At 40.7% G+C, this 72,089-nt stretch overlaps 1 protein-coding gene across 1 annotated transcript; it reads left to right on the top strand.

Annotated features, from left to right (window-relative positions):
• The first annotated feature begins 13,328 nt into the window (after positions 1-13,328).
• On the top strand, positions 13,329-64,735 carry UMODL1 (uromodulin like 1). The gene is made up of 22 exons (XM_088539368.1): positions 13,329-13,404; positions 18,335-18,577; positions 24,950-25,111; positions 25,506-25,612; positions 28,190-28,382; positions 29,336-29,476; positions 30,251-30,370; positions 32,047-32,301; positions 33,929-34,041; positions 35,979-36,198; positions 39,680-39,817; positions 40,323-41,039; positions 43,957-44,069; positions 49,879-50,092; positions 51,954-52,091; positions 53,641-54,095; positions 54,789-54,931; positions 55,970-56,206; positions 57,051-57,210; positions 59,065-59,149; positions 61,867-62,074; positions 64,646-64,735. Exons 1-21 carry the CDS (start codon positions 13,329-13,331, stop codon positions 62,052-62,054), a joined length of 4,218 nt encoding a protein of 1,405 aa, XP_088395494.1. The 3' UTR covers positions 62,055-62,074; positions 64,646-64,735.
• The last annotated feature ends 7,354 nt before the right edge of the window (positions 64,736-72,089 follow it).

Raw genomic sequence — 72,089 nt, 5'->3', positions numbered from 1 at the left:
ATGATGTACAATTTTATGAAGATGATGAATTGATTTTTAGATTAATTTGTACCTTGGTTGACAGTGTCACTCTTGGAGACTGGCTCGCGTGCGTGGTGTTTTGGGGTGGCTGGCTTCTGGGCATGTGACTCACAGAGGGGCAGGCTGCCTATTTTGAGCTATACCTCAGAATAGAGAATTTCTCCACTGTACCTGTAGTAAATTGTAGTAACCAGCACAAGCTTGTGGTTTCTTGTGGGCAAATATTTTTGAAAGATTGTATCTGGAATTATTTTACTGTTAAAGCTAAAATGACATACTTTCTTCCCTTATATGTTTCATCATTCCCTCTATTTTAGGTCAGATGATTCATCCCTGCATGACAGCTTCTGCATTTCCATTGCCTTAATTGGCTCTTTCTGAGGCATTACGTTCTATATGTAATTGACAAATGCTATTTCTAGCAACATGGAACTTTTTCTTTTCCTTCCTTCCAGGCTTCTTTCCTACCTTCTCTCTTTCGTCGTCTCTGCTTTTCCTGATTTTCTCACCTCACCTTCCTCAGTCCCAAGTCGTTTCTTTCTTCCTGCCTGTATTGCACTTCAGCTTTTAAAGGAACGAGCTAGAGGCTTCCACTCACCCTTCTACTGAAATGTGACTTCTGTTCTTTAGCCAGGAGTTAGCCCAGAGGAAAGGTGCACACCGCTTTTCAGGGTGTTTTAAGTTACCAAAACCCTGCAGACCGGGGATGTCGGGAGGTGTCCCGGACCAGCGTGTTTGCTGCCTGCTCCAGATGTGACGCTGGCAGTTGCTCTTGCCCATCTACAGCAGCAGCCCCACACCACACTGGGTGACACGGTTGCCTTTTTCCTCCCACTGTGGCCTTTTCCCACCACGGTGTGTGTTCAACCGCCACGGACAGTCCTCTGTGCGAGCGAGTGTCAGTGCAGGGACAGCCGCTGCTCAGGGTGCCGTTACCAAACTGCTAACGGCACTAACGGCACTAACGGCACCTCCACAGCCAGGGGCTGCAGCCGGTGGGCATGGAGAGGCAATTGCACGTGTCCTGCTAAACCACAGCTTAACAAGGTACCTGCTGCCAGCTGAGCTGAAAAATCTGGCCGGACACATGTTTTTAGGCTGTAACAAATGTAAAAAAAAATAGCAAAAAAAATAGCAAAAAAATAGAAGCTTCCAGGACTGGAAGCTATAGCTGTATAAATTCAAAGAAGGAACAAAATGCAGGGTTATTTTTACAGTGAGAGTAGTGAACCACTGGAAAAATTTAGTGAGGGTTATGGTGGCTTCACTGCCACCAAGACTGCATTGCTACTTGAAATATATCATGTGCAGTAGCCTGTGCTTGGCACGTTCCCGTACTGAGTGCACCAGTAACGGTGCGTCCTGCGCATGAGGGAAGGCCATTTGATCTCATCCATCTTCCTGAAGTTCTGAACAGAAGGGTAATGTTGTGTGAGTAGTAAAACTAAACTCTAGATTCCCATTAAATGGTATACTGATTATTAGCACTTGATAGCTACCTATTTTAGTGAACAAAATAAATGCTTTTCTGGTTTTTAATCTGGTGAAATTTTCTGTGCGTCTATTAAGTATGGAGTTTCAGGAATAAAATCTATGCAGAACTTTGTGTTGTGTCATTTACAGAAGACCTAAAAATAATAAATTCAGGACATTCTCTCAAGATAGAGCAATCATTTCCTGTTGCCTGGCAATATCTCTAGCACTGAGTACAGAACTGGGAATTTATTTTACAATGGCGTGCAGAAAAATCTGTTTACAATTTTCCACTGTGATTCCCCCAAGAGGAAGAATCCACGGCTCATACAGAGAGAGCAAATACTAATGACACCTTCTATTCATGTGAGCAAGTTTATGACCAAGTTTCTGTTCCTTTTTCTGTATTCCCATTGATATTTACTGAAAGACAGTCTTGTGTTTTCTCAAGCTTATTTTCAGTGGATAGTAGCTTGAACTAAACAGCTTATTAGAATGCAAATTAAATTTTAATTTGCTTGCAAATGTACCTTAAAAATCATATCTTCACATGACCGGCAAAAATCATTTACCTCTTCAACAAGAAAGGCTAAGATTTTTTCTAGTATATCGTTAGATGACATTTTACTACCCATACAGTATACATGCTGCAGTTTAAATGTAACCTCACACACTCACAATTCCTTGTGCCTGGTAGATCAATGCAAAGACCTCAATTCTATAGTAGGCTTGTGGCAAGTAAACTGCTGCATGTCCACTGAACTTCCCTGAACAGTTGCATTTTTTTCCATCACTTGTGGAATTGGGGTATTTTAGTCAGTGAATTCAGCTCCCAAAAATATAATGGATGAGCTGAATGTCTTTGTTCTTCTGAAATACACTGACAAGAAGTGGACAACAACCATACTGGTTCCTCAGGAACCCAGAGAATTTCCACATTCTGCATTTTTGGGGACTATGTTAACACTGGGAACAGGCCTGTATGAACTGACTCTATAAAGAAAGACATGAAATAAATCCTGCAGAACTCTTCTTGTGAAAGCCACAGTGTATATATTACACATTTAGAAAATAAATGCATGTTAAAAACAATGGTTTCAAACTGCTTGATTTTTTTTTTAATTGTTGGAATTTTAATATTTGGTCAATCCCTCTGATAACACTAAATCCCTCAGTCTCCTGTTATGGTAAATTCTATTAGAGTGAATCCTGCTGTTGATGGGACAGCTGATCAAAATCAAGCTTAGCTGGAGATGAGCTCAACTGAGCAAGTGAGATTTTGTTCTTGTTTTTCTTTTGTTTACATGGCAACTGTCTCTTTCCTTTTCCCGTAAAAATGAGCATCATGTAGCATAGCTGAGATGCGTTGCCTTCTATTTGCCAGAAGAATTTGCTAATAACTGAACCTGGTGGCATGTTGAGAACGCCCTGTTAGTCCTACGTCCCCAAAATAAGGAATAATTCTTCTCAGGAGAGAGAATGAAGTTGTCCTAATCATACAAGTATACTATTTAAGTTACAGATTTTTATACCGAATGGTTTGGAATATAACTTTGATAGTAGCTCTCTTTTTTCATAGTACATCAAACTGATCAGAACTAAGAAGTTGAATACTTTCTGAAGAGATTTTGAATTGATCCTTAAACATGCAAAACAAAATATGTTTGTTTTCATAGAAGCTGATTATGTAATGTGATTTAGCTTGCATGCAGAGAGCTGGAAAGAGTAAACAAGTTAATAAGGTGCTATGGGACTTGCCTTTACGGTATGCATGTAAAGACTTGTTAAGGACAGAAGCTTAAGCTGAAGTGATATATTTCTAGAAGATGTTTACAACATCATGGCACAGGGAGCCATTTCCTTGCTCACTGATTGCATACAATTGCCCAAGACTTTAATGCAAGCTGTGGTTTCTTTTTCTTGTTTTTTTCTCCTTTGCCTCCTCTGCTTGCATTCGAACTGGTCCTTCCTCATGACAGTCACTTTCTGTTTGACTTATGATGCTTAAAGTGTGTAATCATGGTTTAAAAATGGGTTTTGCAAAATCAAGTTTCAACACACTAGGAGATTTCCATTATTTTTAATTTAAATATTAATGCTGTTAAATCAAAAATTCCCTTACAAAATTATATCTTTATGTGTAAGTATACGTACACATACAAATGCATGAACATATATGTGTGTATACATGTACATGTGTGTATATTTGTGAATATTATACATACACAGGTACATGTACACATACATGTACCTGTGCATATATATAGGCAGAGCACCAAAACTGTTAAGAAGCAAAGCAAATCAGATTCCTTTATGTTAACTGTTAAGACTTACGGAAATTTAAAAGTGGAAACAGAGAAAATGAGCTGCAAGTAGATTAGATATAGAAGCTCTTTCTGGTATATAATCACTAGCTATGTTTATAGGAATATGGAACAGATTTTTTTACGTGGATATTGAGTTAAGTACGTAATTCCTCCAAGAAAGTGGTGTTCCCAAACTGTATTTTAGGCAACTAAATTGAAAATCAGCCTATTTCAGGAAGAAATAGAAGGTTGTATATTTTAGGCCCATGATTCTTCAAAATTCAGACCTTTGTTGGGGAAAAAATGACTTTTTTCTGCATGGCAGAGCAAAAAAGGAAGGGCTCATCAGTGTCATTGGAAGTGGCCTTTAGCTTCTTTCGATCACATTTCCTTGTGAGAGTGTTTCAGAATCTTCTTAAATGGAAAAAGACTTCAGACTTTTCTTCTTTTCGTCTGTCTGAAAGACAGTAGAATTACATAGAGCTCACTATTCTGGGTATCCATCACTCCTTTGCCTAGTGAAACTCCAGGCAATTTGTTAAATCTTCAACTATTTTGTATCAGTGCAACTCTTCAGAATACACAACTGTCTCTAGCATATGATGTTTAACATGAAAATATTGCTTTAGTTGTGGACCATATAATAAATGCTTTTGTTATTGTTTTTGTTTTGTTTTATTGTTGGTATAAAGATACAGTTGTTGCTAAAGGACTGCTTTTCTGTGTCTTTCCATACCAGGAGGTTTCTACCATGCTGCTAAGGACACATACTCACCAAATCCTCCATCAAGTGTCCGCAATGAAGTCAGGGTGATTTTTGGTTTCTTGTCCGTCTTGCTCATGGAATTATAAGATTCTACCAAAAGCAGATCTTTTGCAAGCATTGCCTACATGTGTTCATCTCCGTGCAGATTACTTGGTAATCACTTACTAGTGATTACTTAGAATCAGGGGCAAATAGGCAAAATATTACTTTTGTAATATTTACGAATTTATACATAATATTTACAGATAGTACAATTTACTATTGTCCTCAGCTAAGCTTTTGCTTTCTTAAATCCTTTGCAGCTGAGGCATGAAAGTAGACTGCAATAAAGCCTTTTCTGACCTTGCCAGTGGGCCCTGGTCCATCCATCCCATCATATGTTTGAGAAGCCAAGAACAGCAAATTTGTTGAAAATGTGCTAGATACAATTGTATTTTGCTTGCCTCCCACTTTTTAAGAGAAGTGCACACACATATTTGTGTTTCTCATTAAATTGATGCACATAATTATTAGTAATATTGCCTTTTTGAGAAGAGTGACATACCCTGGACTTCCATGTTTCAATATGAATTTTTGGCCTTACATCAGTTCGTGAGCTCAGACGCTTGAATTGGAAAATATTCAGTAATTTTTTTAGAATGTATTAGAAATGAATAACAAAGATGAAGAGTGATGGAATATCATGTGTGCTGATATTTATACTTGGCATTTGAAAGATATGCTAATATTAATCATGACAATAATTATACTATTGTTATCCTTCAGTAGTACCATTGTTATTATTATATCTATAAACCGAAATCCCTATCATTTTTGCAGCAAATAACAAAGAAAATGCTCCCTGTTCAGAGCACTTGCAATCCAAATCTCATAAAGGACAGGGTCATGTGCCTCTAAGCAAAGACAGATGTTTGATTTCAAAGAGGGAATTAAAGTCTATTTTCACTGAGGAATTTTTCTCATGCAGAAGGTTGGTATGGGCGAAAGCATGCAGGAAGTTTCCCTACTGGTGTTTGTGCTAATTAAGGGCGCAGAAGAGATTCAGTAAATAACTCACTGTTTTCACAAGACAATAAATATTTTGAAAAGCATCTTTTGAGCTTGAAATATCTGCTCTCAATATCTGGCAAAATGTGATTTTTTTTAGCTAATAGAGTGAAATACTTTGGCGATTTTTGTGTTCTGAAAGCTGGAAGGAAAGAAAATTCAAGAAAATCACTTTCCTCCTATTTTATTACGCATCATCACCTTAGCATGCCAAAAGCTGGTTCAAAGTTCCTTTGGATTCTAAACATCCAGCTTTAGATCACCTCCATGACAGACATCTCCCTTTTTTTCTTGATCAGGTTTGCAACAAAGAGTGATTGTTTCTGTTTCTCTTATGGATTACCAAGCCAGTGATGCAAAACATTTTTTTTCCCAAACCAGGATTTAAATACCCAGCTTTCTTTCAGCACTCTTTTAAGAGTCAGGACTGAGTACCTGGAGGAACAGACAGTGCTATCTGACTGAGGCAGAGGTGCACACAGGAGAGGATGTAGAAACAGCAACAGTTTTCCTGGCACCAGAAGTGGAAATAGTGCTGAGAAACTCTGCTGAGACAGAGCGTGGTTCTGCCCCAGCGTAATGTAAAACTCATGTTCCAAGGATGGAGCTGCACAGAGGCCTGTAAGGCCTCACGCCCCGTGTGAGGTCTGAGGGCTAATATTACACCTCCACTCTTCCATTACTTAATTCACAGATACTGGAATAAGTCTTGTTAGCATGCTGGAAAAGGCTGTGCATGCCGGAACATTCCTCTTCTCTTTTTAAGCAGAAGTTCGAACTCAACAGTTTCTTCAGATGAAAGAAGTCCTTTGGTGGACAAAACCATGGCAAATACCTACGTGCCAAAATGCAGAATCAGAACAAGATACAAATAGCCTCCTGTTGAGTAATTCACAGGGAGCTTTAACCTAGTAGTGCCTCTGGGCAAGTCTGAATAGTTGTTGGTCTTGGTTTTGTTCTGACAGCCGGCTGGTGCAGGGGTTCTTAAGAGTAGTTTGTAACTTCTGGGGGGAAGGGTTTTGAGCAAGGGAGTGGAAAACCCAGAGTGCCTTTGATTTTAATCACAGTGATGATTTATGGCTAATCTTGGAACAGAACAGAAGATTTTAAAAATAACACATTTGGCAAGAGGCCAGTATTTTCTTAAAAAAGAAAAAAAAATCCAATTCAGTGATAAGATCTGTGAAGCTGTTGATGCATTCTCTGTTTCTTCAGATTTCCTCAGAGTAAAAGATTTGGGTGCAAACTTCTCCAGTCATTATTTTTGGCACAAAACTTAAATTTCTTATTCTTTTTGTTTTTCCCTGGGACCCAAGCTTACCTCTACCATAAACCTCTGTTATACAGTGTTTTTAATGATTTGTTTTATTTGTTTGGTTTAAAAAGCCCATGCTCTCTACTTCCTTTATATTTGGTAATCCAGTGCTTGTTGGGGATGACTCAACAGAAAAAAAAATAAGAAACCTCTTTCCGAAACAACCTACTTGCATTCCTTCTTCTAAACCAATCTATTCCAGTCTTTGGACCTCTGGATCAGGTAGAAATGTGCTGATTTCTTTTAACTTTTTCCTCACTCATTATTCACACTAGAAGTGGGATGAGGGCTGTAGTTTCTCCTATCTTTATATGATAGGTTCCTTGAATCCAGGGTTTTTGATTTAAAATTCTCTTCTTCCTGCATGAGCCTCTCTGCTCTTAACTGAACTCACTCAGGAGCATGCAGAGAGCACTTTGCCTGCTTTCATTAAGTATCTGTCTAAGTCAAACAAACACAGAATAAGAGATATTGCACAAATTGAGGAACATTTTCTACAGTTTGGGCTATGGCTTAGTTTCTGCAAACATTTAGAGAAATCTCTTCTCAGAAAAATGTTCTTTTTTTATGTTGACTAATAGTGAAAAATAGGTTGTATATTTTGGCTGCATCATTCTGTGCTTCTAAAATCTGTACTTCTAAAATCTGCTTTAAAAAAGCGGGTTTTGTGTGGAGTAGGAAATTTTTAAAAGACCAGTTGAATGCACAGTCCTGTGCCATCCCCATCCATGCCACGGCTGCATGTTGGACTGGTTTCGGAGGGATAAGAACTGGGAAGAAGTTTCAGTCAGAAGAGAGTAGAGACATCAGCGCTCACACAGAACAGGTTGCTGAGCAGGAGGTACCCTCCAACTTTTCTTCCAAGCATGTCTTCATAGTACAGGGTAATACCCATTGCCCAGACTCTTTTCTTTTGAAAATGCCTTCTTTTAGAGTTATAAACAAAAAGCTCGCTCTGAGAATGTCTTAGATGGGACTTTCTTCCCTTCAGCTCTGCCAACTCCTGTATGAGGTGTAGTCAGCAGTCTCATCTGGTGCCAAACCCCATCCTGAGGATGGGGTCATGCTATCAAATGCTGCAGAAAAGAAGAGTTTCTCTGTCCTCAGATTGCACAATCGGTGCTCGGTCAGAGCACAAGGCCAGGCAGAGGTTCAGCATGACCTCCGCCTGACTCATATTTTTTCCTGCTGTTACCAATAAGAACTTTTTCCTCATGAGTCACTTGAAGACAGTTTATGTGTGTTCAGAGAGAAACAAAGCACAACCCAAAGATTTTCCTGAGGAACACTTTGGAGCAAAATGCTAGATACTGTCAAGGGTTGTTCTACCTGCAAGATGGCACAGTTGAGCTAATTAACTCTTAGTGCTTTCGAGTGAGCATTTTTTACTGTAATATGTGAATGTTCCTTAATTTTTAACACTTTTTTTTTTTTTTTGTAAAACACATCAGTGACATAAGCATTACTATTCCACTTTCTCGTTGTTGGTCTGAGGTTTACAGAAACAACAAACCCTGCAAGAAAGTTGCCAATTCAGCTACTGTCAATCCTTATATGGGCACAGCAAATACTTGCAAAGTAGCTTTTCCTGCTGCAACTTTTCCCAAATAACATAAGCAAAGCCATAGTTTTAGCATTGTAACCATGTATTTCACAAGCTCTGAAGTGCTGAGCTTTCTGCCTCTCCTGTGACTTCATTGCACTGGCAGATTTGGCTGGTGTGACTTGCTCATGATCTGTGGCAGAAGCAGGGAATTCAGGTCTCTGGAATGCCAGAGTTGTGTTTTAACTCAAAGAGATGAATATTTAAGGTTTCTGGAAAGTTCAGTCCTCTGTAGGGAACAGACACTAAGGTGTCTATTACACATACTGATTTTCAGAAGCTAGAGCAACTTTTTATCTTGATGACAGGAGTGATTTGCTTTGTCTATAGCTGAGTAAAAGTTACTTCTATCTAAATCAGCCTGTTCTCTTCTTCTATTACCTTTTGGCCTTGCTGACCAGTTTAAGCCAATTTAAGCCAATTTAAGTTTTGACAGATCATCTACAGTGTCAAAAGTAATTAAGTTCCTACAGGCTTCCCCAGGAGAGGAGAAGAAGCCTTAGCAATGCCCTCACTGAGGGAAAGACTGTATTAGAGCTTGACCTTTGCTAGACATTCAAAGTGTCACAGCAGGGGCAAAGACTGCCCCAAGTGTGAGATAAGCTCCACGTGGGGGACATGGACAGCAGTGAATGCAATGACAGGGCAGAAGTTAGATGGAAATCAGACGTCATTTATTGTCTCAAGGATCTTCTTGTTGCCTCCATTTGCAGCGAGCAGCATGGTTTCACCTGTACATTCCTGACCAGAGCAGTTTATTTCCCCTACGAGATCCTCTGCACTGGTGGCACCCTCCATCTATTCCCCCTGGCTGCTGTGACCATAACATAGTCTTTTTCAGGTTAAAAAGACAGATTAAAATACAAGATATTTTTTGGGGGGGCGGGGGGAGTGGATCTAGGAGAAATTAACTAACAACTGATATTGATAAAGCAGATTAAATAATTTAATAGTTCTCAGGCTTCAAATTTCCTACATCTATTGGAAGACATGCTGGTTTCTGGAGCACAGAGCAGCTTTTATTAGATTACCATGGAGGCCAAATGCATAGCCCTGCTCCCAAGAAGGACACGGAGGTGCTGCAGTGTGTCCAAAGGAGGGTAATGGAGCTGGCACAGGGGCTGGAGCACAGACCTTGTGAGGAGCAGCTGAGGGAGCTGGGGTTGTTTAGTCTGGAGAAGAGGAGGCTCGGGGGGAGACCTCATCACTTTCTACAACTACCTGAAAGGAGGCTGTAGTGAGGTGGGAGTCAATCTCTTCTTCACAATAACTAGTGATAGCACAGGAGAAAATACCCTCAAGTTGTGCCAGGGGAGATTCAGGTTAGACATTAGAATTTTCTGCACAGAAAGAATAGTCAAGCATTGGAACAGGCTGCCCAGGGAAGCGGTGGAGTCACCGTCTCTGGCAGCGCTCAAGAAGCGTGTGGATGAGGCGCTTAGGGACATGGTTTAGCAGCCATGGTGGGGATGGGTTTATGGTTGGACTCGGTGGCTTTGAAGATCTTTTCCAACCATATTGATTGTATGATTGCTTACATGCAAACTAATCTGTCTTGAAAAATAATGAGCATTTGGGGCATCTGAAATAGCAATTACTGTTTGATAGACAAAATAATACAAAGCAAAGTGGAATGTAGCAACAATTGACCTTACTTGGTCAAACTCCTTGCCTAAATCAGGCATCTTGTAAACAACTAATTAAATAAAAACTGCATTTGTCTAAACAAATAAATTCATAGAAAGTATGATAACAAACTCTGCTCTTAGCTATGATATTCCAATTCTAATATTATAATCCTGGAGGGTCAAATCCTGTGTGTTCCATCTCAAAAAAATGCGTTCCCTCAACCTGCAAAGTCATCCTTAATGGATTTTGGCATGGCTTTAACTGATATAGCCCTTCTTTATATACATTGCATTGCCTTAGACCAATTTGAACGCTACAAATGTAATTGCAAAAAATTATAAACAAAAGAGGCAGGAGAATCGATCAGTTCCAAATAACTAGGTCAGGGGGATTTGATGAGCTCTTTACAGAGTGCACTCCAACGCCTACTGGCACCATGTATCCAGGGCTTTTATTCCACTAAGTATCTGCTCTGTTCCTCTCCTTGTCTTTCCCCACCAATAAGGTGAAAGGGAGCAGGTTTTCTACAGGGGACCTCACATAATACCTAACTGAAAGGAGTTAAGTTTAAAAAAAAGACCATTGTCTGTCTTTGAAATATACCAATGGTTACGTAAAATATAATAGTATGTAGTTAGCCATGCATGCCAAGGCGGATAGTTTTCCAAAATGATTGATAAATCTCTCTAGCTTCCCTGCAGGATACAGTTTTGAGCTGTGTTTGGGAAGCATGCCTTGTTGCAGCAATTGCAGCGATATAAAGAGCATGTGTTGCTGCTTGGGATGCAGGGCATCGTCTTAAACTTTCTGCAGTGCAAAGCTATGTCTGAAAGACTTGGAAATGGTTGTCAAGGCACACTATGCATGCCTAATTGTCTCCCCGAATAGAGTTCTGATATCTGGATTCTTGAAAATCCAAGTTGCTGTGCAGCTAAATGATTATTTCACTGAAAAAATATATAAATCAGAACCCCAAATACTTTGCAAATTATAGGATAAATCCTGAAATACACACACCTTTTTTTTAAATCAATTTCTTATTTAGACGAAACCCTTATTGACATTATTAGAGTTTTATTTGAATAGACATTTCTGTGTATGTATATAAGATCCATTTCATTCACTATTGCAACACAGATGTAACTTGCTGTTAATTGCCTAGGATGCTACAACCACCAGTGTAAAGACTGAGCTGTTGATATGTAAAGTTTTATCCATGCTCTTTAATGGACACAAAACTTAGTATATACTTAAGTCTTTTAGAATATTAATCCTTTAATATATGGTATGGAGGATCATACTTCAATTAATGGAAGCTCTCAGTGATGAACACGTAACATTTGTTTTATAGTCAACTCTGGAAAGCAGCAGCTGTTTAAGACATATGGCAACAGCATCCAGCTGTTTAGACCAGTGACTGAGAGACCCTCAGTACAATCTAACTCAGATGCCAGTCTTGAATTACCTATGTTTGAATTTGGCCAGGACTCACTGTTCTTGAAGAATGGTCCAAGCAATTTCTGAGGAAGAGATCTCTTTTGGTAGTGCTAGCTGAATTTTTTCAATCTTTTTTTTTTCCCCAGAAAATTTGGATTGTTCATTGAAAAACAAAGATGAAATGCCATGAAAAGAAATATTTCTATCTGCAAATTGTGCTTCATTGACTTCAGTCATTTTCTTTTTATAAGTAGGATTTTCCAATCAAATTGTGTCTTCTGCCAGACTTCTCATAATGCCTCCCTGTGCAGCCTAGCTTAACATATTGATGCATGCAGGAGGTGGGGAGCTGAGATCCAAGTTCTTCCAAGGCATAACAGCAGTGTTTCCAAACCAAAATATACTTTTTTCAGTTAAAACTTTCTCTTATACCCATTTTCACCTAAAACATTTTCAACATTTGAAGTTTGAGCAAATTATCTATCTATCTATCTATCTATCTATCTATCTATCTATCTATCTATCTAGATGAGCTTCATGTTTTCTTTTGCAGACCAGAGGAACAGCTCATAAGTGCCTCAGCACTACTTGGAGCTCTGGCTCTGCCCTCGCTCAGATGATCTGATCCATCCACCGGCCCTGCGTGTTCTCCAGAGCTGTGTAGGCCCTGCGTGTTCTCCAGAGGCCGGACTCTCTCAGCTTGTGAGTGCTGCTGCTAAGGTAACCGCCTGGCCGTGTTTTGCAGAAGTGATGTGGCTAATATTCTGAAAATACACAAATGAGAGAATTTGCAGTTCTGACTCCCTTTCATCTGGGTCTTTAATGCCTATGAATTTATCCATGATACTGTTATATGCATTAAGTACTGGTCTGAATTTGTTAAATCAGCTCCAAGAAACACACCTGTAATTTTCCATACATCAGTTATGTACTCTTCATAAAATATTGTGCTCACTCCTTTTATTTGTATAATTGAAGCAATGCTGCATTAAAGTAACTGTCCCACATTGTAAAGCTGCAAGTACTTAGCTCTTACTTAACTCTTAGGAATGTGCCTTTTTGATTTACATGAGGAAGAGAAAGGGATTTTGTTTGTTCAAACATTCCAATATATGCTCTGCCTAATAAGCATTCTGGTTTCCTAGCATTGCTCTAGTTTATATTACGCCAAAATTGAAATGAAATGAGGAACACTATGAGAACAGAGAATGAAACATCTCAAAATCAGGAAAAAATCATTTACTGATAATTTTACTTCCTTGTAATCTCAGTTAGTTTGTTTCTGAGGTACAGAATTAACCTTTGGGACCTAAATATAATATCATCTGATGTGGGAACACAAACAAAATTCAACATGTATATATAAAGGACAGCTGATGTATATACTTATATGGCTCCTGGCTGTTAGGTGTTCAAGGTGCAAGAGGGAATAAGTGTTCAGAAGGATAAATATGGACTAAAGCAGCAATTCTGAATGCATTCTTCTCACAGTGCCCGAGGGTGGGCCAAGCAGAGCAGGTAGAAGAGGCAGGTTCCTTGGGGAAGGCGCAAAGGAGACTGCACCAGTGAAATTCCCGCTGGACCCTATTTGTTTTTGTTGCTAGTAGTTATCACCCATCTGCAAAAGGCAAGAACAGAGCAGCTCTTTCCCTGTTCTGAAAGCCTGAAGTATTTGACTTGCACTGGAAACAAAGCAAGGCGAAAGGGCAGTTGTCCAGCATGGCTGACAAAATGGCCAGGATCACTGTTATTTTTATTCTCATCCTTTGCGCAGCCACACAGCAGGGAAGGGGAAATGAAATTACAGGTGAGTGATGGAAAATCTGTCTGAGAACTATGTTTTTTATGTAGCATCACTTAGTTTAGATGTGAGATATCTCTTTATTGGAAATAATCGTGGTGACATCTCTCCGGAAAGCTGGCAATGTCTCAAAAACCTTTTAAGAAATGTCTGTTGATAATTAAACAAAACACATTTGTCACCATGTTTTAGTCCTAAGTTGTTTCCTTTTTGTTAGAAATAAATGAGTAGAATTGCCACTTTATGTTCAGTGATGGAAAAGCTCTTTAAACATTTTTAACTTTTTGAAGAAATTATGTTTTAATGTACCTGAAAAATTTCAGGAGACGCATAAAATGACATTGTGGATAACATGTTGTTTAACTTTTGTCTATGGTATTGGTGGTAATCGGAAAATTTAACGAAATGACTAACTTACACCTGCTAAATTAAATTATAATTTTTCCTTAGCTTCTAGTTTAAATGTGGAAAAAAAGTGATTTCTGGTAGGGTTTTTTTTTTTTAATTAAGTGGTTTTGCACTCAATTAAAATACAAGACTTTTTTTAGAGACTTGCAGATTTTTCTCAGTTATTCTGTTAAATTAACATTAAAAAAAAGACAGCTATAGAATGGGATCCATCAGAACCTCTCATTCTGCTATCATTTAAAGGAAATGATGTTGGCTTTAAATTAATTTGTCTCTGTGCTCAGATGAGACAGGATTTTGTAGTTTTAAACTAATGGTAGCATTTCTGGCACTTGAGCAACTCTTGTGAGATTTCCAGAATTGCAACTAAGTCTGTGGCACAAAAACTTCCAAGCTTTTATTATTGCAGTTTTTTTTAACTATGGCCTGAAATACCAAAATTTGTATTGGACCTTGAATTTTAAGAAGAGTGCTATAGGAGGCCTTCCTTTCAAGGTCTCCTATTACTTGAATTGTTTATATTGTTTTTGCTCTTACTTAGCATAATAAAATTTGTATTTTTCCTGCCACTCCTGAAAGCTGGTGGTTTATAAGACTGAAAACTGAAGTTCTGAGATGACAAAAGCCTAACATAGCATCACGAATACTAGGTGGTGCCTTCTACTTTGCTATTCACTTTGGCTGTGTGTTGATAGAAAAACAGTCAGTGAGGTTTAATTATGTTTGATAGTGCCGTAATCCCACAGGAGTAGTATTAAGAACTGAAAGCCAGTTTACTGAAGAGCCCAAACTGATCTAAGCAATATTGCTCAGGAAGAAAGTGCTATCAGTAAATAACTGAACTCTGTGAGTGTCTAAAGCTCCCTTTAGACTAGATGAGAGTGATGAATGGTCGTAAGGTTGGTGGTGGTGCTGCATCCTATCCCATCACCCTTAGTCCTGTCTCTTTTAGAGAGAGTATCTTTTTACCACTGTAGCAATATATCAAATCTGCTCTTTTGGTTTTGGCAGCTTCATTCTATACCTAGTATTTTTGATTTCATATCTGCTCTGACAGCTGTAGTTTCTAATTATAAACTGTGACTAATTCTATACCATTTTGCTCTCTGTTTCATACCTGTGTTTGCATTGCATTTTGCTGTAAAGCCTCAGTCAGCTCAGTTGACCATGGAATTTTTATGTTTTCAGTGCAGTGTCCATGTTATAGCTTCAGCTCTGCACTGAGACATGTATCTTTGGCATTCTCTTTGAATTCCTGCATTGCTTTAGCTGTGCTATGATACAAGCTCTGGTGAAATGGAGGAATAAGAATGGCAAGGAGTCAGGCTACACAGTTCTTTCTTGTAGCCTTACCCCATCCTAACATGATTTTATACTTTAACTCCTTAATACTGTACTTTTCCTTTCTTATTTCCATAGCACAAAGGCTGTCTTACTTCTCCCACTTTCCTTGATCAACAGCAGGTGTTTGTGTATTTTCTTAAGATAAAGGCTAGATTCCAAATGATTAAGATACTGTTTCCATCCTAGATTGGGTATTTAGCCATTCGGGCCCAAAGCTGTGGCCCGGCCTCTCAGCTTTTTCCCTTCCAGCCACAGCTTTAGCCCTATATTTCAGGCTGGACTAGATGATCTCTAGAGGTCCCTTCCAACCTCAACCATTCTGTGATTCTGTGATTATCTTACTCCTTGGAAGCAATCAAGATCAGGAAGGACCCCAATATACTTTTGTGTACACTTCTGGGATTGGCCTAATTTGTATAGGGTGAAGTATTATTGTATCTATCTCACAAATATAAGCCTGATCAGGACCCAGAAACAATATTTTGTTTGTTTTTCCACACCTGCATGTCTAGAAGCATTTGCCATGGTAGATATTCTCAGAGCAGTCCTAACAAGTACCAAGGGAATGCTTTCCCAGATGAAATGATGGCTACCTGTTCCTTCCAAGCCACTTGCATTTTACATGAAATAATAATCAGTCAAATAGATTTGATAAAGGTTTAAATATCAGGTTTCTCTCTTGCATCAGAGGTAAGGTACAGGTTTGAGCCCCTTGGCTGAAAAAAAAGCCATGTCCCTGCTTCCTGCTGCTGGGAGACAGCCATCTATCTATCTCCCTTGACTCTGTTCCTAAGGAAAAAGCATAGCCCTGATGTTTTTTGATGTCAGAAAGCCTTTTAAGCTGCTGTTTCTGGAGGCAGTCTCAGAGATCAGATACAAAGGTGCCCTCCCTGAGGTTGGGGAGGAGGCAAAAGCAGGTGGTAGGACTTCAGGATATGCCCTAATAGAGGATATACTCTTTGCAGCAACACAGGGTTCTCTAGGCCCTGCTGGGAGGTCTCTAGCTCTCCCTGTGGTGTTTCTGGAAAGGTGCAGCAAGTCCTGGCTACTCCCTAAGGATTGAGGAACTGGAAACTGGGAACTGAGAGCCGAGGGAAAATGGTGGCAGGGAGGCCTGGGGCCCCCCTAGCTGGAGCTGTCCTGTGGCAGCCAGTGAGGGACTCTAGGCAGGCTCAACCAGGATGTGAGATCATCAAGCAAGGTTGTGGAGACCAGGAAGGACTTAGGCTAAGATGGGATATCAATCTGCCCCAGTGGTCACCAGGCACCTCGGTGGGGCTGGACCAAGGCTGGGCCAGGTAGTCACCCACAGTTTGGGCTGAGGGGCCCTGTGGCCAAGCAGGAGCAGGGCCATGGTGGGACTGGAACATCTGATGGCCCCAGGTGGGCTTAGATGGGGCCAGGACTGGGTGGGAGAAGGCCTGGGGTGGGAGAACATGGAGAGCGAGGGCCCATCTATTTTCCATTACAGCTTTTTCAACTGCTAAGGCAGGGGGTGTCTTTCAGGTTGCTCTTATTCAAACAGCTGCTAAGATTAAGACTGGAGAAAGACCTTCTAGGTCACACAGCTGAGCCAGCTCCATAGCCTATGGTATTTGTCCTTGTACTGCAAAACATATTTTCCTTTCAAAGATCTTTATATCAGTTCTGTTCAAAATGGATAGACCTTTTAAATTCTATCCCATCTCTTTGCTGAATGGGACGCAGGACAACTTGACTCCTCTGGCTTGTATGGTACCTACTCTGGAGACAGACTTTTGTAAGTGACATGATTGTAGGTTGCTAGTGGCTCATTCTTTTACTCCACTTTTTTGTTTGATTGATTTTGATTTGCTTTTTGTTTAACTGCTCCTAGGCAGGTACTTTCAGTTTTGTTACATGCTTTATTTAAGACCGGTTTGTGCTGTGTTAAATGTACCCTCATTGTTGCTGGTTTCAGAGCTTAGAAATTCAGTCTTATTCGCGGACCAGCATAAAATTAGGTAGTTAATGAGCTATCACTGTTTTCATTTAAACTGCAGTCAGTGAAGCATAGCAGCTCTCATAGGACCTGGACTAACATTGCCTATTACAAATGTAGACAGGCAACACAGAAGCTTAAAGAATAGCTTTTTTGTGTGTGTCAGACACCTGAAAGTGCTCCCCAGTGATGCTTAACTACCCAGTTTTAGCCTACAGCAATGTCAGAAGGATGTCTTCTTCCAAATTTCTACTGTGACTCATCTGCTTGTAAGTCATTCATCCTATCTTCCACTTATACTCAGTGAAGAAAGGCAGGCACTTCGATGGCCTGAGCCTGGGGTGTACATCTGAACTACCTGGATGACTCTGACTTAGAAGTACCTGTTCTTCTGCTTTCTTTATAGACACAGTTTCAGCAGCTGAACTTAAATACTGATAACTGTGTGATAGATAGATAGATGAAGTAGTGAATATAAACTCTACAGCTGTTGTCCCTAATTAAAAATATTGTATAGTGTTTTTTTTCCCAATGTTTGTGTTTTCTATGTTTCTGAATACCCTTCCTCAGTCCATGAGATTTGTGAGGCGCATATAGAATCATAGAATCATAGAATCATAGAATGCTTAGGGTTGGAAGGGACCTCTAGAGATCATCTAGTCCAACCCCCCTGCATACGCAGGGACACCTAGAGCACGTGGCACAGGACTGCGTCCAAGCGGGTTTTGAAGATCTCCAGAGAAGGAGACTCCACAACCTCTCTGGGCAGCCTGTTCCAGTGCTCTGTCACCCTCACTGTTAAGAAATTTTTCTTCAAGTTCCTGTAGAACTTAAGTTAACTTAAGTTAAGTATCTGAAGTTTGGAGCGTGTGTATTAGTTTTCTTTGCATTTATTAGAATTAAATTGCCTTTTTTTATATATATACCTGAAGACACTGAGAGCTATTTGAATTTTCAGTCAGTCTTCATCCTTTTATGATTGAAATCATGCATACCTTTTATGTCAGTCACTTTTAATTTTATGGCGGTCACTTTTAATTTTTTCTCCTGTCCATTTTCAGAAGTAACATTCTTCCTAACATCAGCTTTCTTGGAAATCATTCATTGGCATTGGTTCTATTGCTGCTATCATAACTTTTTTTTAACTAGACACTGCAGAAACCTTATGCTGTGATATGAAGAGTTAGTGCCTATCACTTTCTTTTCTAAATTTTTTTCCCCCAGAAAAAGGCCTGTCTTTGCTAGGCTATCATCTGTGCAACTATAGCCTGACCACGAATGTGTTTAAAATGGTTGCCTATCAAAAGTCTTACGAGAAAAACACTTCCTGTGGAGGATGGATTCCATGGATGATTTGTCCCCGAACATACTATAAAACACACTATCACACTGTCAAAGTCCCCGAGACCCTAAATATTACAGATTGCTGTGAAGGATATGAACAAGTTGGACTCTACTGCTCTTTGGGTAAGTTTTAACCAGATTAATAGTCAAAATAAGTGGTTCTGCTGAAAGGTGATCACTTAAATTGAGACTCAACTTTAATTCAGTTCTGAGTAATGGTAAGATCAGTGAGTCTGCATAAAAAACACAGTAAACCTGGTCCAAAACGTTAAAGTATAGACATGAAATACTAATGCTCCTGGTTCACAGGATCTGCCTGTTTGCTGTAGGACAAAATGAAAAAGACATTTATTTGTTTCCCATCTGAGGGGTCTCTACTTGTCCTGGTGCAGTTCAGTACCTGTGGCCAAGTGGAGTAACTCACACTCAGCTGTGTCTGTGCTAGGTGAGGTTGCATTTACAGCACGAGCTTGATTTGGAATGGGTTAGATTTTGGATTGCTCACCTAGATTGGGTGTCAAGTTCAAAAAACTCACGGCCTTGGGCAAATTTGTATCAAATACTTTCCTATCAAAACTATATTGGGGTCAGTTTTCTCATGGTTACCCAGAGCTCTGTTTACATGAAGGGTAGAAACTGGTGAACCCTTTAGCAGATCTCATATAACTTTTGAGCTGTTGACAAGACTGCTTACTTGGGAAAAAGTGATAATTTTTCACTTGAGTTGGAACTTTTTTTCCCCTCCCCCATCAGGGCTATTTGTTGACAACAATCTATTCCTAATTTTTAGCACAGTACTTGAAAGAAAAAGGTAGAAGTGATTCCTCAGAGAAAATTTCTGAAATCACCCAAGGACTCACCAGTGAATTCCTATGACAAAGTGCCTCTGGCTATTTGTTTGCCAGGGGAGGCACATTGGTATAAGCCAAAGCTTTTCAGTAGAAGTAAAGAGGTGCAAAAGTTTTGCATGAGTCCCATTTTGGCAAAAGAGAAGTGTATTTTGCTTTAAGTCTGTAATTAAGTAAAAATCTGAGTGAAGTCTGTAATATCTGTAATTAAGTAAAAATAATGCTTGAAAAAGATTGTTCGGTCAAAAGGCCATGCTAGATTGTATTTGTTTCAGTAGATAATTTAATTATTATATGACATATCAAATATATATATGTTTATATTTATAATATATGTATATTCATATATATGATTAATGATTATCATACAACCTTCTTTTATGGACAAAAACATATGCTTTTAAGCTGAACAGGCATCCTGGGTTAGCTGGGAAAGCACTGAATGGTGCCAGCATCCAGAAAAATTATGTGGGACATAATTTTGTCTCATATTTTCAGTGTTTCTCCATTTCCCCTTTTCAAGTTATGGTCCTAAGAATTTTCATAGTATCAGCAATGTAAAAAGATCAAAAAGGATAGGTCCTATTGCAGCCCTGGCTGTGCCTTGGGGTCATTTGGCTCAAGTGACTCAAGTCCATGGGAATGTCCCCCAAGCTGCTCCTGCATCAGATCATATAACGTGACATGAGTGGGTATGAGCCATATGTCTTGTCAGGTGATCTGTCATTCTTGACAAAATGCGTTCATCCATCTCTGAAGTTGCTTCAGTACATTAGAAGATGAACCTCCAAACAACTTTTTCAAATTATTTTCTGAGTAATTAGAATAAAGAGAATATTGTTTTAGGAGGAAAAAGCTTTTAACAGGAAGACTGTAACACATAGGTGCTTGTTCTATTTGTTTTTAAAATGATTTGGCAGGGAAAAAGAATAAAAGCATAATTAGGCACACATCATCCCTCATTTATTGTTTCCTGCTATTGTTTTATTTCTGTGTCTGTTGCTAAATGTCAGCCAGGGTAAAAATTGACCTGCAGGTTACAGTATTTCCAGGCAGTCTTGTCAGACTGACAGAAGACTTACTATTGATAATACATATTTTAAAGCAGTAGTTCCAGGTTGGTGAAAATCTCCAGGGGATCTAATTCATGTTCAACAGTCACTTCAGTAAGATCTTTTTAATATATATGCATGCGTGCACAATTGTACTACAAATAAATTAATCAAATGGCAAGGCTGAGAAGCAGTTGGAGAAAATTGCTTTTTGAATTCCGTGGCACAAGAGAATATGTTGAAGAGTGACCAGCAAGTTATGGTTCTCTATTTGAATCAGAAACTCCATGCTTGGTTACACTTTTTTTTTTTTCTCTAGTATAATCATATGCATTGAAGAAGCATGTCTAGCAAACGCAGAAGCTTCAGAGGTGTCTGAGTTTATGTCATCCAATACTAAAACTCTACCACAAAGCTTAGCTACGGAATTTCAAATTCAATTTGCCACATTGTTGATATGCAGCCTTGGTGGGTTTGTCGGTGAAATGCTCTGATCATCCTCACTCTTTTCCTGTCAAACTTAATTTGAGAATAATTTAAGCCATCAAAGGATTCATATGGTTTCTAGGTGATTTCTCTGTTTAGATTATTCCGGTATCTTTGCTTTTCAGGGCATTAGTCATAAATTCTGTGAATAGTAATGTACTGTCTAGACACAGTCTTAAATAAATGATGAAAAGAGGAAACTGGAACGGCTGAAATCGCTGTATGGTGTGCTGTGGCTCTACTGTTATTTTCTTCTTGACGTTATCCATGCTTGCATGCTGGCGTTCTCTCCATTGTTCTAGGAGCTGAAAGGTCAGCTTGACCTTTCACAGTAACCTGTTTCTGGACTCTTCCCCACCTTTTCTTCTTGGAAGGAATCATTTATCCCTGCATGGGGTATGACAGGCCCTGCTTTTCTTATTTCTGTACTGCTGGGGCAGAAATATGTATGCCATTAGTCAAATTACTCTAGTATTTTCCACTAGTTGCCTGTTGATCCATTAGGATAGTTTTATACACACACAGACACACAAAGGAAATACTTCAACTTTTAAAAATGAAGATTGCAAAATTAAGTATCTAAAAGTTAAGACATGCTAGGGTTAATTCTAAAGTTAGAATTAAATAAATGCAATTATTGTTCATTCTCTTTGTGTCTATGCATGCATTTTCTTTAAATTAAATTACTTGTTTTTCTTCTGCCTTGCCCCAAGGACCATGTCATGCTCAGAAAGGATAGAAGCCCTTCTAATGAGTTTCCCAGCAGTGCATCACTCAGGCCTCTGCATTCACTCTGTGGCTGAGTGCTCTGCTAAGCCTCTCTCTGAATAGAGAATTATTTATCACGTCTTGAGGTAAATCCTGGGGTGATTCACAAGCTGTAATTTATCTTCATGAAGCCTGTGTGAAGGGAAGGAGGTGCTCTGTGGTTACAGCTGAGGAAGTGAGCTGCAGAGAGATTCAGATCAAATAGTTTTGTGTGGCCTCTTTGAAACATCTAGGATATGCTCTTTCTTCAGGGGACTTAGTGCTGCCTTTAACAACTCAATGTGTTTGGAGTCAGTGTCTTCAGTGGTGACTGTGAGGAATCTCATGTTTGCTAAGGCAGCAGATCAGGTTCCCAGAGCCTGAAAAACCCATGTATCTGAAAGGTTGTTATGAGTTTATTGTAAGTGACTTTCTCAGCATCTTGCACAAATTCTTTTAGGCAGAGATGGGATGTGGTTCTCCAGGCTAGTTTTCCATTGCCTGAATTGTAGCATGGTTACTCCTCTTCTTGTTGAATCATTCACTACTCACCTTCCATACCACTGCATAAGATGAAACAGGAGAGCTACAGGCAAGAGGCTCCATCCTTAGTTACTTATCTACCATCTCTCTCTGTTTGATCCCCATCCAGAAGATCCCCACACAGAAGAGTGTGTTCTGGTGAATGATACGACTTTTTATAGGAAAGGACATTAAGTATTTTGCCAGACACTGAACCAGCACATCCTGATGCTGCCCTGCATCCTGATTAAGACCTGGATAGAGCCTAAGAATGGAGAATTTCCATTGGAGCCTTGAAATGGGATGCTATAACCAAAGCTGTCAGACAGACTTTTTAACGGGCTTTTTTCTATAATATCATAGGTTTGCTTCCACCTTCTGATGCCTAAGACAAATGCAGGATTTTCATCCTTAGCTGTGCTGCATCCTTTGGATGAAAACCATGTCCTCTGGGTGAAAAGAGAGAGAAAAGGGAGGTTACCATTGAACAAATTGTATCCCTCAACACCTGGCTCTTGGGAGACCTCCCAGTTTTATGGTCACGCCACACACCGCGGCTATAGTTTAGATAGGCTGTAAATGAGCTTTGGGTTGCTAGGCAATGGATGCTACATTTCTAATTCTCTAAGTTTATGCAAATAATGAAGGAGAAAAATCTATGCTTTGTTTGACTCATGGAGGTGTTTGGCAGCTGGTCCCCTGATGCTACCAGTGTTGCTTGGCAGATGGCTTACCTCTGGGTGACTGTCCCCAAGATGATCGAAGTAGAGAGCCTGAATTGAATTTCAAAGTACGTCTGGTGTGATGAGGCAGGAATGTGATGTGAATCCATCCCCATTTCCACTGATATAAAAATGATGACCTTTAAGTTTGAGGTAAATGGGTAGTGTGGCGCTCCTCCAGGATTCAGTAGTGTTTGCTGAGATTGCATGTGACTTGTGACTAAATTCTTTTATTCAACATGGTAAAAAGAAAAAATTTACACAGGGTTGCTTCTTTTGTTTTGTTTTGTTTTAGCCTGTCACTACAGATCTGAGTTTGTGATGCAAAGTGAACTTCAGGTAGCAAGGCAAATCCTGCAAGACATAAGGGAGTCAGCCTTGCGTCAGGGCAGGGGGGACGCTCCTTATTCACTATGAGAAGCCCTTGTCTGCCTAATGTTAACTCGAATGATGCTCGCAGTCTTGTTAAAGGGTGTGCTCACTGACTGTGTACACCCAAAATATATGTACAGAGCATACCAAATATGATAGGACATACCAAATATGATAGGAAATATCAAAAATAGTGTGTCCAAGGCACTCACCCATGTATTCTGGACCCAAAGCTTTAAAGCCGCATGTGCAAATAAAATGTCTGCTTCTGGGAGGTCTTATCTCAGTGCCTTTACTGGTCTCCAGCTTGTGGGTTCTGACGGGTTTTCCAGACAAGCTGTGGACCCCCATCACTAAAATCACATTGCTTTTCTTAATTGCTACAAATTCTGTGTGATGAGTTTTCAATGCTTAATTTTAAATTTTAGCCTTTGGTTGTAAATTGAACTGAGTATTTGCAGCATTAAAAATGAGATCTCTTACAGAGTTTGCTAAGAAGCCAAGGAGCTCTTTTTGCGGTAGGTTCCAGTCTACTGTGAAGGAGCAGAGAGAGGGGCCTGGAATGTGCATATATCAGCACATTACACAATTTAGTTTAAATCTTGACTAATCAAGATCATTTGCCTGTTTGAGGCAAAAGTCATAGATTCAATATTCCCTTCCATTTCTCAGAAACACTAGTTTTATTCAGAGCCTTGGGATAACAGAAATTGAAAACTCACAGAAGATGGCATTTGTTGATAGACTTGTAGTTTGCTCGTTTTTATAGGCCTTTCCTTTGCAATCAACTTTATTATAAGAAATGCATTTCTCCATTAGAGCCTGTTTCTATAACAAGATTCATCTTCATTTTTCTCCTGACTGACTTAATTGTATGATAAATAGATTGAGAGTTTATAGGACCAAGGAGCCGTAGCCACAAAACGAATGGAAAAGAGAAGAGAAATTTTTATGCCAGTTAGAAAGAAAAGAGCTGAGGTTGTAGCTATATTTGAAAGCGTGGGTGAACATGGCATTTGTAGAACCTAACTATACTCTTTTCCTCTGGAGAAGAGTAGGTGTTGGCATTGAGCCAGGACCACTGTTTACAGTTGGTTTGGGAAACAGAAACCAGCTGCCCTGGCTGCCGTGTCTGTAGGGTCATCTGCCCTGGGTGAGCGACCTCATGGGGTGCAGGGCTGGTGCTATGTGGATGCCGCCAGGTTGGAGACCATGAGCTCGGTCCTTGTGTGTAACCCGTTTATCTGTGACTGGGAACAGCATTTGTTTCAGTTCTCGTGTAATATCTTTGATTATTATAACTAAAGGTTAACTTTTTTGCAGCAAAAGTTTAAAGAAAGTCTCCTGAATTGCAGAGTAGATATTACTTGTTTGCTTTGATTGTTATATTTTATTGGGATTAATCATAGCTGACATTGGGTACATTTTCTGCTTTTCTGAATTTTGCAGTGTTTCAATGTCTCCATATTTAGGAACTATAAATATATATATGCTTTTATACACATAAACACTTATGGAAAATCATAATTTAAACATTTCTGTAACAGAACTGTCATGAACAAGAAAAAATTCTTATAACATTTACACTATTGAAATGAAATAACGACTGCTGTTTTCTCCCCGTGAAAACTTCAGAACAGACACAATTTTAGAATGAGGAGAAGGTGTTTGTTATAAATTCAGCACCACAATTTTATGGAAACAATGTTCTATGTTTTTGCTCTCAGAAATGTTTTTGTTGCTTAGCACTCAATAGATCCAGTGTATTTGCCTCAAGACCTGGTGTTTGTCCAACGGAGAATATGGAAACATCTGATTATCCTTGCACGTTTGATACTGAATGTCCAGGGCTTAAAAAATGCTGCAGCTCATCCAAAGGAGAAGGCTGTGTGGATCCAGTGCCAGAGGGTATGCAACTGAAAAATTCAAAACTGTTTCTAATACAAAAATATGCTTTATTTTTGCTTCTGAGGATGGGAGTGGGCAGAACAACTGTTGCCATAGCTCTTCATAAAACAAATATAGAAATCTGTTTTGGATCAGCTCCAGGATATTCAGCTTCAGTATTTCAACCTGTGAGCCCTGAATAGCAGATGCTACAGGTCCAGTGGACTTTGCTCAAGTTCTTCTAGCTAGTGTTGCTCTCTGCAGCCATGGGAAACATAGCAGTAGCTGGTGCTTTATGTGGGCCCTTCAAAACTTCAGGTTTAAACCTGGCTTCAGTTTCCCAGGGCCTTCCTGTGGCTTTGAACTGTGGCCTCGGACCTCAGCTGATTTGGCTGTTTAATTTTGTTCATTTCAGAAGAAATGTTCTGGTACAATGTGACAGTGCTTGTTAAAATGGATTTTAGTGAATTAATCAGAGTGGATCCCCACCTTTTGAATCATTCACGCCTGTTACACTCCATGGTATGTACAAATGAAAACCTTCTTGTTTGTTGCTCATTGCATCAGCATCGCTGTTACTCAGTAACCACTAATGGCTTTGGTTTGGGAAGGGTCTCATAATCCTATGTGCTGGGCAGAATCTTGCTATCTAGTTGCTCTCTGATTGTTTCTGCAAGATAATTGTTTGGGCCATAATGTATTCCAAATGTCAACTACATCCTCAGGAACCCTAAGCAACTTTGTTTTAACAGCTTCTTTGGTAGATATCTCAGGTCTCTGACAAGAGGAATCTAAAGTCATATTCTAAAATATACTTTTTATCCTGCTTAAGTGATACCTGCTTCAACTCAGTTCCGTTCTAGGTCTGTGCCAGTCAGACTGAGTTGGGGTTTCAAGACCTGCTAAGTGGGATGTTTTCCGAGAAGGAGTTTTGAGATGAACTTTTCAAGAAACAAATCTGATCTATGAAACTGGAAACTACATGCAGGATGGATTATGCAGGGCTGAAATTTTCCCTGCCAAAATCTGGCATTATGGCATGGGAATGTCCCTGGATCCATTTCGTTTGCATTCTTGCTGTAGGAAGTGGTGCTCTGTGAGACACCAGTGAATTTCTTTTTCTGTAGGACCAAGGCTCTGCCTCATGCAGGGATTAGCCATGGCCATGGTGACTGTGTGTGTAGCCGCGTTACAGCGGCACAGGACATGTCATAGCATCCCAGCTACAACAGATGAGAAGAGTCATCTTCTCTGATGACTAAAGAGCTAAAGGATGGTCTGTCTACAGAAAGAACCAAGCTACAGGCTAAAGTAGTGTTCAGACAGGGTGACTTTTTCAATCCATTGAATGATATTTAGGAACTGGATTGATGAACTAGGACAAAGACACCAAACCATAAACTTGGAGCGTTTTCCTAGTAGATGTCACTATTGCATGGGAAAAAAAAAATGGATTGGATGGGATTGGATGTTGTCACTGAAAGGTACCCAAAAGGGAAGTTCCCTATTGCTTAGCAAATGATATATATATATGCAGAAAATATATATATATGTAGATTATAGCAAAAGATACTTCTCTCCCATAATACTCTAGATTTGATGGGCAGGAGAACAGAAATAATAGCAGTAACATGGGGACTTTGTATGAATTTGGTTTTTCCTGCTGCCTCAATTCCTCCTTGCCTGACCCTGTCCTGTTGGGTTAAGGAGCAGAAGCAATCTGCTCAGACTCACCTGTCTTGCTCTCAAGGAAGCTAAGACAAAAAGTCAAACACTCAAAAGAAAACATCAAAAGGACGCCTTGCAAGAAACTTGTTCTTGAAAGAATGTATTCCAGGGCCTGTCTGCTCCAGCGGCGCCTTTTCCAATGCTCAGCTGATTTCAGTGTCCCCACTCTGATTTGTGATGTGTGGTTATGAGGACTAAATCATTCCCACGGTCTCTTTCTATAGCTCTTAGTCCCAGTCGCCTTGCTCAACAATCTGTTGCTTCACTCCCCTCCCCTCTTCTTTTCTGTTTAATATTACTTTTGCCAACACCAGGACTTCCCCCTGCTTAAGCCTCATTCCTTCGTCTACATTCTATTCTCTAGCCCCTCCTTTCCATCTTTTTTGGCCTGTCTTTTGTTCCTCATGTCCCAGTCAGTGCCCTTTCTCCATTATATTCCCTGAACACCAGTTGAAACAGCAAGGGGAAAGACAGTGCTGTGTGTTCTGTGGACACAGAGCTCTGCTCTCAGAACAACACAGCTGGGGACTGAAATTGCAAGGAAAGCCCTAAGGAGCCACTGGAAAAGCTGAGTTATTCTGTCTGGTTCAGAGCTCTAAGAGGCTGAAGCATGCTTGCTTGCTTGACGATGGACATAAATCTGATTTTTCAGTGAATTTAAACCTGTACAAGAGTGGTAACATTTTCCTAGGAAGAAGAAAACCCACAGTCCTAATGCAAGTCAGTCTGAACACCTGCCAAATGGCAATTTGTTCTTCCTAAGCAGTCAGGTGATGGTAGAGTTTCTTCCACATAATGTCTCTGGAATTCTCTTTAATGACTTTTCATAGGTCCTACTTCTTAGCAACTACTGAATTATTTCATCTGAAGCCTTCAGCAATCATAAGGAAAAAATATCAGCCTGAAGCTGACTCCTACCCTGGAAAACTTTAGTTCTGGTGAAACTATGGCAAAATTAAAGGACTCTTTTTAGTTGCTTAAAGCAGGAAGTGTTGGACAGCTTTATTACAGGTGCACAAATGGCCTATCTAAAGTATATTTTATCTATGAGATTTTGTTGTTTAAGCATTATGTGCAAAGAGAACATTTCCATACCTTTCTGAGTTACATGCTTCTGTCAAAGTGCTTGAGATCTGACATTGCAGCCCCACGCTTTCAGTAGTTTGGCATTACTGTGCTGTAGTTCCTTTGTGAAATGCAATAGTAAGAAGAGCTCTCCTTGCATAAATAGAGACCTAGTCTGCTAAGATTTCTGAATAGGTGTTTTCTGCACTCAGTTTATAATTATAATCATTGCATAGGTTATGCCTCATTGGCATACAGTTGCACCGATAAATGAGATACTGAACTGTTTATTCACCTGTTTTCCAGATTACTGGAGCATTACAACCCTTGAGTGCCTCTGTGTATCATATCCAGAGTAACCATGCAGAAATATATTCGGGGACAGTGGCCTCTCAGGTTCTCATTGGATTGCATCAACCAGCTCCACTAGTGGATGTGTCCTCTTCCTTGAAGGACATCGTGAAGCGTGTGTATGAAGTGATTGACACACATGTGCAAGGTTTCTATTTATTATAATCCTGTCCTTGAAGGGAGCCTTTTTGTCCCTCTTCACTTGAGATTTTATGTGTATGACTATTCATTGGCACTCAAATTTTGATGTGGCAAATTTTGTAGGCTTTGCAACTATGGCCCTATACCATACATTATAAAATGAATAGATGGGTGTAGTTAGTAATTATTTGGGAGTGGATAATTTGGAGGGGAATATTCCTGCTTACTGAGTTACATTTATTTTCCCCTAATAGCATAGCCCATCTTTGGGTTGAAAAGCAAAGGGAGTTGAAGTCTGTCATAATCACTAGATATTTTAGGCAGAAGAGGCTCTTAACAAGAGTGTAGAGGTATTCTATATCTGTTTATACAGATATACTCCATTTGTATATACTTGTTTATTTCCATAAGCTTGTATGCAAAAATGAACATTTATAGTCTGTTAATTAATTCAGAATTTTGTATTTAAATTTTAGGTAAATATTTTAAAATGTTGATCTAAATAGATTTAATCTGCTTTTTGCTACATAGCTGCGTGAACATTTCCACTCCTGCAATGCATCAACAGCAGTTTGTCATCATTTCTTGCTTAATGTATGTTTTTGAAAACACAGTCTAACTTTCAGTGAAACTTTAAGTGACTGGGCAATTTGCCTTTCTCTCCTTCTCCTTTCGCTTGGATTTGGATCACACCCTGGACATGGAAGACAGGGCTGCCACTATTGCCATTTTATTCCAAAGAATCTCAGGGGGAAAAAAAAAGTTATAACTCAATCAGGGCTTGTTTCAGGGAAGGGCAACTTTCTGATTTCATTGCACCTATATGAATCTGGAGCTGTTCCAACAAATTAATGGCAGATTTTCCCTGAATTTAGCATCTCCATAGGCTGGTCAACATGTGTTGCAGGTCAATCTTGATGTTATTATGAAGATCTGTGTAAGATATGATTTTCTTCTTAGATGTCAATGAATGTTCCTATGCTGTATTCAATGCTTGTCCTAAGAGAGACACCTGCATAAATCTGGAGGGTTATTACAGCTGCAACCCTGGGCATGAACATGCTGATGTCAGTCCTCAACAGAGGGAAACAAGAAAGGAAGGTAAGAAATGTAGACCTCACCTTGAAAATACAGAGACCGTTTCTGTGGGACTTTGGTCTAGGGCAGGAGCTGCCTGAGAGCTGAGAATTACTGGAATATAGGGAAAAGGTGCCATAGGAGCTAGCTGTTTCTGGTTGAAACATGGTATATTTATCTCACAGTTCCAGACTGTCTCCTGTATCTTACCCTCAGCTGTCCTTGCCCACTAGCTAAAATCTCTCTACCTTCAGACCGTGACTTCTTCTCAGAGCAAGTCATTCATAGTCAGTACACCTCCCTAGTGGCCTGTGGAAATCTGTTTAATTACATTATGTGCACATAAAGTCTCCTTTCCTTTTGGGCTGCATGACTACAGCCTGAACTCAGTGGCTGTGTAATGTCACCTTGAGCTGCTAAAGTGTTGATGAGCTCTCTTTTGGAGGCAGCTGGAGTTTAGCAGTGGGTGGAATGATTCTTTGCAAAGTCCAGCAAAGTATGTAGGCATGTACTTACAATCTACAGACGTCAATGGGTCTGTTAACAAGCTTACAGATTATGAGATAAATAAATGTTTTCAGATTTGCTGCTTTCGTTCAAAAACAATTTTACAGTCCCTTAGCCTCAAATATTAAAATAATATGTAATACTAATGTATTATTAATATACGTACGTGAAAATATATCTATTTTCATTTGTATTTATATAACTTTTATTGCTGCTTTTCAGCTCCTGAAAAAGTGAATGTTATTACTTTGGATTTGCTGTATTAGGAATGTTTTACTGTTTCTCCCTTAGGCATAGTAACATCTATTCCAAGTGCAGCGTTGGATACCATTAACACTAGCAATAGCTCTCAGTCAATAAGTAATTCAACTCCCTTGTCCATGACTAACCAATCTGCTGAGGCTGGATGCTGTGAGTAAGCTTGGATTTGAATGAATACTGTCTTGCATTTAATTCAGCACTTTGTTGATCCCTTTTTTGCTGAGGCTGTTTGAGCTATGGCAGGGGGATGTTCACAGAAGCTGACGATAGTTCTGGAGTGAATGTCCACTTATAGAAAGAAAGAAAGAGGATCCACCAGTGGCAGATCCAGATCCGGAGCTGCAGTGCTATGAATAGATCACTAGAAAAGGCCTGTGGTTATCCCAGTGGTTACCAGAGGAAGCCGACCTCCTTGAAGTGGGGTGGCAGTGATGGGCTTCCTGAGCCACTTTTGCCTGGTGAACAGTTCAAGTGCAGCTCCCTCTGGAATTCCAGTGGGAGTTGCACAAGGTGGATACCACACTCGTGCATCTGGACCCAGCTCACCACCCTGCTTGGTCCTAGAAGGAGGAGGCTCCAGTACCACATGCAAGAGATCCTGCTGGCCGTGGATGGTCTGCCAGGATGCTGCCAGGCCACAGCTGGAGCTAACCTTTGTGAATGGATGCTCTCTCTGCTTTGTATTGCGGCTGCATGAGGGACCATGATAAGAACAAAATCAAACCCCAGTAGGATTGTCTTTATATTGGTGACTTCAGTTCTTTCAGACATGGGGTATCACGATCCTTTTAACAACATCCTGTTCTTCTTTAGGGAGGAAATAGTTGTAAGGAGTTCTTTGTCTTGTTCACTGAGATAGGCTGGATGTTCTTGATCTTCGTCTTTATCCACAGCTTCTGATCTAATTTGAAGCTGAAAGAATTAAACTGAAATCTTCCCAGCACAAGGCAGTATGACTTTTGGGCCATCTGGCACAAGGCCTGGAAACAATTCTATCCCATTAAAATAATTTAAGAAAACAACCCATTTTCTCAGGCTGTTAGTAGAAAAGAATTGAAATTGTGGTAGCAGGATGACTTGGTGTCTAGTTCAGTATAGGGGCTGATGTTCCTCTCACCTGATCCCAGCTGTCTGTAGGAGAGGTGTCTAGTCTGTGGACAGCATCTCTACTCTCTCTGTAGTTCATGGAGAGAGAGAGGCCCTGCTCAAAATCATTTCAATTCCACCGAATATAGATGCCTGGATGGCTGCTCCTCTGAGGAGAGGAATCATCTATGAAGAGGCTTGTCTTTTCTAATCCTTAATTGCATTGGGCTAGAGAGGCAAAAATAAGTAAAATGTTCTCCCCTTCCTCCCCCACCCGCTCAGCCTATAAAAGCTGGGCTCTGCTTACATAGCAATTGGTGTTTTTCTTTCCAGTCAAAATCAAACCACTGAATCTCCACCTAAAGATGTACATTTAATGATTAAAATGGCAAGAGGCTCACAAGTGTGAGCATATGTAGATTACACAAGTTCACTATTTCCAACTTTCTTTTGTTGCTTGAGCCCATAGTTCAGTCAGATTATCAATATTACAAGAGATTCAAAACTAATATTTATGTTTAAAAAAAAAAAGAATGAACACTCAGTCACTGCAGTGGTTCATGGATGAGGGAACCTGTTACTGTGAGAGAGATGAATATTCTGTTGTGACATAATTGAAAGAGAAATTTCCCCTATTGACCACAAAAGTGCATGTCTATAATAATGAATTTAGAAGAGCACTATGTTTTCAGGATGAAATAATGTTTTTTCTTTGATAACCCTCCCTGGGACTGTGATAGATCCTCCTTCAATTATAAACCACCGAATCTTCAGCGTTACCAGCAATAATTTTGAAATGTCTTGGCACATCCCTTCCACTCTGAACCATACTTTCCAAGTCCAAGTATTCAAGGACAAGGAGGTCGTGCAAAACCTGAAGACAGAAGAAATGAAAATGGATGTGTCTGGACTGGAGGCAGGTGTGATGTACTCAGTAGAAATCAGCTATGAAACATGTGGAAAGAAAAGCATTTCCCAACAAAATGTTAAAACAGGTAAATAGCCACTTGAAAATATTCTGTCTTTACACTCACTTGCAGCTCAGCAGCGATCCCTCTGGGTCTCCCTGAGCTTAATTTCCCACCTCCTTTGACACTTTATCTGCGCCTGCACCAGCATTTTGTCCTGGACCACCAGGCAGCAGGGCTTTGGCCTCAGCTGATGAAGCACTGCTAGAGCTGACTCAGACAATTACAGATATTAGGCTAAGCTAGAATTCGCTTTTGCTTGGTTGGCACTACCTTCTGCTGCCATCACTACCCTTTCTGCTATCAGGATCTTTTTCTCATGATTGACTGCTGGGGTAAGTGAAAAATCCAGTCAGCTGCTTTGGCCAGGGCTCTGCTGACCTACTGAACGTGCTCAGGGGAAGGCTGGATTTTGATGAATAGTTTGAGAGAGTGAATGATTAAAGTGAATGACAAGAGCTGTGTAAGAAAGCCTACAGAATAGCTGCATAATTTCATTCAATTAGCCAGTGATGTTAGCTCCCTAAGGCCCTGTTTATGAAACATAACTTTGCTTTTTCATTATCCTTAAAAAATTTTCTGAGCCTTCACAAAAAGAGATCTTCCTTCATTTTCTTTAAAAAGCAGGCAGTGAAGTATTTAATGGCTGCCAGCATGGGAATGCTGCTATTTATGTTTATCTGTAAGAGCCTTCCCTTTGATCAGATGAGAGATGACTCCTGTTTGGGTCAGCAGGAACTGCCTTGCTTCATGGGAGAAAAGGAGGAGGTCTAGTGCTCCTGGAAACGGGGGGTTGGCCTACAGAGTATGGAGTTGGAACCCTTAAAAAAAGGTTTTTTTCAAAGATAAGTCCAGTGAATAACTGCCTCTTCTTATACAGGTTAAATTCCTGCGCTCTAGTTCTCAGCTGATGTGCTTTGTGTAGGATCTGTCCATGCTCACTAGAGGAAGCTGCACACGCATTTTTTTCCCCTCTCTAGTTTAGGAGTATACATACTCCCCACAGTTCCAAGATCTGGGAGAAAAAATATTGTGACTGCTGGATTGAAGATGAGCTGACAGATGTTCAACCTGGGATGTAAATCAAATGTAATAGTTATGTAGGGCCAGGCCTACAAGAATGTGTGTGTATCCTCTCATTCATTTGGGATTAGGCACCTAAATATCTTTATGGACCTGATATAAGCACTGATATAAGTGCTTGGTGTATAGAACACTAATAGCAAGAAATTGGTTTCCGTTTCTTTTTTTTTTAATACACCATTATTTTGCCCCTCATATCCCTCCCCCAAAAGAGAGGAAGGGACCTTCTTTTAAATACAAAAGGGGGATATTCTTTTAAATACTAACAGTTTTGCTCCCACTGTATTTTTTCTTGCTGGGGATGCTCAAGTCTTGTACTCCATGTTGTGACATAATTGAATGTATGTTTGGATCCATGTATGTTTGGATCTAAAACAAATGGTTGCATATCAATTCCAGATTTATACATTTTATCTTTGGTTATGCCAAAAACAGGTGTGCTGACACCATATTACTGCTGGCTGTCAGCATTTGGCTGTGCCTTGAAGATTTTGCTGTGAGTACATCAGTTTTCAGTGAATCCTTTCCTCTTCTGCTTGGTCAGCATGTATTTCAATATTGTGTCCTCCAGAGGCCAAGATATTTGGAGTCACTGTGAGGATCCTGAACTACAACTTAACAGAAGATTTATATGATACCAATAGTTCAGCATATCAAGAATTTTCAAGTCTGTTGTTTACAGAGGTAATGTTAATGTACTATGGGTAATATATATTTTTGAATTGCAAATTTATTTAATTTAATAGAGAATTTTCTACACAGCTGAAATGTCCCTTGAAAATCATCGTACTATTTCCTGTGGACTATCTTTGTAATTAAAACAAAATCCATCTGACTAAGCAGATCAAGCCCTTGATCTTGTTAGCAATAGTGCCAGTGGTAATTTTCCCTTACAGAAGAGTAAAGGAATAAAAAAATCAGGTGCACAATAGGGACTCGTTCCCTTGGATCTTTACATTGGTAATAAACTTGCACTAAACTGACCTAAGGCTTTTTAATGGATTTTTGAAATGACTTTGCTGGCTTTCATTTCAGTGTTGTCTTCTCAAAAAAAAAAAAAAAAGTTAGACTGTTCTCAAAGTTCCTCTTTCTTTAAGCAAAAGTGACTGACTTAGGCTTTGTTTTCTAACTCTCTTCATTATATACCCACATATAGCCACTATCAATGCTCAGATATAATCAGCCATAAACAAAACTGAGTCATGAACTCTGTTACCAACTCTCATCTTCCTGAACAGAGAGGGCATTTCAGACACCATAGTTCCTTACAGTTTTGTTGTAGAGAACAGGGCCCAAACAGAGGAACTTAGATCTTGATCCAAAACTAAACTTTCCCAAAATACAAGGGATCTCATAAACATATGTGAATATAAAGCTGGCTTAAAAAATTGCTAACATTGGTGAAGCTATATTTTCAAAAGGCATTTACTCGTGAGAAAAAATGGTAGTTGAGCCTTCTGTCATGGCTTTTTTTCCCATAGTTGCAAATTGTCCACTTTTGTTGCGCAGATGTTATCAAAGAACCTACTCTGAGGTTGATGCAGATCTAGTTGGCATCATGAATTTGGGAAGGAAAATAAAGGCTGGCCATCTGTGCCTGTTGTGCCTCACTGTGTGTTTGGGAGCATGCTGTGCATTTCTTATTTCTTTCTTCTTCTCTTTTTCTTGCTTCCCCACCCAGATATGAACTTAGATCAGTTTAGCAAGTTTATAGATTTTTTTTTGAGCAAACTCTGGCTGAATAGGAAAAAAGATGTATTGATTTATGGCTATGCATTCCATGCTCAAAGGTGTGCTTTGAGGTGCATATAGAAAAAAAAGGTTCTAGCAAAAGAGATGCTTCCCAGAGCAGAGAGAGAGAGTTGGTAGTGTGAAACCTACCAACTTCTGCACAGCTCAAATATTGACAGCACTATATATCTTTCATATTCAGAGTAACACCATTTGTTCCATAAGCTAAATGTTAACTCAGCTGAATTAGCTGAATGTTAATCAATCATGATGTAATTGTGATATTATGATGTAATCGTGATATTGCCTTTAAGGTGAGCTGTTTCAAATATATTTTCTGGAAGCTATCTGCCCATTTTTCTTGCTGCTCACCTTGAGATTACTTTGTCACTGTACTCAGTGCAGGTTGGCCTTGGACTGGTGAGTTTCAGGTAATCACTGCTGTCTAAAGTTATACCTCAGGTTAATCAAACCTTTCCAGAACCAGTTTTCTGCACTAAGATGATGTGGCACAAAACAGCCTGTATCCACACTCTTTTGTCTTGCGAAGTATGATGGCCACATTCAGATTGACTACTGAGACTGACCTCTGGCATATACTTAATGCCAAACCCTGCCCTGGGTACTGCTTGCGGCAAGATGAGTGGTCAGATGAGTCCTGTTTTCAAATGAGAATCTCAAACGTTGACCAATGAGGCTCTTATTTCTGTGTGTTTATATAGTCTCTGAAAAAAAAAAGGGTTTATAAAACACTTTGAAGCTTCCCCTTTAACCACGTTTTTCTACTGTGCATGTATAAATCTTTAAAAATGGTACCACCACAGTTCAATTTTAAAATAAGCTACTCTTATTGGTTTCCTAATTTTTGATGCTTCTCTTACTTTATTCAGATTGGAAATTCACTTCCACCCAGCATTTCTGCCTTATACAACTCGGGGAAGCTGAAAGTGCAGATTGAATCTCTGCAGGCTGGAAGTATCATTGTGAGGCTCAGAATCACTGTTCAGGATCCTGAATTTTCCATCGATGCCTCAACATTTGCCCCAATGCTTTCTTACCTATACAATGGTTCTAGGATTTTGGTGGATCAACAAAACACTGTAGTAGAAGGTATATTTTAAAACAGCAAAGCAGTGTTCATATTTTGATAGCCCATGGTGTCATTAGCTCTCTTCCTGAAAAGAATGTTTTAGAGAAACACAGTACAATGTGAATGTTGGACAGAAAACCATGACGTCAGAACACCTCTGTGAGATTTTATCTGTAAGCTCAGAAGAAGGAGCACTTGGCTGTCCCCAGATGCCCCAGATGCAGGCACTCTTTCCCTCTACTTTGGTATGTTCAAGAAGAGGAGCACTCATTTTTTCTATTAATTTTCCTCTCCTTCCTTGTGGAGGGACAACCTTCTACACTGTTGGAAGTGTGCTGTATTTTGCACTGAATTAATGATACTGTGGATTATTTGTAGCCTTTAAGTATACATACCCTCTAGACAACTTGTGCCTCAAGTCTGGGCAGATGTCTTCGGGCCAGGACTCAAGAAAAGAAATCCAGCATCTTCAGAACAGAAATCCAGCCAGAGAAATTCCCTAGTGTCCTTTTAGTGAATAGGGCTAAAGAAACATGTATGGAATTTATGTTAAAGTAGGCCTTTGTTTGATGTTAAGTAATCACCATTTTTATCTTCAAAGCACTAAGTTCTGGCTTCAGGTTTCACAGCTGACAAAGCCAGCCAGAGTTCAGAGTTGCCAAAGTCAACAGAATGGATTATTCTTCTCTCCTAGTATATTGTTCCCTTAAAAGCTTATTTAACATCAGGCAAAATTCTCTTTGGAGCTGCAGAGCTAACCAAGAGAGAACAGGAGAGGAAAAACTCAGAAAAGACAAACTGCACCTGAAGCCTGTGCATATTGCACTACTAGCAGATACCGAATTGTAAGATGCTGATGTGTGCCAAAATACCTTAAAAACTTAATTGATATAATCTTCCTGACTGCAGAGGGTTGTGGGTGTCCTGTGACTGAAGGGATTGGAAGGAACGAAACAAACGTTTTTGAGAGCTATTTTAAATTCAGAAAGCCAGATGTCTTCCAGTAGCAGTGGTCTTATCTAGGGGCACAGCCAACTCCACCACTCCTGTTCATGGATAGAAAACTGGGTCTGTTTCTTAGCTCTGGCCAGACCAGCATTGTTTGACATGAGTTTCTTAAAATCACATGTGGAACTAAAGCTGATGAGTGCAGTACATGAAGAAAAGGTTTTGTGACAGGGTCAGGAAGCAGGGCAGCCTGAGTCCCGAGGCGTGTATTAGGTCAGCTCCTCTGGTGTTGGGGAGCGATGCCACTTCCAAGATGCTCTGCGGAGCCTGGCCATTAAGGACAATGTTGCTTTAGTGACAGTGCCAGAGCAGAGAACTCAGCTTTAACATAGCAAGAATGAGAAGTCAGAGGACATAGCACAACTGAAGGAATGGCACAATTACACCTCTTGTTGCATCTCAGTTATTAAGTTTTCTGACATAGTACATAGACACCAAAATGGTTGTCTGTTGTGTGAGGCATAGTGAGAGAAGGGAAAGGGACATGCACTGATCCAGCAACAAGGTGTACCTACCACTATATCGTGTCTCTAGTAGTAGCTGGGAACCAGTACCTAGAGAAGAGTAAGTATATGACAAGTGTAGATGATGCCTTTCACTAATTCTGCGGTGGCTACCAACTCCGCCAGGATTCTGTGCATTCGATGTGATTTATTTTGGGTTTCTCCTTCATGGGCCCCATAAAATCATGCAAGCCATCAGCACAGGAAATGCCATTAGGCAAGGAGTTCCACTGATTTGTACCCACTCCGTGAACTTGCTACAGACATAATGGGTAATCAGGGCAAACACAAGAGCACTTTCTAAAATACTTTTTTGTGTAGGACTGTTGGCAGAGATGGGGGTTGGAGAAGGTTCTTGTTGAACGAAACAGGCCAAGAGTGCAGAAAAGAAGCACAGAGCCCACCTTGAGATACAAACACTATAGATGAAAAAGGATGGTGTACGTGTGTCTACATGTGTATAAATTAGTGCCAATGAGCGCAGAGGAGGGATTGTAAGTTTGGGGCTGAATTGTTGTGGAATGTAGTTAGCAGAGATTAAGAAGTTTGCTTAAAAAGCCATGTTAGATAATGGGAAAGGAAATCGTCAGCGACAGTGGAGCCAGGGAACATAAATTATTTGTCAGTTAGCACTAGAATGTCTCTCAAATGGTGTTTTAAACCATCAAGAGTTGCAATTGCCTTATAGCATAGTAAGGCATTTTTGAAAACATTTTCATTACTGATGCTTTAATCAATCTTGCATACTTCTATATTCCTTCTAAATGGCTTAGACTGTAACTTGATAGGCAGATGCTGGCTATGGACACATGAAATTATCTGGTGAAAATTATCTAATGAGGAAGAAAAGAGAAAGAATTGAAATATTAGCTTGAAGGAAATAAAAGGGGAAGCTTGTGTGCAAGTGCAAAGGCAAATGCATATATGTACATGCAGATACATGATCTGTGCTTTCTCTTTCTAAAAGGGGATCTATTTTTTTTCTTTTCTGAGAAATACAACAATTAACGTCTGTGTGGTATGTTTGTAGAACAAGTGTTTATAATAATGCTTTGTGCAAAACAATTCTGAGGTCTCTGATCCAAATTGTGTGTCCCAAGATGTAGAGTTTTGAGTGTGGCTTTCTGCTTTCTTTTGACTGATGTCTGAGGCTATGAATATATATGCACAAGTGAGAGGGCACAGGGAGTGGTTACGTGGAATTCACTGAGATTATTCATGTTAAAGCACTAACTCCCCCTTTACATGTTTGCTGAAAGACAGTGCAAATGCTGTTATAAGACTCTATGTTAAAATCCTTCAGGAATGAGGATACCCAGCCATAAAATTGGTCTAAAACTCTGTGATGGGAGCATCTCTTACTTGAACCTATTCAGAGTGATTAAAATTAGATCTTAGAAATATTATTAGAGTATATTCATACCCTGATGAACTACAATCTCTTTAGAAGGGAATTATTTTCACTCACCTTTTATTTGAAGTAGAAAATGATTTGACTTTAAACCGTATTTAATAATGTAGCTAGTAGCAACAGAATTATTCATTACTTTATGTATTTGGAGGCAGTATAACCAGAATTTTGTATGATCTATGCTTTTGATATATGTGTGTCTGACCTGACCTCTTATTATCTTATACCTCTGGTTTATTTTCTAGCATCTAGCAGACTTTGCTGTGCACAAACCTATGATATCTTTTCTCCCTTCAAATCAGTGTATAATTCAAAAAAAAAAAAACTTAAAAATCCTTTATCTGAGGGAAATATTCTTTAGAGTGAAAGGACAAAAGGACAATGTTTTTTTTTTCATGTGATCCAGTAACAACATAGGCAGTGTTCTGCATCACTCAGACCTTGTTTGTCAGGTAAATGATGAGGGAAGATCACATAAGTAAATTTACATGTTCAGGAAAGGATTTCTTTGCCTTTATTTCTAGCTTAATGCAGCAGCAGGGAGGCCATTTGACTGATGTTCTTGTTTTGGTCTTCCAGACTGGGATGAATGTGCTTCTCCATCTGAGAATGACTGCTCCGTATTTGCAGAATGCATCAATTTGATGGGTTCGTACATGTGTCGATGCAAGACAACCATGGACACTAATCCATCCCGACCTGGAAGAAAATGTGAAGGTGAGCGAGACAGCTGTTTATTTTGCCGTGAAAGGTGGGAATATATTATGGTTTTCTACCTCTGCTCCTATTAGAAGCGTTTGTATCATGCACAAAGTACAGGCTCTGACTGAAGAATCATGTATGATCTATGTGTACTATGGATGACCCTTATACATGTCTTTGCATGTAATCTCTCAGAGCTACTCTTTGATTAGCCTAAATACTGGTTGCTAAGAAACATGAGGCACAGTTCCCTCTTCTTGGTAACTCTGGGGCTAATCTGTAATGATCCATGGCACGCAAACCAGAAGAAGAGATATAGGAATCGATTCTTCTTTGTGTGGACACAAATCAGACTCAGTAGCATAAAAATTACAGTTCATTAAAAAAAATCTGGGTCCTATTTCTGTAACACTGTAAAATGTGATGAGGTGGTCTCAGTCTTCTCCTCAGGTCAGATCTGGCCTGTACTTATTTTCTCTTCTGTCTGAGTTTCCACTCCATGTGCATTTGTTTGCTGCAGGTGAAATTGTGAACCCCCTTACTGAAACAATGGCTCCCGGGGTAAGAGGCACCACAGAGATGGCTCCTGACGCGAGCACTGCAGGCTCTGCTTCCCCAGCCCTTGCTGAGATAGGCTCCGTAGCTGCCGTAGGCTCCGGGATGAGCACTACTCTCCGCGTCCCTGCTGTACTGCCCCTGAGTGATGGGCGAGCGCACCACAGCACTGCTCCCACCCGTGCTCCTGCAGCCACTTGGGAAAACGGCTTGTCCTTACAGCCTGGCTTTGGCAGGGAAAACAGCTCCATGGTCATGGGGGCCGCCGCCAATGGGGGCCTGCCCGTGACCCCGGCGCAGCAGGCAGCAGCGAGCCTGTGGCAGCAGAGTGTGGCGGCCCCTGGTGCGCCGCATCGAGACGCTGCTCTCACAGGTGCCACGAAAGGCACGGCTGGGCCGACGCCGCTCGGTTCGGCATTGCTGGTATCACCAAACCAAACGACCTCCGCTATTACAGAGAGACATGAAGTTGTTGGTGTGTCTCAGGATGGCACCAGCGCAGCTCTGCTGGTCACAGGAGGTGCTGGAGTTCTCACTCTCAATACCACTCTCAAAATGCGCTTAGAGATGGAGAGAAAGAACAGCTCTTCATCTGAGAAATATTTTGCAATCCAGAGGTCACCAGCTTTGCCAGACTTCTCTCAGGCGTCCAGCCCAACGCCAGGCCCAGACATGGACCAGAGTGAGTATGTGCCCAGCAGAGGCCTGCATGCACGGTAATGCAAAAGCACGATAAGCCAAACCTCACTCAAATGCCAGAAGGATGCATGAGTGGAATGAAGGCAACTAAAATTAGTTTTTGTAAGATATACTTTCTTGCAGGAATTGGCACTTTTTTTTTTTTTCCCCTAAATCAGCATGCCAAAATATTCTGATGTTCTGGTATTTGACAGTAGTTCTATTGATGATACATTTCCTCTTCTCAAAACAGGTGAAGCAAATTGTACAGTGTTCAGAGCATGGCTCATCAAATGTTACTTGTCCTTTTGTCACATATCTTGATTTCTCCTGCATGCTGTGACACCAGGGTACTATAGCAGCAATCCATAGAGATATCTTAGAGAGAAGAGAAAGCAAATAACTTGCCTTTATATTCCCTCAGTTAAGCAAGGATTAGATAGAACTAAGAAAATCCCCTGAGGGGCAAGACGTGCAAGGAAGTATGTGAGCCATTTTTGAAGACCTTTAATTGAGATTAAGAAGGATGATGGAGTGGCCTTTATCCATTTCAGTTTAGAAAGATATATTGCAAGTGTACTTAGGGAACCTTTCTGTTGATTGTTGCTGAATCATACCTCACGCTTAGAGTCAGATTTGGTCTTTAAATTATAGCTGTGGCTGGTATATGAACGTCACTGTCTGTCCCTTGCTAAATGTACTGTTCCTTTAGTGTGTTGGTAAGGGATACCTGTTTCAGTTGTGTTTCTGCTTGTCTTTATTTTTGCTCTTGTGCCTTCTACCTCTCTTCAGTCACAAACTACACTCTCCCATTTCTCTGTTCTCTTCCTCTCTTCTGGGTTCTCCTGTTCCTGGGGGTCTCCATTTATCCAGCACCCTTCTGGTTCTCTTTAGTTCCTTTCTCCCTAAATACTTTTCCACCCTCCTGAGACCATCTCTGCTGCCTCTTCACCCTCTCTTCCAGTGCTATAGCTTCCATTTCTCTAGCTCTAGTAGTCTCTAGGCAGTCATGCAGATACCTCTGTTTCTGCTTTTGTCTCTCTTTTTTTCATATCCTTTTCATATATCTTTTTTTTTTTCTTCCCTGCTTAGCATTGGTGACATCTAGGAAGAGAGCTAGATAAATGCATGATTTGGGAGTTTGCTGGGCAAATGGAGGAAAAAAGTCATTTTGGACTGCGTAAAATATTGACCTCAACTGAAAAGCTCTATTTACTGATTCTTTTTGTGTTTTCCCTCTCTTTGATATAGGGAAGAGTAAAAATAAAAGAAATATTTGTGTTGTTGTTGTTGTTTGTTTGTTTTTTCCCTGAATGAAAACAACAAATATTCATTAAAAAAGTTGAGGTAGCTCCTTTTAGATATCAGATATCAAAGATAATTTTCTTAAAGCTGAGAAACAAATTGAAGAATTCTACATGAACACATTAATACATAGATCTGCTTTATTTTATGGATGAATCAAATATTAAGCCAAGTACATTTGCCCAGCTTTTGCTAGGAAAAAGGCCTACAAAGGAACTATGCTTGGTGAACAAGAGGAAGAGCCACTATGGTGGTACTTCATGAACCCAAGCAGGTAATTCAAAGTACAAAAATGTGAGTTTAATATAGAGCTCCTCCTTGTGGCAACACCTCTAACCTGGAGCTCATCCTTAGTCATAGCAGAAAGCAGGGCCAAATCTATCCTTCTGGCCAATGGTGGTTCCTTCTGGACCAGAAACATTTTGGGATAAAGCAAACTGTCAGTAGCTTGCTTTAAGTGGACATGACTTTCTCTTCTCCCCTGCGAAGTTTGACTTCAGGACAGCTTCTCTTCTTCTAGTACCTGTTCCAGTTGACACAATTATTCTCCCCAGTGGGGCCCAAAACCGCTTTCATGTAGTGTGGTGCATAGAGTCTTTGCAGAGTCCTGCCCTTCAATTCTTGCTGCTTCTGTAAAAGCAGGTAATATGGGAGACAACCTCAGTGCAGGAGCCTGACAGTCTCAGGCCTTTAACCTGGTATCCTATACACTGTTGAGATCAGGACAGAAATATGTATGAAGGAAAGCAAGGAAGTACGCCAGAAAGTGAAGACTGGATTTGAAAGAATTCTGAAAACTGAATCCCTTAGCTAGATCATACTGTCCTTTAAGTTTCTGGTGAAGAACCATCTTCTATTTGTAAGAAACATTGAAGCCAGAATAGATCTTGGTGGATACTTAAGGCTAAAGGTGATGATCCATTAATAGCTGGAAGGCAGTGTGAAATATGATAGGCTGGCAAAGGTTCAGGTGTTGGTTGATATAAACCAGCTTGTTTGGCTAGACACTAAAATGATGCCACTGGTTTCAGTGTAGTATGAGAGCCCCTCTCCTCCATTTCATGATCACTTTCAATTGCTCTTTTAACAACTGCATTATCAAGAAATACTTCTCATTTCTGAAGCAAATCATCACACCTAACAGTAGCTATTTGAAATGTGTATGCCCAATCTGCAGCTATCTAGCCTCCATCTGAGGTTGGAGAGAGAACCTACCTGGGATGATTTATCCACTGCAGGAGCTTGTTTCCCTGCCTGGAGTATTGGCAGAGCCAGGACAGCAAGCTGAGTCTAGGAACAGAGGCCAGACACCTGATCACAGCCATAGAGTGGTGTTGGGGATGCTCCACAGCATCCGAGACTTAAAGTGTTAGATATAAGACCTAAATGAGATTTGTGCCCGTCTTGAAAAGCATCTGGAGGCCAGAGGAGGTAGCCTAAGATGCTGGATGCTTGTGCCTAGGCACTTCTATCCCTGGCTTTATTTGAGGGGGCTGATCTGCTATTGTTTTGTAACGAGCCCTGTGTAGCCAGGCGTGCCAGAGACTGCCACACGGTCATGCACGGCCCGTAGTCCATGAAGCGTGTGTTTAAATTGTCGTTTTATTGCCTTGCAGCTATTCAGAAACTTAATGGAGTGGTGCGGATAACAAATGTGAAATACTCTCGGGGCTTTGGTAACACAAGCAGCAAGGAATATCAAAACTTTGCACGTCTCTTTGTTGATGAAGTAAGTGGATGAGAAGGATGCAGCCTGTTGGTGGTCTCAATAAAATCATGTGTTTGGTTTTTCCCTTTAAAGGGTGTCTTGACACATATGTACCCCCTCACACACCTGTGCATGTCCTGAGTCCCATGGACGCTATGAGTCTGTGCAGGCAACATGCTGTTGAGTGGGGCAAGGATCTGGGGGTTCTCCAATGCCTCTGTTTCCTCTACTGCTCACATGTAGTTATACTGTCTTTCCTATTTCCTTCAGGGTTGTGGTGAATGTTAATGAATATTTGCAATGCCCTAGCAATACCCTCACCCTGCACGGAGGTATATTAATGCACTGCATGTCTGTTATTATCATTTTGCATAGTACCTTAAGGCTGACACTTTTATAGTCATCCTTTTTCTAAAGGCCTGTATCTAGAGAGGGAATCTAACGTGGTTTCTTGGTAAGTCACCTCTGCCATCACTTCTAATTAGGGCACAAGGTATCAAAGCACACCGCCCTGTCAACTCCTGCTTTAACATTCATAATTCTCATGGACAGTATTACTCTTCTAATTTCCTGGTGAATTTATTGGGAGTTTGTTCCTGCTGCATCTTTTGGAGTTTACTTAACACACACATCTGTGGTTAGATAAACGCTGGTTGTGTTGGTCTGCTTTACGGCCTTATCTGTTTCATCTTAGTGCGCGGAGTTATAGTCTGTCCCTGAAATACAGCTGTCTATGGGGAATGCAGTGACGCCAGTCAGTGTTCAGGCAGAGTCCAGAAAATGAAAGACATTGTGGCCAGCAAGAAATGAGAGAAAATTGTAAGAAAAAATGTATAATCTCTTTTTCTGAGCATAACATTTCCATGGATGTGTAGTAGCTTTCCGACTGGGTGTTACCCGTTTGCACCCTTCTGGATGTGTTAGTGGAGCACGGCTCTCAGGGTTGCTTCCACCCTGGGCCGTCACATCATGGAAATAGTCCCAACATGAAAGTGACAAGATTACGCGGAGTGAAAGGGGAGCAGTTCTCCATTGACCTCACTTTCATTCAACATCACTCTCTGCCTGAGGCTATTTGGCAATAGGGTGTTATTAAAATGGGTTAAATAAATACTTATTTTTCACAGGTTATTCAGTCTGATACTGTAATCCAGAAAATTGGTGATACAAATATTAAATTATTAGATAGAGGAGCTAAAGTATTTTTATGTGGATAAAGCAACTAAAGTATGTTTTGTGCCATTGTTACACAGTTCTTGAGTTTTAGACAGAAAAAAAAATCACTTGGAACAATAAGGAAGTAAATCTTTTTTCCAGCTCACAGGTTTTGTGAATCAGCTGGCTAGACATGTCATAGTCTTGATTTCATCTATTTCTGAACCACTATATATAGGGCTTGTATTGTATTTCTAAATACCAAAGAAAAGCAAGTTTAGGAAAAGAAAAAGGTCTACACATTTTTGTTTTCAGCTTATAAGGGTCACAAGTAGCTTCCATTAAGGTAGACAGAGAAAGTCTTGTAAGCTTTAAAAGCAATATCTGGATCCAGTTAACAAAATGTTGCCAAAGATTTTTCTTAAATGTCTTTGGTGTCACCATCTACAATTCAGAAAATGTTTAAGTTTTCTTGTGTATAATATTCTTTAGTGTAGCACTGCCCCAGTACTTAAAAGCCTTGTGGTTAAATTGGCAGTACAGCAAATAGAAATACTGTCCTTGGAATACAGTGTGCATGAACATGAGGTAAAAGTCTTGATGTGACAACTTGCACTCTCATTTTCCAGGTTAGTCTCACCATACTCCCGGCACTGCACCTGAAATACAATATTGCAAAGTGTGAGAGAGTATTTTACCCTTGGGTTTAGCTTAGCCTTTCTTTTACAACAGCCAAGAAGAATATCATGTCTACAAAGGCTTTTCCTCCCCTAAATTAACTGCGAAAAAAAGGGGCTTGGAATGAGAATGCATTCTCTGAAGGGCATTAAATTTCAGAGTGGGAGAGATCATTCAGGATTCTAGTGTCTTAAATATTGATTAACAAAAAATGTTAAACTAATAAATGATATTGCCTTACTCCACAAGGTGACCGCCTCATTTGGAACTGGCAAAGCCTTCATCTGATGTAGCTTCACATACTTAAATTAATGTAATTAAAGACATTTGAATGTGGAATGGATGTTGATAGAGGAATTAAGGCAGTCTCACAGTTCCAGTGGAAGTTCGTCCCTCTTGTTAATCTGAGTTTCTCCCTCTCTTGAGAGATCCATAAAGGTGGCTGTGATGGTGGCTGGGCAGATGGGTGCGCTGGTACCTTTCCACTAGTGATGCTGGCAGAGCAGGGATGGGCTCTGTGTGCAGGAAAAGAGGTTTGATGCAGCTCACCTTCTGACTAACAGGATATTCTGTTAAAATTAATGTCCCTTTTATTTACTTGTTTCCAGAAGGCCAGTGGTTTTCTACTGTATTGGCCCTGCAGGCTTGGCCAGTGCACATGTAGGTGGCCTGCAGAGGCTCTGATGAGCCTCCGGCCCGGGACCTGCTCATGGGTGATCCCAGAAAGCCACAGCCAGCCCTGCTGGGAGCCTGCTGCTGCCCTCTTACTCAGAACACCTGCTGGCCCTGCATGCAATGTTATAACGTTACATCATTTTCAGTGTGGCTTCCATCTGGCCCTTAACTTTTGATTCTATCTCACTCATAATTTTCCCTTCTTTAATAGGGAACACTCCCTTCTCTTGATGTCAGTGTTAGTTTTGCCTGTGCTTTCTCCCTTTCTCATGGATCTTCCTTTGGCATACATGTTTGCCCAATTTTAGTTTTGCTAGTTTTCTCTTTTTTTATGCTGCAGTAGTTGCGGATACAAATACAGATGCCCCCCGCCATTTTTTTTTGGTAAGAAAACCTCAGAAATGCTATATATTGAACTACTCTAAAAAGTCACTCTTTCTTTTCCTCATTTCCTCACCCCAGAGCTCTTTATAATTCATCAGCCATTACTTTGATAACTCGGGGTGTGGTACGTGTTGTGAAATCGCATAGCCTTCTGAATAAAGGGTTTTGTAGTGTCATCTAGTGGCTAGTGACAAATAATGCGGCTGTACTTTTGAAGATGCTTTTCAAGCTTCGAGTCATGCTTTGTAAGCAAAAATGTGCATAAAGACAGGAACAACTAAACCAAACAGAAAATTCAAAACCCAAAGTAAAAACAAAGCATCAATAAAAGCAAATATAGAAAAAAAAAGAAACAAAAAGATGAAAAGGGAATACTGGTGAAATTGGGGGTGGACTAAGAAAATGTTGCAAGTGTATTTAATACCTAGAAGTTTGGACAAAAAAGATGAAAGCCTGGAGCTGACCCGCAACTTTTCAGTACATGGTCGTGAAATGACGGAAAGGGAGAGGAGGGCAGACCAAGACCCGCGGGGGACAGGGCGGATAGCGTGGCTGACAAGGAAAAGCTGAGGAAAGTCGATCTGGGCAGGAAGTGAGTGAGTTGTATATCCTAGAGAGAGGGTCTAAAGCAGAGCAGGGTGCTGGAAAAGGTGTGTGACTTCCCTAGTCAAGGCAGCTATGTGCTATCACTGGCCAAGTGCTGCTCATTTGGCTCTTACAACTCTGCTGCTCTGTGTCTGCCTCTCTTGGTATCCCCAGAGAGCCTGGCAGAGATGGGAGGGCATGTGCATTTTTTTTCTCTCCTTCTGTTTCCATCTGTCTGTGTCCTTCAATGAAGATAGTGGCTGTTATGTACATGAAAGTTGCATGTGTCCCAGGCTCTGATCATTCAGGAAGAATGACAGGGATGTCATGGGATTTGTCTGTCTTTTCCTGCTAGGAGCAACTCTCTGTGCAGACCCTCTCTTGCTGGGCTTTCACTGCAATTGTAATATCAATAGCTCAAAATACTGCAAGTACAAAATACAAGTACTACCTGCTGAGGAAGGTGTTTTGTTTCAGCCTTTTAGGCTTGAAAATTTGGTCCAATATTTTCTGTTGTTCCACTTCGTAAGCTTCAAAGAATGAGAAAGACTTTCCAGATACATGTACATGTGGTGAGGAGCTTATTATAGGAAAGATATTAAGAAGCATGGGAGATCTGTTAACGTCTCCTGGAGAAAGGGAGAGAAGAAAATATACACTTCTCATGGACAAATTCACCATGCTGGTGGATGGTGTCACACAGCCTGTGCTTACCCTGCCATGCGCCATGGCATCTGGTCTGCAGGGTCAAGCAGAGAAACCTCTCCCTGTGCTCTGCTTTTCTTGGGGAATCCAGACAGGCAGGGAGTCCAGTACAGTCTTGTAAGAACCCTTGTTTGGGCACTTAAAAGATACAGACTGAGGGGAGCACGTGTGGATGTCTAACAACTTCCCCTTTCAGTGAGTTTCTCACGGTGATGTGAGAAAATTTCTGTGCAAAACATCATCTCCACATACTCTTTCTAGATTAATTAGTATTAGCCTTCTATCTTGCCTGAGATGATGCCTTTTGGTCTGTGTTTGTTACTCCTGTAGATGGACCTGGGGCTGGAGATGAAGAGAAATGATGCAGAAAATATTTAAACTGTTGAAATTCCCCTCAGGCGCTTGCATCTGCATCTTCTCTTGCTGCATGAACTGCCCTCCTGTGGGAGGAGGAGATGCTCCTGTGCGCGTCTGCCCTCCAGAACGTACCCAGCCATGGAGGGAAAAGCCATGGGAAAGGGAGAAACTGAATATTCAGCTCCAGCTTTTTCAGTCTCTTTGGGAGAGGTTGGTGTCTCCATCTGGGCAGAGGAGTGGCGAGACTGAGCAGCATTGCTGGTGCAAAGCCTAAAGCAGAGCTATGTCTTCTTTTCCAGTCATGTATAAAGCAGACCACCCTGCTGCCCAGAGTGATACAAAAGCTCATGTCTGTGGGCAAGTGTGTGCTTTGAAAAACGTGGGCTTTTCTTTTGTAGTGAATTCCAAGGCTTCTGCGTACAGGCTGTGAATAGTAATTTTATCAATTTCTCTAGACTGCCCTAAACTCAGCTATGGTTTAGCACTGCACTACTTTGAGAGCAAAACAGTGCATGTCATTTCCTAGCCTGGCCCTTGGACTCTCCAGAAGGACCGTGAATGTGGTGTGTGTGTTGAGGTGGCAGATAGAATTTGCAGAATTAGTATAACTCTCTTCAGGGAAGACTTTAGTGAAAAATTTCTGAAACCAAACTTAGGAGAGGGTAGAGCCCAGGCTTGACAAGAGATTGGGCTGTGTGGCAATGCTGATAGCCTGAAAGAGCCGCCTTCCTGTTGTCTTCACCCTGGTCTCAGTACTTAAAAAGAGACAGGTTTACACTTAATGATAAGCAGAAGAATTCTGTGCATCAGCTCAGCTCTGGTGAGAAATCACTTGTGAAGAAAGCCTGAGGGTGGTCTGCTCTGAGCTGTGAGATATGCCTGAGTGCCCTGAATGAGTTTTCTAGGTATACACACAGCCTGGAGTGCCAAGAGGCCTCTCCACCCCCGTTACCTGCACCTCCTTGTCTTGTGTTGCTCCCTCTCCTGTGGCTTCTGGTTAGACTTAACCAGACTTCTGGTTAGCAGGAGCTTTTGTGAGTACCTGGGCCAAACGATAGATGGGGTGGGTTAATCATTTTTCTTGTTTAATACCCACAGTCAAATGTCAAGTCCTTTAGCTGCTGTTGAGTGGAAATGTTGCTAAGAAGCAAAAAATCATTTTTCTGCTACTGCCCTCCAGAGTAAGCAGCAGAGTTGTAATGCATAATATGCATTTCTGGGCAGTATACAAAGCCTAAAATGCAGCTGTTTCGATCTATCCATCTTATCTATATTTTGTTTTTTATTCCAGGTACATAAATCTCTGCCCCCTGAGCTCCTTCTGAAAATGGATGCCGGTCTGATTAAAGTGTTGATAACTGGTATTACTAATGGGAGCACAGTGGTAAGTTTCCAGGTACTGATTGCAGAAGATGTGGATGTCTACTACATCATCACAGCCTTTCACGATGCCTTTGAACACAGCTCCTATTTCACAGTTGACAAGAGTGATCTCTCCATAAATGGTAAGGAGCAGCTCATATCACAACGGTTCTTCAGAACTAGAAAGTTGCTAAAGCCTATTATTAGCCTGTCTGGGTTTTTTTAGATGAAAGTACCCGTAAAACTGATGGATGAAAAGCCATTATATTTCCTTTTATTGCTTCTGCCAACTGCCAACTCACCCCATCCACTTTTTTTTTTTTTCAGAGACCATCTAAAGATAAAATAAAACCTATGGTATCCCTGGTCCAAAAAAACAAAACCAACCAGTGTTTTGGTTTATAGCTAGGGGATTTATAGAATAGAAGATATGGAGAAATTACAAACTGTGGTCACAAATGGAGGGTTTTATAAGCTACCAGTGAAAACAGGTCATTTTACACAGACAATCTAGCCCTAAATAAAACCATTTTGAAACACATTTCCCTCTGCTTTTCACTGATAAATTTGCATGACATAAAAAAAAAAATAAGAAACAAGTAAATTAGTTCTGCAGTGAGAGCATCCATTTTCCTCAACGTATGGGGGCTGGGAACTCAGATGGAAATCCACAGTTTACCAAGACCAGCACAATGGGTGATTGTATAATTTCTTCTTCCTTATATGTAATTTAAGATGGTAAGAGGAAACATTAGTCTCCTGACTAAGCGCTGCTGAATCCTGTCTCACAAATTGATGCCATCTCTAGAAGAAAAATTGCAAATCTATATCCTCAACATAAGTTTGTCCAAAGGCTATTGTTATAAGCTGCCAGTTAAAATTGTGGACAAAGTGACATCAGACGCATATATTTACTCTGTTCTATACATTCTGTCTGCCTGTTACCCTTATAGCTATGTCTCTAAAAGGTTGCTGCCGTTGTTGGGGGATTATGTAGTATTTATGAGGTCTAATATCCAGCAAGCTATTGTTCCCTAAAGGCCAGAATCAGACACATTGTAGCTGAATAGAGATGTATTCATTGTGTATTTGCCCTAAATATAAGAATTACCAAGTCTGTAGTTTTACTGCTTACTACAGGTTATGCATGTGCTCTTTTTGAATCTCTGATATATATAGGCATGATCACTCAATTTCTGTAAGTCTTTTGCCTTGCTGTATTTAGGCCAAGTGGTGACGCTTTGTCATCACTACCTACTCTTTAATTAGTAAGACCAGGATTACCTTGTACAGTGCTTGCCTGCACTAAAACAAGTGGTTTGTTTTAGGGACAATTTCCCACAGAGCTGGATTTAGGGCTATTTTCTTAGTCCCACCTGTGGTGGTATGTTCATATCTGCACAATTATGATTAGCTTTGGGAAGAGAAAGGGAAGTTATGCCTATCTTCCTTTCCAAAAATGAAAATTTTGGTCAGAATAAAAATGAAGAAAGCAGCTAGAGGCAAACTTGGATCAGTCATATGAACCTTCTGCTTTTCAGACTGTTTCATTAATTTCACGGAATCACACGAAATCAGAGAATGATTAGGGTTGGAAGGACCTTTGGAGATCATCTAGTCCAACCCTCCTGCACACGCAGGGTCACCTAGAGCACGTGGCACAGGGTTGTGTTGTTAAACATCTCTTCATGTCAGTGGGATGGGGAAAGTTGAGGAATCCCCTGGTTTCTAAGTGTTCCCTTTGGCTGTTGATCAGTTTAGGGGTGTAGGAGTGGGGTGCCTGCAGTTAGGTGGAGCACCTGCTGAGCATCGTAAGTGACAGTGTTGCCACTGAAGGACTTTTGTTAGTCACATGCAATAGTCCTCTAGGCTGTGTGTCTGCTGTCTTGGAATTTCACAGGCAAAGTGTAATGATATGCTGATGATGCCATCATGCTCAAGTTTCGTAGCCATCACTTTTTCAATTATACACTTTTCTCCTTTGCCATTTGCTTAAATATACAGATTATGATGAATGCACCAGGGAAGAAGATGACTGCTCCCCAGATGCGTCATGTCATAACACACTTGGGTTTTATGAGTGTAGCTGCAATGAAGGATTTGCTGATGTGCATCCAGAAAAGCCTGGAAGAAACTGTGAAGGCAAGTTTTTTTTTTAAAAAAATTATCTGATGGCTGACTGAAATGTCTGATATTTATTGGGTCATTAGGTCACACCTGCCACAAGCCTTGAAATTTTACCAGGGATTAATTTGGTTTGTTGTATTCAACTTCAGCTTTATTGGAAATGTCTAGCATCAGACTTAAAGAATTTCTAATTGTAATACTCCAGTCTATTATATAAATATTTAATGGAATCTTTCCAATGTTCTTTGAACAGTTCTGTTTTCTTTTATTTGCAATGAAAAGTAGATAGGGTTATCAGGAATTTGAGTTATTTTCTCTAGCAGTAGTAAAGGAGGCAGCAGCGATAATGGAGAAAGTAACTGAAAGCACAGAGTAGGTAGTTTTGCTTCTCTGTTGCAACAGAGATGAAATGTTCGGGTGATAAAGCACTTTTTTTTTGTATCAGTCAATTCATCCAGCTCCCTCTGTCTTCAAATAATTTCTTAGCTAACTTATGATGAATCTTGAAGTTATTTCAAGCTTCTTCAGTAATTCATATTTGTTTTTGTAACCACAGTGATAAGCTACATGTTGGCTGAAGTAACAAGGATTTGTAAACTGATACCAACCATTCGTTTTGTTTAAATAAGTATTTAGCATTCGATAAGGAGCTTTTAGGAAAGTCAGCTTTTGAAGAGCTCAGATTTTTTTTCCCTGACTTATTTCCAAATCAGCAACTTTCCAATGTAGAGCATTCCGAAAAGGGGAGTTCCAGAAGGACATATTTTATGTGTGTGGCTTGGGAAATAGATGTTATTTATATGTATACTCTAGTAAAAATGTTGTAGACAATTTTTGCACAATGATGAGACACGTCCTGTTTCACTTCCACAGGAATTTGCTATGTTGAATTCATTACGTTGATTCAGTGGTGGATGAACACTCTGTTTGTTTCTAGTACTAGAGCGCCATGCATGGGGCCCATGCTGGAAGTGGAGTGTTCCACATGAACATTAATATCAGTCCCTGCTTCTGCCTTTCCCCTTTTTGCTTTCTTCCTGTAGTCATTAAAGCTTCTGCTGCAGAAGGTTTGTTTTTCATTTCCTCAAAAAAAAGTTTTCCAAAGTGGGTCATAATTTCTGCATAACCACTATGCACAAATGGAGGCATTTTTTTTTGCTGAGCTCTGCTCCTATTTAGACTCCCAAACTAGAAGTGTTAAGTCCCCTCCACAGTATTCACCAAAAAAGTCTGAACATTGTCGAGCACCTTATGATTGGAGATCTCTTGCTGATCTTCCAAAAGCTATAAACCTGTCCGCTTGAGCACACAAATTATTGTAGCTTTCAGGAAATTAAGCATTTCACCTTTTCTCATGGGATCTTTATGTATTAAGAAAAAGCCACAACTTTGGCAATAAGAAGAGATTTTTTTGTTTGTTTAATTTGTTTTTGTTTTGTTTTTAAAAAAGAAACTAGTTTCCTGCCAGTAACTGTGAGTGTCTTTATAAGGGTTTGCTTTTATCAAATGAAATCAGCTTGGATCTGTAAATTAAAATAGTGCCTTTATTTTTTGTGTTCTTCAGCCCTTCCTGTCCTCCAGGAAGCAACAGTGATAGATAAGAAACCTGTACACAACATGGTTTTACCTGTGCCATCTCCAGAGACTTTGGCTCATGTTTCATCTCCTGCTGCATTGGACTCCACTACGAGGCATAAGGCTCTGGACAACATCACCCTCTCCAGTGTGGTGCTGCCTCCTTACACCACAGATCCAATGTCAACTAATGACTTTTTTACTGAAACATCTCCTGTGCCCCTTGTTAAACCTGCCCGGGAGGTTTCCATTAAAGATGCAGTGAGGGTGTCCTGTGAAATCGAGAAGATAATCCTTACCATCCAGAAGAGATTTTTACAGCAGGAGTCTATCCCTGAATCCTCCCTGTACCTGGGGGAGCCTCGCTGCAATGTGAGCGTCAGCAACGGCACTCACGTTGTGCTGCAGGCAGCCTGGGGCGACTGCGGCATCGAGGTCCAGACGGTGAGTCCTCTGAGCCAGCGCACGTGAAGAAGTCCCAGAGCATTTTGCTGGCTCTGTGGGATGAAACAGTACATCCTAGCCCAGGAATACACCTTTTAGCTGCTGAAATGTTTCCAAATTTTTTCTTTAGACAAGGACAACCCCTTCTCGCAAGTGGAAGAAGGGGGCAAGCTCCCCCCTCTTCTCTGTAAAGAGAAGAGTATTTGGGTTCAGGCAGCAAAACTCAGCAGCCTCTCCTGATTGACACTCACTTCCCATGCTTCTTTGTAATTTTTTTTTTTTTGTAGCTGTCAGAGGTTTCAGAGGCTTCTCTTAAAAGCAATTTCAATATAATATTAAAACATATAGCCCAGTTATTACTGTATAGTGGTGTGGGCCATGAGAGGGACTGTCTTGGTTTAAGGAGTGTCATATCCTTAAAATTTTCAACCCCCGATCCAACACAAGGCTTACGCTATGCTAAAGTACAGAAATTCCCATGTGGAATAATTACCATTGTAGACTCTACCAGGAAGGATTTTTATTTTCTAGCTCTATAGCAACAAGGATGGTAGAGGTTTAACCTGCTTGATTTTTTTGCACTCAGGGGAACAGAAAATTCCTAAATACTTGAAGCTGGTGGGTTTGCAGGTCTGCTATATCCCTAGAAACACTGATGTTGACAGGTTTTACTTTCCTCTTTCTGTGCTCCAGAATGTGACTAATACTGTAGCGAAAACAGTGCTTCGGAATGACATTTCTGCTCAGGGAGTAGTCCACCACTTAAAAGTTGCCAGTCCAATTCACTGTGTGTTTCAGAATGATCTCTTGGCTTCATCTGGATACATCGCAGAAGGGTAAGGAAGAACTCTGGGAATGTTGTTGTGTCAACACTGCTGCATGGGGAAAATCCCCAGTGGTCATAGCTGTGACAGTGACAGTGTTTGCTACCCTAAATAGCCTGACAGCCATGAATCTGACTCTCAGAGTATCCCTCTTAAATAGCGGATGTTCTGCTACTCAATCCCATGTTCCAGCAGACCCAACAGCCAAAAAACTTGTCTGTTGCTTGGTTAAAACAATTAAAATTAACCTTTAGGAACTACTGGTACTGATTTGAGAGCCAGAACTCCTGACCTCTCTTTGTCTCCCGGGACAATCACATGCAATTAGCAATAATAACATTTACCTGCTTTTGAAACGTAACTGTGTTTTATCTTTTCCACTGCTTTAGGTATGGAGACTGCTATGTGGTTGCTAGGCTTGGTGCGAGGATGTGAATTTTTAAGTTCTTACAAATTCTTATTTGCTTAGGAAAAAAAAAGATATGTAATGCAAATACTGTTTTTGAAAGACTGCATCTTCTAACAAGATGGAGCAAAAACCTCCGTTTATGGCTACAGAATAGACTACAGCAGACTTTCACCTGACAGTGACTGATCTCCTTCGGCACAGCTGCGCCTCCTCTCTCTTCCCTTGCACCTCACTTTAACTATCATCAAATCCACCTGCTGACCCCTCAGTCTCTCCAAATGCTGTACCATCCTTTACAAGCAAAATTGCTGTCAGCCTTGTATCTTTTTTCTGTCAGTAGGATATGATTTCTTCCTCAGCCTCATTTTTTTGTTGTTGTTCTTGTTCAGACTGTTTCTTCCTGGCTTTTGCTCTCATTGCTTTCAACTTCAAGACAGCTCAGTCTTGTTCCTGCTCACTTTCTAACTCCCCGCCTGAAAACTTGATGTGTTTTCACCCCTTTCTCTTGAAAATCCTCTTAACATCCTGGACTGAACATAGCTCCTCCCTGTTATGTGTGTGAGAGGTGGAGAAATAATCATTGTATTTATGTCTAAAACAGTCAGACCTGTGGTCCTTAAAGAGGTGAATTGTTGTTTCAGAATTTACACCATTTTTGAGGATTTGCATGGATCTGGACACTTCAGAACAGAAATGCAGTTATTCATTGGAAACTCCCCAATACCTAAAAATTTCAGTGTCTCTGCCAGTGACGATGTACTGATTGAAGTGGGCATCCAAAGAGAGAACACCAAGCTCAAGGTGGTGCTCACTGACTGCTGGGCAACTCCTACTAATAATTCAGTGGATCCTTTCTCATTCACTTTTATAAACAACAGGTACAGCAAACGCTAATTGCAAATAGTAAGTGCCATACCTTGGATATACCAGTGGTACTAACCACTACTGTGTTATCTTTTAAATGCCTTTTATGTGTGTTCTCTTTGTTCATATGCACAGTCTTTTACCATTCTGATAGGTCACACCTTTGTCGAACTGGGGCAGTAGGTATAAAAAGAAAATGTTTTCAAAGTGGAATATGATGATTGTTTGAGCTTGGTTGATTCCCATGTAGTTTTTAAAGGAATTGTACTTTTTATCTAAAGAAATAAGTATTTTTGGTATTTGGTAGTGTAAGTACATTTGAAATGTACCCATTTGACCATTTGTCTATGGTTCAGATATTAACAAGGCCCTATATGATACCTCACTGACATCCTAGGTTGGGTGATTCCTATATGGTGTGACCTCAAACAATATTCAGCGCACTCTGACAGGAGATGATGTTCATCCCTGGCCTCACTCCTATGTCTTCTTCTGTTGGCTTATCTTAAAATACACAGTAGTCCTTTATTTCAGTAACACAGGCTGTTCCTTCTAGTGTATTGTTAGGTTCACTCTCTGTGTTTGCTGAAGTCGAGTTTAAATTCTTCTCCCTGTTTCTGTCTTCCTTCTATCCATTCCTTCAGACAATTCTTGAATGGTCTATTCTGTTTCGTTACTGCATCAGTAAAGCAACAAATAATCCTTCATCACAGCTATGCCTGCTGCAGAGTTGTTTTATAGAGCATCTGGCTATGACTTTCTAACAAAGGTTCACAATGTGAGTTATCATGTACTGTTGACAAAACATACCTTTTATAGCCCTACATACCATGTATGTTTTTTCTTCTTCCTTTACAGCTGTCCCATCCCAAACACGTACACTACACTGCTAGAGAATGGGAATTCAAGTAAAGCACAGTTTAAGATGAAAATTTTTTCTTTCGTTAACAATTCTGTGGTTTATCTGCACTGCAAAGTTCGTATTTGTATGGAGACACCAGAAAGTACCTGCAGGATGGTAAGAGTTTTGCTCTTATACTCCATTTTTTGTCTGTTGTGTCTCACAGATCCTCTATGGAACTGACAGGCTATAACTGACTATAAGATAACACTTGAAATTTTCCTTCATATTTTGCTGAGGGCAGAGAGGAGTAGGAAAGAACTAATGCCACATGGAAGTGCCCACCTTTTTCTTTCTGTTCCCCATCCCCCTAGTTATAGAGCTTACACGGAAAGTGTTATCCAAATTAAGAAACTTGAGAACTGAACCTTTCACTTCTGCTTTATGGGTGTCTAGAAGATAATGAATAGACTTTAAAATGAGATAGGCTGTTCAGATATGTGTCAGTGGTTCTTTTAGCAGATAGCAGTTTCATATAAAAGTTTCAGGAGCAGTTTCAGTAAAAAGTCTGATTAAATTCACTTGGGATGTCTTTCTGCCCTCTTTTTTTTTTTTTTTTTTTTCAACCTAGATATTTACTTCTCCAGGTCAGAGTTTAGGTGCAAGGATAGAAAGGATGGCATTAAGTTTCTAGGGCTGTGAATCCAGTACAGCTTAAAAGGGCTTTCTAAAGTAACAAGACAAGTAATGTTCTGCCTAATTGTGTTCCAAACCAATGGTTTGTTTCTTTTAAATTATAAGTATATGATACATGGTTCCATCTAAGAATGTGTTTCTTCAATAGTAATAAGAAAGATTAGCTTTCACTGATGGCTTTTTTGCTTTTTAGTCAGGACACAGGAATTCTCTCCTCCCTCTGCCAATCGTCCCTTTGTCTTTTTATTTTTTTTCTGTCAAGGATGTTTTCTTTAATAATTTAGTGTTCCTCCATTGTTTTACACTTTCCTCTAGCTCTAAATAACTCAATTTCAGCTCATTGTAAAGCAAATGACCTTTTCCTAAAAGACTACAAAGAGAAGATGCTTGTTTCCTATCTCAAAAAGCAAAGCTTCCTCCAGAGGAGAAGAAGTAGGAACAGGAAATGTGATTGGCAGATGCAAAGAAGGCTCCAGGTTTCACAGCTGATTTTGCACATTAAAAACCAGTGCTTCAGCAAACACCAGCTCATGGTCTCCTCTGGAGGAGTCGGTTCCCTCCATCAGTGCCCAGGCAGTGTCGCCCGCAGCCAGGGAGGGACGTGGTGAGAAGAGCCAGGTAGGGGAGAACAGGGACAGGGAGGACAGGGACTGCAGCGCTGCTAAGAGCTTTGCTAAGAGCTGCTGTGTTTGCTGTTGGAGCAGACCCAGACCTCTAGCTGTGTGGATTTGGGCTAATATAGCCATGTCAGTATGGTGCATGGCCAGCTGATGAGTTGGATCTCATCTGAATTACAGGGGTTAGCGATGGTGTAATTCTGATAGCTGGCTGTAAACGAGCTGAATATGAGGCCTGGAGGTTGGGACTGATGCCAGGAATTGACATGGCACAGCAGAGGTGATCAACTAGGCCCTCTTCTTTTGGAGACAATACTCATTTAAATAAAAGGAAGTATACTGTTCTTTCTCTTATGCAAAATTTATGTTAGATTGAGATAAATATGTCATATGGAGAGAACAAGTACTGTGCACAACTCCCATAGGTATTCCTTAAAACAAACAGAAAAGTAATGAAAAGATAGAGATTGTCTATGTGAAATGTCTGTTCACATAAATGTTTTTCAGTGTGACTACAGATTATGAACTGGTATTTCCCTAACGTCATTCCTTTTGAACTTCCATGGGGTGATCATTTCAATGCAACGAAGCATAATATTAAGAAAGAGAACCCCCAAGAGTCAGAATAACATAGGGGTTTTAGATAGTCATCAAAAAGGCTCTGTATTATTAATTAGTCAGCCATATGCCTTATTGGAGTTTGAATTGATTGTTGCAGAGATGCCATGGTGTTCGATCCCTGAAGACTGGTGAAACCATTGCTACACACAGGACATCCTGGGGACCCCTATGTAAATCTGCAGGTGAGTTAAGAACAGATGTTTATAAAAAGGTGACACAGAATAACCACCACTTCAAGATTCTTTTAAGCTGGCTAAGGAACCTGAACAACTGTGATACGAAAACCTCTCCGTATTTTTCTGAGGAGAGAGGGTCCTTACTGAAGCCATGTGGCAGTATGTAAAAGTCTTCACCCTCCTTAATGAATTGATTATCAGATAGGCGACTGGGGAGAGGAGGAGAAAGAATTTCATGTTGCTATTTGCAGAGACAAGTAAGTACAACAGCCACAAAATCAAACAGTTATTACAATTGTATAATCAAAAGGTGGCTGAAATCTTTTAGATTGCAGTTAGTTTTTGTAGAGGTTACTCTATACCAGTCTTAGACCACAGTTATATTGAACTCTGAAGGAGGAGATAAGAGACTGCATCGCTAGTTGCATTGCCACCTTTCCTTAGATTCCCTGGCATTGACTCAGTTATTGCTGCGAGGGAAGGTGGCAGAGCCCAGCTGGTGCACAGCACTTGGGCTAATCTCGTGGAGCAGTACGTTAAGGAAGGGCGAAGACCAGCCCCACATACTTAGTACAAGGTTCAACCTGTACTGCTTTCTGCATTTAGTCCTGAGTCATGTTTTCAAGGACAACTGTTGCCTCTAACATTTTGAGTCATTTGGCCTCCTCCAGCCATTTGCATTAGTGTAAAATACACATTTACGGGTATTTGTACATGTTAGAGTGTACAGCTTCAGAGTTATAACACATACCTAAAGTTACTAGGCAGAAGTTGCCCTATTTTTTCCTGCTGATTGCTTATTTTGCCAGTCACTTAATGCTTTTCTAACTGTGGATTTAGTGATGAATGAATTTTATGAGTTTTTTTTATGTGTGTGTTTTTCTCCCCTATTATGATGGTCACAATGTTCTTTTGGAACTTGAAACAGGTTCTTCCTTAGCATATTGTATTTTTCTTCCTTGATATGCAAATATTAGTCAGTTAGAATAGGCTCTCGGTGCTCACTTCTGAATTATTTTTTTTTCCTTTTAAACTTAGCAATTAACACAGCCTTGTTTGTACAGCACTCATATCAGTGCTCACATTTGTATCAGAGACCCTACTGTATTTCTAATATTGAAAGACATGATCTATGATCATTTGATTTCTATGATCTTCCATCATAGAAAAGGAACTCTGAGTGGAGCCTTGGCATTTGGGCTGTACTACACCCATGCCTAGGCAAACATGTAGCTATGCGGCCCTGCAGAATGGTGTCTAATATTTCCAGTTTTGCATTTTAAATATGAGGCTAGCCTTAGACAGCAATATCCCCCTCTGTGTTGAAGGGGATGATGTGAATTATTATGTCGGGGAAGCTGCTGCAGTGGAATATGGAAAAAAAAAAAGCTATAACAAAGCCCACTGATAAATGTGCTTCCCTGTCTATATTGGCTTTAGCTTTACTGCAGGTTGCCATTTGCATTGTGCATCTTCTTTTTCATTCCTTGGTTTGAAACTGAAATTCAGAAGCAAGTTGTAAAAATAATATGTGAATCTGCCTTGACTTGCCTTAGAGTAATATCCAGGATTGTGTACCCCTCCTGACAGTGCTGTTTGACCAAAGATTTTGTCTCTAATTTCAGGCTTGTGTACATTGCCACTTGTCTTCTGCGTACCTCAGGTGTTGCATAAATGCCAGGTTAAATAAGTGCTGTCCTGAGAATGTTTACAGTCAAATACATGTTTCTCTGTGTACATTAACAAGAATAAATTGTCAGTGTGCAAGAGTACATGTACAGATGCTAAAGATGCATAAAGTTAAGAGGGTGGGGGGGTTCTGCCTGCAGATTTTGACACTTGCATGGCAGTGTCTATATTTGGCGCTAAGGGAATTTGATTTGTTGGTTGTCAGTGGGGCCTAGGGAGAGATCTGGCAATCAAGGACTTTCCTGTGTATCCCAAACACAGACTTCTTTAGATGATCTATTGTGTCCTTTCCCTCAGTATTTGTTTGCTATTCTAGAAAAGCACAGATCTCCTGTAGATCCTATGCTGTGTCCGCCCGTCCTATGCAAAATTTGTAGCTCCTTTGGCCTTTCAGGTGGCACTAGGTGCTTAGGCTACAAAGTTGAGCCTTGGTGACTATTTCAGTGTAAATCACTTACCTGGCTCCACTGACTGCACCGGCTGCATCTCTACTGACTAGAATGGGAGTTTAGACATCCAGCACGTACAGAGAGACCCCCACGTAGACCTCCTGAATGTGAGTGTGTTGATCTGTGAGCTGAATCTCTCCCTAAATGCCTTGTGTTTAAAGAAGCATTACTTATGAGATGAAAGCACATCAAGTGTTTTTAATAATCATGGATGAATGGGAGCAGGATTAAGAAGGGAGAATGCTCCACCTCTATAAATCTGTGTTGATCTGAAAATATGGCAGCATTTCAAAAAGTTGCATTTAATTCTTATTGTAGCAGCAAATTTTACAGGGAAAGTCCAAACACAGATCACTTACAGGGATTCTATACTTCTGTATAAAGAGCAGTCTTGGACTGTGAATCATAAATATTTCCATGTGAAGCACCCTCACAAAAAGGGCAAATCAATGGCATATCACAGCTCTGTGATTTAACAAGTGTGCTGGCCAATTCGTAGGCAAGGTGTATGACTTGGCTGACACCTTATCCCAGGAATAGATTTATGAATTTCAAAGCTTTTGTCTTTCACCTCTTCTTTTTCAGCATCTGATTCAAAGAGAGAGGAGAAGGCCGGACTAGCAGTTGGATACATCATCCTTATTGTCATTGCTGCGTTTGTTTTTGTGCTGGGAGTTGCAGGTCTTTTCATTTGCCGGTACCAGCAAAAGACAGGAAGATACAATTTCAGAATCAAGTCTGACAATTTCAGCTACCAAGTGTTCTATGATTAGCTGTTTTCAAGTTATCAGATGTAAGTATCTCAGCATGGATTCACCAAGGGGAAATCATGCTTGACTAACCCGATAGCCTTCTATGATGGAATGACCATGGATGGATGGATGGATAGATGAGGGGAGAGCAGTGGATGTCGTCTATCTTGACTTCACCAACGCTTTTGACACTGTTCCTCACAACATCCTCCTGGTCAAGCTCTGAAAGTGTGGGATAGATGAGTAGACAGTGAGGTGGATTAGGAACTGGCTGGATGGCAGAGCTCAGAGGGTGGTGATCAGCGGTGCAGTCTAGTTGGAGGCCTGTAGCTAGCAGTGTTCCCCAGGGGTCAGTCCTTGGTCCAGTCCTGTTCAATTTATTCATCAATGACCTGGATGAAGGCACAGAGTGCTCCCTCAGCAAGTTTGCTGATGATACCAAACTGGGAGGAGAAGCCGATACCCCAGAGGGCTGCGCTGCCATCCAGAGGGACCTGGACAGACTGGACAACTGGGTGGTGAAAAACCTCATGAAATTCAACAAGGCCAAGTGCAAGGTCCTGCACCTGGGGAGGAATAACCCCAGACACCAGTACAGGCTGGGGACTGACCTTCTGGAGAGCAGCTCTGCAGAGAAAGACCTGGGCGTCATGGTGGATGACAAGTTGACCATGAGGCAGCAGTGTGCCCTCGTGGCCAAGAAGGCCAATGGGATCCTGGGCTGCGTTAAGAAGAGCGTCTCCAGCAGGTCAAGGGAGGGGATCCTGCCCCTCTACTCAGCCCTGGTGAGGCCACATCTGGAGTACTGTGTCCAGTTCTGGGCTCCACAGTACAAGAGGGATGTGGAGCTGCTGGAGAGAGTCCAGTGCAGGGCTACAAGGATGATCAGGGGCCTGGAACATCTGCCCTATGAGGAGAGGCTGAGGGAGCTGGGCTTGTGCAGCCTGGAGAAGAGAAGGCTGAGAGGGGATCTGATCAGTGTATGTAAATACCTCAAGGGAGGGAGTGCAGAGGACGGTGATGGTCTCTTTTCAGTGGTGGCCACCGACAGAACTAGAGGAAATGGCCGGAAACTGAAGCATCAAAAGTTCCACAGGAAATTAAGGAAAAATTTCTTGACAGTGAGGGTGACAGAGCACTGGAACAGGCTGCCCAGAGAGGTTGTGGAGTCTCCTTCTCTGGAGATCTTCAAAACCCACTTGGACGCAGTCCTGTGCCACGTGCTCTAGGTGGCCCTGCGTGTGCAGGGGTGATGGACTACATGACTTCTAGAGGTCCCTTCCAACCTTAAGCATTCTGTGATTCTATGATTCTAAGTACTGAATTATCATCAGTTACTCTTCTAACTATTTAGCTCTTCCCCAACTGGTTAAATACTTGCCGGTGAACTTTCTCCAGTTAAGTATATTTGTACATCTATATCCTTTTTACTAAGAGGGAAGATCATAGAAGCAAACACAGAATTCCTAGTCTTCTTGCTGTTTTTGAATGCTGCAGGCTATGGAGGAGGAGGATAGCCTCCTCTTCCTTCATGGCTTTAGTCTCAGTGCTTGTAAGCGATATGCTGCTTTTGGAGAGTGCCTATAACCATCTCCAAAAAATCATATCACATTTCTTTTTATATCGTGGATTGGCTTTTATATCATAGAAGGTAGATAAACTTTACCACTATCTTTATAAGCAAGAGCCTTTTTGCTTCAGAGTTTCAGAAGTTACCCCTTTTTGCAAGAGCTTGGGTTTATATTTTTAAAGAAAAAAGGGGCATGTTAGACATAAGAACTGGAAATGTTGATAATACATCAGCAGTATATGAACCTGCAGAGAGTCTGAAAATATAGCTCTGAGGTTTGTTGACTCGTACAAAAAATTCTACCCTTGAAACTTTGGAATTGGACACTTTTTGGAATGCCATAGGATTGAGCATTTTTTGCCGGAAAACGAGTACATCTAGCTGCTCACCACAGTTTGTGTGTTTGTGCTTTTAAGGCAGGAGAGATAAGTGGGAAATCTGACTTGCTGAAAAATAATACATGGTGTTGTTTCACAACTCAAGATTGATCACTGTGCATCTGGTCCCATTCTGTTCCTGTGTGCTCACTTACTTGGTTATCATGTTATCAGGCAGGGCTGCTTGTGTGGATCACAAAGACAAGGTACTTGGGGCTTCCTGCTACAGTCTCAGCATCTGTGTGATCCCACTGGTGATAAGGGTCCCAATAGGCATTTGTAGTTTGGCATAAAGGGCATATCTAGGTCTCTTAAATTAAAACCTATTTGTAAAGCCTTGCCACAGGCAGAAGAAAGTCTTTCCTTTGTTCATCATCCTGCTCTTGCAATTCCTCCTCTTGGTGGTCAGGAGCAATTGCATCACTTGAAATTAATGGCAGTTCTGGAGTTGTGCAGGGAGGTTGTAGCATAAAGAATATTGTCAGGCTTATAACACATATCAGCATGCTAGAGTCTCAGCTAATGGATCATTTTACATTCTGGAACAACTCAGAGGTTCTTCCCTACACATTTTACTTCCCTACACGTTTTACTACTTCGGAAGGTAGTTGAAAACTGTTACTACATTTCCAAGTCATGATTTATTTTGCTTTTATTTTTTCTAGATGGATCATGTCTCCTCCCAAAGAGAACAGCAGCTTGTCTCCACTCAGCATTTGGCTTCTATTATTCTTCATGACGATGGTCACCACTGGTTCCAACACTGACTATTGCAAATTAATATTATGTATTAAAGGATTGTCTATCTATCTCCTCTTTTTTTTTTTTTGGTCAGTCTGGCTTTTTCCTAGTGTCCTAAGAAATATTTGTGACTGCCCCTCTAGATCGAAGTGAACTTGTTTGGCAGTTTTTCCATGGGAAAAAAAAACCCAAAAAACAAAGAACAAGAAGAGGCTTCATGGCTCTCTATTCATGCTCCACTGTCAGGCTCTCCCACTATGTTATGTTGCAATGTGCCCTTCTTGGATTCGTAGTGTGTATGACTATTGAAAAGCTTGATTTTTATATAAATATTCCAGGAAGTAAATAGACAAAGTCTTGGAGAAAGCTCCTTTTTAATTTGCAACTTGCCTGTTTGCTTAGGGTGAGGTTGAAGCTCTCAGCTGCAGTGATGCTGAAGTCCTAGCGACACAAAGCCTTAAGTATACGGAAGCTGCAGAACAAGTAATAGACTTGTTAGCAAATAAAGAGCAGACAATGTGAATCTGAGGCCCCAAGTGTTCCTCAGCATGAGTTTTGAGATTTGATTGTAAACTTTCTAATCAATAAGAGCTTAGTGGAGAAGGTTGTTTTTTTTTTTTTTTTTTTTTAAAAAAAAACTATTTCTGCTATTGGGAGTCCATATTTTTTCAGATAACTATTGGTAACTATTTGGTTTGTTGAAGTAGGCCAGAAAGACTACAGAGTGTATTACCTGTTGAAATGGGGGGATGCCAATTGCAACAGAATAAATACAGATTTGAGCTGTATTTTGACTGACTGTGAGATCCTGCTGTTAGTGTAGGAGCAAGGGTACAGTCTACGTGCTCCATTGGATACAACAACAATCTGTTTGTTCAGCTGGATAAAGGGGAACAAAAAGCTGTGCAATTTCCTCCAATAGTCCCCTTTTCCTGGTTGCTTTACCTTACAACTTCTGCGATGCAATTTTTCCTTTATGAAAAAAAAAATAGTTTTACATTTTTTTCCTCTTTTCTTTTTCTGTTGCTGCTCAACTGCTCACGCTTCAGCTGTCCCCTAGACTTGCTGCCTAAGCCACTCTGTGCCGTGACTCATTAACAGAAATGCTGATAAGAATTTAGCTGCAATATATGTTCCTAACAGCAATGGAAACTGCTCCTTTACATTTCAGAGGGAAAGGCCTGGACTGTTACTCGGCAAAGGAAAAGAAAGTTCATGCTCAGCATAAGTAAGCAGGGCAGTGCATGGTCTTGCAGAGCTCAGCCTAAGCCACGGCACTCCAAAGACCTGCCATGACCCTTCAGACCAATCTTTACCACACTGAGCAGCTCCTGCAGGACTCCTTTCTGGATGTTCTTCTTCCCTCTGCTGCGCTAAGCCTCCGCTGTAGTGAGTGTTTTGGAAGATGGAGAGGAAAGCAGCATCGTAACTTGTCACCACAGCCAGTAGGTACTGCTAGCTACATGCTCTCATCCAATATGCTATGCCAGGGTCAAATATAGCTCAGCAATTTACAGTGAACAAGCTCATCCTTCTTTAAGCGCATTATTTCAGTGGAAATTAGCCATAACCGTGAGCTCAAGATTACTCTTTGGAGCCATAGTATTTAGGTACTGATTTATCAGTGTGGAGTAGTAGTTTGAGGAATGTTTATCCTTTTTTATCTGCTTAATCTAATTTCTGTTAGTTACTAAGACAGCATAAACTATTCTACTGTAATACTTTTTTTTCTGATTTGCAGTAGTTAAGTCTTCAGCTTCCTGTCAGTGACAGGAGTAGAGCTTTGCCTGTTGATTTCCGTGGACCTATGTCATGTACAACAGCTGAGCACTAGCACTCAGCCCTCACTGCAAAGCAGTAGATTGCATGTGATGCCTCACGTGCTCAGCAGAAACTGCTATTGTGAATATTGGAGTCTGTGTAGCTCCGTTTAGTATCTTAATAAAAGCACTCCTTAAGCTTACTGTTGTCCTGTGTACTGTTATTTTTTGCTTTTATGATTTAGTCACAGATATGAAGATGTGTGTCTTATGGATGTGGCAGCTTCTGAAGAGCTGTTAAAGTATCAGTGTAATGTCTGAGCCATGTCCAATACACAGCACATGACCAAATACCAAAGTACTACAATTATGACTGACTGTGTATGCACACTTGCTAAGAGTTTCTTGTTCAATGGAGCAAAGGAGATGAACGTATTCTTGGTTTCATATTTTACATCTAAGACAGCACAAAAATGTATTCAACATTTCTAGTCTGGTAACAGAGTTTCAGTAAGGTGGTGATCCCATCTAAAACTAGTTTGACAGGAGTCTCCCTGAGCATTTGATTTGTCCAGTTTTGATGGCTGCTCCAAAGGTAGCATATTCAGAGCTCCCTTAGAGAAGCTTTTCCTAAGGATGTTAGTGGACTTCTTGTCCGGATCTGAGTACAGGGAAGGATGCATCGTGCCTGCGCAAAAATGTTGCACAACTGCTAACCCTTCCATCTTTGTCATTTTTTTCCCCTTCTCCACTACATTTTAGTGTCTAGCAGGGACCTTCCTCTCTTCATACAGAAGCACAGGTTGTTCATTTGAAATATCATGCATGGAAAGCAGTAGGGTCTTTCTATCCCTACTGATTTCACCCTATCTGCTACTTGGACAAGACTTGATGGCTTTGAAGGGCTCATTTTGTACTGCTGTGGACAGATACCCACAAGAGCAATCAGGCACCCTGCTGCCAAGCATGGAGCACTGTGTCCAAGGAGAGATCTTCCAGAGAAGCAGCACTGATCACCTCCTGCCCAAAGTCTGGTGTTTCCCTCTTTTTGTTCTGTTAATAATGTGCTGGCTCTAGATGATTACTTGTGCGGATGGCTGAAAAAGTATGTAAAAATAAAATCTGAATATTTAGCTTTGACCTCTTGGATTGTTTCCCAAGAGTCACCTAACAGTGGTGGTATGTGCACCTAATGTCCCTGTTGTTCTCTGGGAACACCACACTGGTGACACCTGACGCAGGAACACTCCTCATGATGCCTTCCTTTTGTGTTATAACATTGCCAAGCTCTGATCCCACTGGGGCTGGGAAAAAAAAATAAAAAGAAAAAGCTGAAAAGCTGAGATAATTGAAAATGTCCTTGTCCATTAAAATATAAAGGAGCTGACTTCTTCATGGCCGTTTGAAAAGTTATCTTGTAGGGTGCGGAAGGAAACAAATTAGACAAACTGAAAATATTTAATTGTACTTGATTGCAAAAACATTGTTAGCTGCATTCTGATGGAAAGCCTGTAGCACAGAGCTGCCTAACGGCTTCTTGGGTTTGCACAATCATCAAATGTGCCCTGTGTGGGAGCCTGGGCTCTGTGGCTTTTTGTAGATTTTTTAACTGAGTTGTACCATGCTTATAGAGGTGCCCCCTTTTAAGACCCCTTCTTCATCTTTTTTTTTTTTTTTTTTCCAGATATCTCTTTCACTTGCTCTCTCCTGGTTTTAACAGGCCCACTTGAGAAAATACTTCAGCTTTGAGTTTTCAGGGAATCTCCACCTGTTTCTTCAATTTCTTCTCTCTGGCTGTGCTGATAGCTGACATCTTGTGCTAATGATGCCCGCAGGTAGGTTGTCCAGATGTGAACAATGTATGCCAATGGGTAACACAGGAGAATTGTCATTGCAGCACGTTTTCATGTACAGTAAATTCAGCTTCCTGCTTCTCCTGCCCTTCTTTCCCCAAACAGGATTTTTTTCCTCTGAGATCCACAGAAAGGAGAGTTTTAGAGACTTAGGCTATTAGCAATCCTAAGATGAAAGTAAAAGGGGAATTGAGAAAAAGTTAGAATGCTAGGAGAAGAAAAGGCAAATAATATTAAAGGATCAAGACAATGAAGATGGGGTGCTTTAGGGAAGTCCCAGTAATAAATCCCTGGTGCAATGCTTGAAATGAATCCCTATATGTTCATCATATTGTTCTTGTTAAATAGGTAGTATTCAGGCCAATCTATAATGAAGGCCGTAAAAATATCGGGATAGGTAAGGTGATGGTATGCTGCTCTCCAGTAAGTGGCTTTGTAGAAATACTAACTGCAATAAATCATAGAATCATAGAATCATAGAATGCTTAAGGTTGGAAGGGACCTCTAGAGATCATCTAGTCCGACCCCCCTGCATACGCAGGGACACCTAGAGCACGTGGCACAGGACTGCGTCCAAGCGAGTTTTGAAGATCTCCAGAGAAGGAGACTCCACAACCTCTCTGGGCAGCCTGTTCCAGTGCTCTGTCACCCTCACTGTTAAGAAATTTTTCCTTAAGTTCCTATGGAATTTTTGGTGTTTCAGTTTCCGGCCATTTCCTCTAGTCCTATCAGTGGCCACCACTGAAAAGAGACCAGCACCATCCTCCTCACTGCCTCCCTAGAGGTACTTATAGACACTGATTAGATCCCCTCTCAGCCTTCCCTTCTCCAGGCTGAACAGGCCCAGCTCCCTCAGCCTCTCCTCATAGGGCAGATGTTCCAGGCCCCTGATCATCCTTGTGGCCCTGTGCTGGACTCTCTCCAGCAGCTCCACATCCCTCTTGTACTGTGGAGCCCAGAACTGGACACAATACTCCAGATGTGGCCTCACCAGGGCTGAGTAGAGGGGCCTCCCTCAACCTGCTGGAGACGCTCTTCTTAATGCAGCCCAGGATTCCATTGGCCTTCTTGGCCACGAGGACACACTGCTGCCTCATGGTCAACTTATCATCCACCATGACACCCAGGTCTTTCTCCGCAAAGCTGAAGTATACTGGTTTTATTAACCTATCTTTGTATGTGCTTCTGTGTGTTTTACACCAAATTCTACATGCTTAGGAATACTGCAATTATACAATGCAGAGAACTTGATTTGATGCCACTCCTTTCTCTTTTTTCCCTTCTTTTTCCTTCAAAGAAGATATCAGTAGAAATGTTTGTTTCCTACCCAAATTTCACACATGAAAATATTGGATATCTTCTGGAAAAGCAAAAGTATTAGTAGGCACAGATGAAGTAACAAGTTTTTATTTAGAGAGAGATTTTCTAATTTTCTTGCTTTGCTACGCAGGTCCTCCATTTTAAAAGAAAAATGACATTTCTTTTCCGTGATCTTTCTGTTTAATCCTTCAAAGAACACCATCTCTTCACATTGTCAGTTTTGTTTTTGCTCTTGCAATAATTTTGAAGAGGATCAGAACTGGAGGACACTGAGATGAGAAAATATGCCTCAGCTACCTTATTCATGGTGCAGAGAATATTTGACACTTCGTTATATTGAAAGATTTACTCTTTCCCCTCTGGATGGAGTCTTTGGGAAAACCCGTAGGAAAGATACAAAAGCAAAAGCAATATATAAACACTGAGGAGTGCTGAAGTACTCCAAGGATGGTACCACTATGGAGCTACTTTTGGTTGATATTTAGAAGTTGATCAGGAATGGCGCAGTAGGCTATAGGGTAGCAGTATTCTAAATAGCAGTAGGCTATAGGGTAGCAGATTCTAAAAAATCCGAGCCAAAGCACTAAGAAATCTCAGTCCAGGACTGTGGTAGTGACTTCTGATTTCTGAGAAGAAATTGCCCAGAATTCGGTACAAGGTTCCCCTCCTGTTTCCGACAGAGATATTTGCATAAAATTGCTCTTTTTAGCAAACAATATCCTTAGGAATGTGCTGGCGGCTAATAATGTCAACAGCATGGGCTCTTCATGGCTTATGTTCAGTAATACTTAAACTCTTCAAATCCGCTCAGGAAATGTCTGGCCTTGCCTCTTACACTGCCTAGAGCTTTGATGTGAAAAGCTGTCCTCAAACAATGCTCCCATTTATTAGCTGCCTTTGACACCTGGTGATTTGAAATGCTGTCCTCACTGTTTTCAACAAATATGACTATTATTAGTACATGTGAATGGAAGGATCTTGTGTTTGTTCTAGTGCCAGCCTTGAGACTGCATGTATAGCTTTCTTATGCTTAGTCTAGTGTATTTAATTGCACACTCTATCATGCCTTCTCAGTAAGATTATAATGTCCACCACATGATTCAACAAAGAATATGGGAAAATATGGCTGAACCAGAATTTGGAATGGGATGTTTTCAGAATCCAACTTAAATTTTTCAGAAAACTGTTTTTGCAGAGCACAGGTCCAAACCAAGCCCCACAGCTCATGTGAGTAGGATAAAAGCCAGGAGCAAGAGTTGAACAAGATGCAAGTGGCTTCTGGAGTGGTTTTCTTTATGTCCCAGAAGGATTTTCAGATGATGGGTTGTTTGACCCTACATTATGTAGTTCATTTAAAGAGATGCTGATTTCCCAGGAGATATCTAGGAACTGCTGGCTGCCTGCTTCCTGAGTCTGCCATCGTTGATTCAGCTACCTGTTCTTCTCCTTTCCCCCCTTTGGCCATAGCTGTGACATCTTATTCTTTAACAGGAGGAAAGTACATCTGCTGCCTTCCCAATATGCCAAAAGCTCCACTTTGTAAAGCTCTGTCTTCCCTCTGAAGATAAATTCTAACTCTCACTTAGCTTATACCAAAAAGCAAGTGTGCCAAAATGTCCAAGGTGTGATCCTAGTCCTATGAACTGGGCTTCTCTTATAGCATGGTATTATACACCATCCTTCCCCAGGTGCTCCTTCATAGAAATGAGTGACAGATAGATGGCACCCCGAGGAAGATCTATGCTTAGTAACTCCCATGTTTGTTAGTTTAAACATTCCCCTCCCTCTTTGGACAACTTCTTTCTTAAATTGTTACTGATATTTCCAGTGAGTAAAGACAGATGCTGCAGGGAAAGGAACACTCGAGGTTTGGGCCTGCTGTGGCCTGCTGTCTTCCTCAGTTGTACTGACTGATGCCCAGCCACTGATACAAGCAACTGATGTTTGTACCTTATCTTGGCATAGTACATACTGTTCTTACTGCTCTTGCTTTTACAGCAAAACACTGGTGCCGTTCATATTCATTTGGTAATTGTTGTTGTTACTAGTTGCAACTAGTTGTTACTGAGTGCAAAATGGGGCATGTGTTATCCCAGAAACCTTAATTCAGGTGTATGCATGCATCTGGCCAGTTATTTCACAAGACACTGAGAAGACAGGAGGTTATTAATGGGAACAAACACAGTTTGAAATTAGAAGTAAGAAATGCAGTTGAATTTAGTGTGATGGTGCCAGGGCTTTTCAAAGGTGAGGTGCTGGAAAACAAAAACAAAAACAACAAACAAACAAACAAAAAACAAAACAAAAGACCCTCCCCTGTGGCAGCTCCTTATGGATGAGGTAAGTCTGTATGTCACCTTCCTACTGGAGTTCCTGCTGTGTTTTGAGCATGGCTGAGACAAAGGATGGACTGCACCCTTGAAATTCTTTCTATG

The sequence above is a fragment of the Tinamus guttatus genome, unplaced genomic scaffold (assembly GCF_059628265.1).
Source record: "Tinamus guttatus ecotype Peru unplaced genomic scaffold, ASM5962826v1 Tinamus_guttatus_pri_ptg001602l, whole genome shotgun sequence".
In the NCBI taxonomy this organism is placed as follows: domain Eukaryota; kingdom Metazoa; phylum Chordata; class Aves; order Tinamiformes; family Tinamidae; genus Tinamus; species Tinamus guttatus.
This window is presented reverse-complemented; position numbering and strand designations above follow the sequence as displayed.

Coding starts and splice junctions, on each gene's coding strand:
- UMODL1 (XM_088539368.1), top strand. CDS start 13,329: ATGGCCAGGATCACTGTTATTTTTATTCTCATCCTTTGCGCAGCCACA. Junction 25,112..25,505: donor TGTGGATCCAGTGCCAGAGG/GTATGCAACTGA, acceptor TGTTCATTTCAG/AAGAAATGTTCTGGTACAAT. Junction 39,818..40,322: donor ACCTGGAAGAAAATGTGAAG/GTGAGCGAGACA, acceptor TGTTTGCTGCAG/GTGAAATTGTGAACCCCCTT.